This window comes from Lycium barbarum, chromosome 9 (assembly GCF_019175385.1).
Source record: "Lycium barbarum isolate Lr01 chromosome 9, ASM1917538v2, whole genome shotgun sequence".
Classification (NCBI taxonomy): Eukaryota; Viridiplantae; Streptophyta; class Magnoliopsida; order Solanales; family Solanaceae; genus Lycium; species Lycium barbarum.
In genome coordinates, this window is record NC_083345.1 from 79,929,019 (window position 1) to 80,001,107 (window position 72,089).

The following is a 72,089-nucleotide window of genomic DNA, read 5'->3' on the forward strand; positions in this document are numbered from 1 at the left end:
CCCGGGGGCACACTTCAGAGGGTACTGGAGAGAAAGGCAAGGAAGTAATGGTCAAGGAGGATGTGCATGCTCCTTAGCCTCCAAAGAAGCAGGTTCATTATCATTGAAGGATATTTAATGCTAAGATACTATCAAGTGGAAGGGTCCTTGGTATTCCTGGAAATCGGAATATTGTTAAGGACAATAGAGATTTCAATGGTCCTAAGCCGGATAATGCAGTGTTAGAGGTGGTAAATACAAATACAAAGGAGAATAAGCATTCAATGCCGATAGTTCAAAACAAATTTGATGTGTTACAAGATAAAATTTTGACAAATGAGAATGATGGAAACAATGTTGATTCCAATGGTGAAGATAATGTTAACAATACTTATGTCCACCAGGATCAGGAGGTGACTAATTCTTATGGGCAAAGTACTGATGAGCTCAGCACTTTCCATGCTATTTCTCAAAGTCATGATGAGTTGGAAAATACTTTTGAGAAACTGGTTGGATTGTTCAGGATCTAGATGACAAGATGGAGCATGAGATGGAGTTTGGTGAATCAGATACAGCTCTTGAACATGCAGTGATTATGGAGAAAAATGTACTTCCTAACATAGACAATCAATCAGACATGGTGAAGGATCAAGGTGGTTAAAATCACAGTGTTCCAAAGCAAATGGAGATGCTAGAGCAAATTGGAGAGGTATGTGAGGTGGAAGATGTTGACAAAAATTTAGAACAGGTTGATGGTAATAATGAAATTGGCAATTCAAAAGCATCTACTTCTAATATGTTATCAATTAAGGGGAAGTCATAAATCCCTGTGAGGGTGGATGGCAACATGGATGATGAGAAGACTGAAACTAATCTTCCTTTGGAGTATGCGGTTTCTCATATAGATAGTAAGTCAAGTGAAGCCAGGTTCATATACTGTGATAGCCCCAGGTGGATGCAGATTAAAAGAAGGATGAATTTGAGGTTGTTTTGGAGGATACCTGTCCAAACAACTTGCAGATTGTAGAATCTTACCCTCTTGAGAGACTTTTTTCTTATCAGGAAGGAAATATGGCCCTGGCTATTGTCCATGAAATTAAGGAAGTTCAGCCTTTGATGGTAGGCAATAATATTTCACCCAACAAAGCTTTGCATGATGTTATGTCTCATAATGTTGATCTGTAAGATGAGAAGGAGAACAAGGCCAAGGATAATATCATTAAAGAAGATGTTGATGGTGCTCCTTTAGACATGATACTTCAAAAGGTCAATAAAGAAGCAGGAATTTCTCCAAGAACACAAGGTAAAGGGGAAAAAAAGGGAAGAAACAAGGTGTTCCAGAAGTCCAACAAGCAGTGAGGGTCATGCCAAAAAGGGATAACACAAAGAAGTCATTTAAATGATTATTAAAACTCTATTTTGGAATATCAGATCAGTGAATACTCAACAAGCATTCCTCAGAGTTCAAATGTTACATAAACATCATAAGTTTTTCCTAGTTACTGTAATGGAACCTTTTCAACATCAAAGACAAATTCAGAAATATAGAAGGAAACTTGGTCTGTCATATGCAAATTTCAATTGTAATGGTAAGATCTGGTTTTTTGTTCAAGACAAAGTGGATGTAGAAGTACTAGTTGATACTGAACAATCTATCACTGTTAAATTGTTTTTCTAAGATCTGAATAAAGCAATGGTAGTTTAATGGTTTATACTAAATGCAATGAAGGGGAGAGATTACAGCTGTGGGAGGATATGTATGGTTTGGCTAGTAATATGGCATTCCCTTGGTTGATTGGTGGTGATTTCAATGTCATTTTAAATGAAGAGGAAAAATAGGAGGTTTGCCAATTTCCCCATAAAAGTATGAAGATTTTGCATTCTATATGAATTCTTGTGGACTACATGAGATTCATTTTAAAGGGATTCCTTTCACATGGTGGAATGGTAGGGATGCTAATGATTGTATCTTTAAGAGGCTAGATAGAATGTTGCATATTGAGCTATTTCAAGACTGGATTGCCAATTTAAAGGTGGAACATTTGTCTAGAACAGGATCTGATCAAGCTCAATTACTTTTAACTTGTGGGGATCAGGTGTAGAACTCCATTAAGCCATTCAGATTTCTGAAATTCTGGGTGGAACATGAATCATTTCTGGACCTTGATAGACAGTAGTGGGAAGAAGAATTATCTGAATATGTGTTTCTGTCATTTAAACTCAAACTGAAGAAGGTGAAAATTGCTTTAAGCAAGTGGAGCAAGGATACTTTTGGAGATATTTTCGAGCAACTGGTCATCAAAGAGGATATAGTCAAAATGAAAGAAAGGTTGTTTGAGGAGGATCCATCAGAAGATAATAGGATGGTGATGCAAAGGGTTCAAGCTGAACTCAAACTATACTTGCATTATGAAGAAGAATTTTGGAGACAAAAAGCTGGAATGGACTGTTTCTTAGAAGGTGATAAAAATATAAGTTTTTTTCATAGTTTAGTTAAAGGTAGGAGGAACAAAATCCAATTCAAGAGAATTCAAAATGATGATGGTGTGTTGTTAGAAGAAGCTGACAAAGTTGCTGATGAGGATGTCTCATTCTATCATAGGCAGTTTTCTCAAGAAGAGCATATTCAAGATTCTCTTATTCTTACTCATGTTACTGAAATGATTGAGGAGGATGATAATGTAATGCTTGCAGAACAACCTACTATGGCACAAGTGAAGAAAGTTGTTTTTGAATTATCAGGTGACAGTGCTAGTGGACCAGATGGTTTTTATGGGATATTCTATCAAAAGTGTTGGGAAGTCGGACCCTTCCTAAGTCAATTACTCACACCAACTTAGTACCGTTGCCAAAGAATAATGGGGTGGAAACATTTTCTGATATGAGGCCTATAAGTCTCAGCAACTTCATTAATAAGGTCATCTCTAGAGTGGTGCATGACCGGCTAGATAGACTGCTACAAGCTGTAGTATTTTCTAACCAATCAGGATTTGTCAAGGGTAGGAATATTATTGAGAATGTAATGTTGATACAGGAAATTGTTACAGACATAAGGAATATAGGGAAGCCTGCAAATGTTGTTATTAAGTTGGATATGACAAAAGCATATGATAGAGTGTCATGGCTATATCTCTGTAAGGTAATGAAGAAAATGGGATTTTCTGCGGTATTCATTGACTTAATATGGAGATTATTGGCAAATAACTGGTATTCTGTGTTGTTGAATGGCCATGCTCATGGTTTCTTTCATTCAACAAGAGGAGTCAAGTAGGGAGACCCTCTTTTCATCATTTCTGCATAACTACTTTCAAGAGCATTGAACTCCTTATTTGATCAGTCAGCCTTTACAGGTTATGGGATGCCTAAGTGGAGTTCTGCATTGAACCACCTTGCTTATGCAGATGATACCATCATATTTTCACCTGCAGAGTGTAATTCTTTGCATCTGATCATGGATACTCTTCAAGAGTATGAAAGGCTATCTGGACAGTTAATAAATAAGACGAAACGTTCTTTCTATATGTTCAACAAGTTATCAAATCAGCTGATTCAACATGTGGAAGCAGTAACAGGATTTGTGAGAGGTCAATTCCCTTTTACATATCTTGGGTGTCCAAGTACTCATGCAAGGAAGAGAAAAATTGATTATAATGAGCTGTTGAAGAAAGTCAAGGACAAGATGCAAACTTGGAAAGGGAAGATGTTGTCTTATAGTGGAAAACCAATATTAATCACTAGTGTTCTCCAAAGCATTCCAATCCATATATTATCTGCTATCAGGCCACCAAAATGTGTTATAAAAGAGCATCATAAGATCTTTGCAAAGTTCTTCTGGAATAACAAGGAAGAAGGGAGAAGCAGACACATGTCATCATGGCTCAATATGTGCTTACCTAAACATGAAGGAGGGTTGGGTTTCAGGTCCATCTTTGATAAGTCAAAGGCTTTATGTGCAAAACTTTGGTGGAAATTTAGAACTTCTAGTTCTCTCTGGGCTACGTACATGTGGAATAAGTATTGCAAGAAGCAGATTCCTCAGTTAGTACAATGGAAAGGAGGGTCTCAGGTTTGGAAGATGATGTTGGAGGCATGGGACAGTATTGAGCTAGGAATATGGTGGGAACCTAAGATTGGGAGTTCTAATGTGTGGTTTGATAACTGGACTAAACTAGCTGCTCTTAGCTGTGGTTCTTCATAGCTAGCCAATCAATGATCAGGTGGAAGACGTGGCTGAACTAATGTTAAATGGCACCTGGAATGTCAAAAAACTCATGCAGTTATTCCCTGAAGATATTGTGCAGCATATAGTGCAGGAGATTGGCATTAAGCATGCGTCTAATGAATGGGATACACCATGGTGGATGATGACTAGCTCAGGAAAATTTACTATAGGCAGTGCATGGGAGTTACTGAGACAAAGAGCCAGTATAACAGTGCCTTTTCATAACATGTGGATCAAGGGTGTTCCATTCAAGATTTCCTTCCTTTTATGAAGACTTTGGAAGTTTAAAGTGCCAGTAAATGAGGTGGTGGCAAGCATTGGCATTGCTAAAGTTTCTAAGTGTTGCTGCTGTAATTCTGCTCAGGCTGAATCTATTAATCATTTATTTCTCTATGGATATTTTGCTGCCAAAGTGTGGAGTGTGTTCAATGCAGCAGTTGGATTGACCATGAATTGTGTTCAAGTGAAACATGCTATCAGAAGCTGGTGGGAGGTAAAATATCATTACAAGCTGAAACCTATTTTTAAAGTCGTTCCTGCTTTTATTGATTGGAAAATATGGAAATAGAGAAACAATTAATTACATGACGGCACCATGACATTTAATAGGGTGATATATGACATCAATCTGAACATACACTTGTTATGCAAGGTGTTGTTCCCTAGGCTAAATGTTCCAAAAAGGTGGCATCACATTGTGCAGTTCTTTGAAGAGTATAAACCTACAATTGTTTATGAAGTAATAAGGTGGATGAGACCTGCAACTGGATAGTTTAAGTGTAATACTGATGGAGCTGCTAAATGTAATCCAGGGCCAAGCTCTGCTGCTTTTTGCATCAGGAATGAGGAGGGATATTTGGTGTATGCTGCTACTAAGAAGTTACAAGATGGATCAAACTTGGTAGCAGAAGCTATGGCTATTAGAATGGGGTTGAAGTACTGCTTAGATAAGCAACTATTTCCACAAATAATGGAGACTGGCTCAATGGCAATGAAGATGATCCTTGCTGCAGAATGGAAAATCCCATGGGGTGTTTCAATGGTGGCGAAGGATATTCAACGAATAAGAAAAGATCAGATGGTGACTGTGGTGCACATACACAGAGAAGGGAATGGACTTGCTGATTATTTAACTAACATTGTTTTTGATTTTGCAGGTACAATTCACTTTAATAGTTCCCATGAGTTACCAAGTCAAGCTAGGAGGATATTGAACATAGAAAAGGCTGGAATTCCAAATTTGAGAATAAGAACAATACAAGATAGAGCTCCAGACTTATGATCAGGCATACAAAAGAGTCATTTCCAATATGCAGACTGAGTTATACTAGTATGGACTAATGCAACATCTGTGTGAAGGTGGTATTAGTGTGTTTCATCATACTTATTCCTTAATATGGGAGTTATAAGAGTCCTTGATATGCTTCATACTGTTTTTGGCAATGGCATAAGTTTGAGAGTGGCCTGGAGTATATACAGCAGATGATGCCGACAGATGAATACAACTACATTCAAGATTGCCTGAAGAATGATTCACATGATTTGAAACATTCCACCTGTGAGACCTTGAAGGTGTGATAGATGTTATCAAGTTAAGGCCCTTGGATTTTTAGTTGTTAAAAATTTGTTATATTCATCAGCTGTATTCCCATTTGCACTTGCCGTTTTTCATATTTTTTGCTATTTTCCGTCTATGATCAATCACTTTTGGATTGATTCTTTTCTTTGATCAATCACTTTTTGATTGATATGTACATAATTTTCTTTTTCAATAAATTACCACCTTCTGGTGGCTTTACTAAAAAAAAAAAATTTGTGTTGGGATTTTTAGGTGGAAAATCCGAGCTACTGGTCAAAATGGACCACTGCAGCGGGTAATTGACCACTTTAGTGGGTCTGTCTTAGTGGTGATAGGATCGCCGCCGCGGGCAGCCTGCGATTAATGAGGTCCACCATAGCGGAGGGTTCCCGCTATAGCGAGACCATTGCAGTGAGGTTTTGACCACTGCAGTGGTAGACGGGAGGCAGAATCCGTTTGTTTTATATTCTTTATTCTGAAGTCATTCCCCACACAACTCCAAAACAGTTTCCAAGAACTCCTGTGGCAAAATTCTAAGGCTAGGACTAAAGTACCCTTCAAAGGTAAGTCTCAACCCTTGACTTTGTTCATTCCATTATCATGTTAGATTACATTATTAGTTAAAGGTCCGTTAATGGTGAATGAAAGAGTTAAAATCCTAGAACTTAAGAAACCCTTGATTAATGAATAGGTTATTGCTTTTATTGATGTTTGATCATCTAGGAGTATAGATTATCACTTCTTAGTATGAGAACATGCCTATTAATGGTTGAATGTTACATCTCATGTTTTCATGTGTTAGGAATCTTGCAAATTAAAAGACATATGTAGGGGAAAACGAGATTACCCCAAGCTTATAGGTGGTTAGGATGAAGTCCTAAAATTATTTAATAGTCGAAAGTCGAATAACGGTGATGGGAAATAATATTTTATGATTACCAAAAGGGGCTATGGATAAGTGTTATATGATATGATCATGACAATGAGTGTGAAAAAGTGATTTAATACTTGAGTGAATTGAGAGCAAGAAATAAATTATGTGTGCAATTGATTAATTGAGAGATTTGTAGTGGAAGTCAAAGAATTAATTGGGAATATTGAATGATTATTAATGTGGACATATTCCACACGTGTTATGGACAAATGGACAACATGATATCTACACTCTAGGACATATAAGGGTGTAAACATGATGATTATTAAAGACTTTCCATACGATGGGCACATGTAAGGGTAAAAGGGGTCATTTAATTTGTCTAACTTTGTGTAGAATGCTCTCAAAAGGAAACAAATTTGCAACATTTAGTCATTTCTACTTATCTATAGAAATGAGCAGTTCATAGCAGTAGCAACATTAATTCATGTTAAGGAAGCAAATATATTCTTTCTCAAGGACGATATTCCAGTTTCGCTTATCGCTTCGATCTCGTTGTTCCATTTTATCGTGTTGTTAAATCTGGGCTTTCTTCGAAGGGAAGGAAGGTTGAAGAAGAGGGAAGTAAGGTTGAAGAAGAGTAGTTCTTGGTATACAAGGTAAGAATTATCCTCTCTTAACGATATTTATGTTTGTCTGGGTCACAACTAAATTGTGAAATGGGAAATACGAAACTAATTGTTACACCTTGGGAAATTCCCCGTACATGTACTGTGAATAGGAAAACGAAGGTCATGGCGTATACGGTATTTCGATGATTGAGAAATAGTATTTGATGACCCTAAACGAGATTTCAAAACCATCCGAGATAAGGAAAGGAAGTCGTTAAGGAAAGCGAGTCATATGTTGTATATCGGGTAAGAATAACGAGCAACAATTTGGTGAGGGCATAATGGTGTCTTAGAGACATGCAATGACGTCCCTTCGATTGGTATTGAAGTTTTAAAAAAGTGTTAAGAAGGTTCTATAAGGATCGGGGATCAAACGAGTCGACGAAAACAAAGTTGGTTCAGTGAGGCATTATACGGCCAAACATACTGGCCGTATAAATTGTACCAGCCATATGTTTGACCGTATAATTGGCAAAAGAGAGGACCAGCCACTGGACCAAATATACGCCACACATACGGTCTGTATAAATAGTACGGACCGTATGTTTGTCCGTATAAGTTGGCTCGGCCAGCTTTTAAGTTTAAGTGTAAGGGTCCATTTTTCATTTCATCCATTTCATTTCCTCACCTCCACAACTCAAGAAAGCTCTAGAACTCTATAAACACTTCAGCCATAAGAACACCAAGGAAATCAATGATCAACAACACTAAATTTGTGAAGCAATGTGTATGAAACCTAATTGGAAGTAATCTCCTTCAAGAAATTCCAAAAGAGGTGAAGAAGGGTTTTGGTGCTAGAGGAGTAATTCTACTCTAGACTTGTTCCACCATCATCTAAGGTAAGTTTCATGACTTTAGCATGTTTTTTAAGGTATTAGAAAACTAAGAAGCTTGAATTGTAGAAAGACATGGAAAATGGGTCTTGAATGAGTGAATAGTGTCACCATTGAATGATAGTTGAATGGAATCATGAAAGTTGATATGTTATGATTATGAATATGTTATAAATGATGTATAGACCATGGAATAGGTGTGAAGTAATCAAAATTATGACGATGAGATAAAACCATTAAATGTGGAAAAATTGGAGAAAAATGATGGATTTTGCTAAGTGTAGATAAGTGAGGAATGTTGATACTATATTGTGAGTGTTGTTGTAAATGTTTGGGAGTTGAAATAGAACACGGGAAAAGTAGTAGAAACAAATGAAATGCTGCCCAATTTTCTCTAGGTATAGCGACGCGTTCTTATGGTCGATTGACTAACTATAATGTGTATTCTCTCGTGAAGGTGGCAACGTGATACTGAAGGAGAACGAGTGAACGATAGATTAACTAAGCGACAAAGGTATGTGAGGCTAGTCCTTTTCTTTCTATGGCATGAATCCCATGATATTATTCTTTTCCCTTTCCATGATTCTCCTATACTCCGGAAAGCCAAGAGCCTAAGATCATGAATAGCTATATGAGTCAAGAAATATGATATGGCGTTCTTATAAAGTAAATGATGTTGTTCTTTGTATACAATAACCTTATATACTAATCCCTTCAAGGGGAGGCAGAATGTTCATATATGTTCATAATGGAATCGAGGGTTCACGACCTTACGTCACCTCAATACAACACAGTGTTCTAGAGTCCTTATGCATGCACGATGATAAGCATATTATTATAAGGCCAGTTGGCATGGGCAGACACCACTAGTGGGCGGCATGAGATGGTACCCCGGACGCGGGCTAATGTTACTGATTGTCACACCGCACCTATATGGTCGGGCTATTTAGATATATATACATGTGATATGCATACATGAGATGATGATAAGCATAAAAGTAAGTCAGCATGCATTACTTTTCATATGATTCCCAGTAAGGTACAGTTGCTCCATACTTGATGCCTCATTTACTTTCTTGATGTGTTGTTATTGTTCATGCCTCTCATACTCAGTACAATATTCGTACTGACGTCCGTTTTCTTTAGACGCTGTGTTCATGCCCACAGGTAGACAGGGAGGCGAGCTCGATCCAGATTCTTAGGAGCTGTCAGCTGATTGAAAGCACTCCATTGTCCGGAGGTGCTTATGATTATTCTTTTGGTACAGATGTATATTTTGGGCATGACGGAGTCTTGTTCCGTCTACATGGTTAGTATGTCAGTAGAGGCTCGTAGATGCATAGTGTAGGTTATATGGTGTCACAAGTTTATTACGGCATGCATGTATATATTATATATATATTATTTTGATGGCCTAATGAGGCATTTGTATATATATATATAGACTAATTGTGTTTTCCACCCAAAAATGATTTTCATACAATCATGAATGATAAAGAAGAGTAAATGACTATGACAAGTGAGGAAATAAGGGGTGCTCGGTGGTCAGCCTCGGGTACCCGTCGCGTCCCCTAGCTGGGTCGTGACAGAAGTGGTATCAGAGCAGTTCATCCTAGGAAGCGTCTACGAGCCGTGTCTAGTAGAGTCTTGTTTATGGTGTCTTGCGCGCCACGCTAATAAACAAGAGGCTACAGGGCATTTAGGAAGACGACCATCTTTCTTCTTATGACATCGTGCGATAGAGCCATGCATAAGATTTTATGCTTCCTAAAAGTGTGTTGTGATTTCAGAATGCCGCCAAAGGGAAAAGCTGCAGCTGCCCAGAAGGGCAAAGCTACGACGAAGAGGCGGGCAGAAAGAGAGCCTCTGGCGAATGTAGGGGAGGGCGAATCACAAAATGAGGCCTCGCCCAATGTAGAAGAGCAAGGAGGAGCCTCAGTCCCAATTCCTCCACCAGTGCTTCAGGTCAACAAGTGACCGAAGCTATTCATCTATTGACGCAATTGGTTGCTGCCCCGGCACAGCGGCAGAATGCGGGCCCGAGTGATCGCTCAGCCAGTACGAGAGCCCGTGATTTCCTGACTCTAAATCCTCTGAAATTTTTCGGATCGAAGCCAGATGAGGACCCACAAGGCTTCATTGAAGAAATGCTGAGGACGTTGAAACTTATGCATGCTTCTGAGACCGAATCAGTAGAGTTGGCTTCTTATAGACTCCGCGATGTGGCGGTATTGTGGTATAACAACTGGATAGCATTGTGGACAGAAAATGCACCTCCCCCTGTTTGGCAAGAGTTTGTTGATGCCTTCATTCACCATTATTTGCGGCCCGAGGTCCGCCGAGCTAGAGCGGACAGGTTCTTGAATCTGAAGTAAGGAAGCATGAGTACTCGGGAGTATAGTATGTAGTTTAATTCTCTGGCCAGGTATGCCCCGACTATGGTGGCCGATATGGGCGATCGTGTACATAGATTTGTGAGTGGTTTGGGGCCACATTTGTTTAGAGATTGTCTGACGGCCTCTTTGCAAAACGGGATGGATATTTCCCGAATACAAGCACATGCTCAGAATCTTGATGAACGACAACAGCTGTAGAGAAGTGATCGTGATAATGACAGAAGGCAAGGTAAGAGAGCTAGATCTATGGGAGCGAGCAGTGAATATATAGGGGGACCGAGACAGATACATTCTAGGCACTCAGGTCAGTCAGCGACTAGTGCGCCTCCCAGATTCTCAGATAGCAGGTTTGATCATTCCTTTCAGACAGGACAGGGCCAAAGTTCGAGGGCCTGAGATTCTTTGTTTAGGGGAGATTCTAGTCAGAGGAGACCCTCAGTACCGCGGTGCAGCCAGTGCGGTAGACTGCATTCCGGATAGTGCCGTCAGGGTTCGGATGCTTGCTACGCCTGCAGGCTGGTTGGTCATATGATGAGAGATTTCCCTTTAGCAAGAGGTAGAGTTGGGACTCAGCCTACAGGATCAGCAGCTGGGTCTTCTTCAGTACGCCCGATAGCACAGACTCCTCAAGCTACAGCAGGTAGAGGCAGAGGTAGAGGGGGAGCATCTACTTCAGGTGTCGTTCAGCCCCGCATATATGCTTTAGCTGGGCGACAGGATCTTGAGTCTTCCCCAGATGTTGTCACAGGTACATTGACTATATTTTCTCATGATGTATATGCTTTGATCGATCCGGGTTCTACTTTCTCTTACGTTACTCCGTATGTCGCAGATTGTATTGGGGTGAAACCCGAGCCCATTAAACCTTTTGAGGTATTCACTCCGGTGGGTGATCCGGTAATAGCGAGAAAAGTACACAAAAATTGTGTCATTGTGATATGTGATCGCCAGACTAAAGCCAATTTGATTGAGCTTGAAATGATAGATTTCGATGTAATTATGGGTATGGATTGGTTGGCCTCATGTTATGCTAATGTTGATTGACGAACGAAAATGGTTCAATTTCAATTTCCGGGAGAGCCCGTACTTGAATGGAGGGTAACACGGCATCCCCAAAGGGTAGGTTTATTTCCTACCTTATGGCAAGAAAGATGATAGCTAAAGGCTATATTTATCATCTAGTTCCGGTTCATGACACCGAGGCAAAGTCGCCAGCTTTCCAATCTGTTCCGTTAGTGAATGAACTCCCAGATGTATTTTCAGACGAACTACCAGGTCTTCCTCCTGAGAGGGAAATTGACTTCACTATTGATGTATTGCCGAACACTGAGCCCATTTCTATTCCTCCTTATCGAATGGCTCCGGCAGAATTGAAAGAGCTGAAGGCACAGTTGAAGGACTTTCTTGAAATGGGGTTTATAAGGCCCAGTTCATCGCCGTGCGGAGCACCAGTCTTGTTCGTGAGAAAGAAGGACGTATCTCTACGGATGTGCATCGATTACAGACAGCTGAACAAGGTAACAATAAAGAACAAGTAACCCCTCCCCAGAATTGACGATTTGTTTGACCAATTACAGGGTGCTAAGTGGTTCTCCAGGATAGATCTGAGGTCTGGTTATCATCAAGTGAGAATTAGAGAAGAAGATATTCCCAAAAAAGCCTTCAGAATGAGGTATGGCAACTATGAGTTCCGAGTGATGTCGTTTGGGTTGACAAATGCCCCGGCCGTGTTCATGAATCTAATGAATAATATGTTCAGGCCATTTTTGGATCTCTTCGTGATAATATTTATTGATGATATTCTAGTGTATTCTCGCACAGAAATAGAACATGCATATCATCTAAGAATTGTTCTTGGCATTCTTTGATCTCGAGAATTATATGCAAAATTCTCAAAGTGCGAGTTTTGGCTAAATTCTGTGGCATTTCTAGGTCACGTTATTTCAGATGATGGCATCCGAGTTGACACTCAGAAAATAGAAGCTATGAAGACTTGGCCAAGGCCTACAATGCCTACGGAAGTTCGTAGTTTTCTGGGTTTGGCAGGGTATTATAGAAGGTTTGTAGAGGGCTTTTCATCTATTTCAGCTCCATTGACGAAGCTAACCCAGAAGTCGGCAAAATTTCAGTGGAACGATGCATGCGAGCGTAGTTTCCAAGAGTTGAAAGACAGGTTGACCTCAGCTCCAGTACTAACACTTCCAGAAGGGCCAGATGGCTATGTTGTGTATTGTGAGTCTTCTGGTGTGAGACTAGGATGTGTATTGATGCAACATGGGAAGGTTATTGCATACGCTTCGAGACAGTTACGGAAAATGAGAAGAATTATCCAACTCATGATCTCGAATTGGCCGCAGTTATTCATGCCTTAAAGATATGGAGGCATTATTTGTATGGTGTCCACGTCGATATCTATACAGATCATAAGAGACTCCAGCATATTTTCAAACAGAAGGAGTTAAACCTGCGGCATAGGCGGTGGTTAGAATTGTTGAAAAACTATGATCTGGACATTTTGTACCACCCCGGAAAAGCTAACGTAGTAGCCGATGTGCTTAGTCGTCGATCAATGGGTAACTTATGTGAAGTTTCTTCAGAAAAGAAGGAGATGGTTTGGGAGCTCCATCGATTAACAAGTCTTGGAATACGTGCAATTGATTCGGGTAGTACAGGCATCAGCATTAATGACCCTAGAGTTTCATCCTTGAATATAGAAGTGAAGGAGCAGCAATATGAAGATTCTCAATTAAGCCGATACCGATATCTATCTCGTGAAAAGGAAAAGTCTCCATTTGAAGTCTCCGTAGATGGGATCCTTAGATATCGAGGCAGGCTATGTGTACCGGATGTGGAAATATTGCGCCAATGGATTTTAGAAGAAGCACACTATTCTCGGTATTCTATTCACCTCGGTGCAACTAAAATGTATCATGACCTTAAATTGATATACTGGTGGGATGGCATGAAGGGGGACATAGCAGATTTTGTAGCACAATGTCCGAATTGCCAACAGGTAAAAGCCGAACATCAGAAGCCAGGGGGCTTGTTGCAAGCAATGGAAATTCCTACTTGGAAATAGGAAGTGATCAACATGGATTTCATCGTGGGATTACCCCATTCTCGTGGCAGGTATGATTCAATATGGGTGATCGTGGACAGACTCACAAAAGCAGCTCATTTCCTCCCAGTCAAAACCACGTATTCAGCAGAAGACTTTGCCAGGTTTTATCTAAAAGAAATTGTGCGACTTTATGGAATTCCCTTGGCCATTATTATAGATAGAGGGGCATAGTTTACAGCCAAGTTTTGGAAGTCCTTCCAAGATGGTTTGGGTACCCAAGTTAAGCTCAGCACGGCGTTTCATCCACAGACTGATGGACAAGCCGAACGTACTATTCAGACCTTGGAAGATATGCTACGAGCATGTGTGCTGGATTTTGGTGGAAGTTGGGACGAGCATCTACCCCTTATTGAGTTCGCATACAACAACAGCTATCATTCCGGTATCCAAATGGCTCCATATGAAGCTTTGTATGGAAGGAAATGTAGATCCCCAATTGGATGGTTTGAAACCGGAGAAGCACAATTGATAGGCCCCGACTTGATCCAGCAAGCAGTTGAAAAGGTTAAGGTGATCCGAGACCGACTGTTAACAGCCCAAAGTCGCCAAAAGTCTTATGCGGACAATCGCCAACGAGACTTGGAATTTTGAGCTGATGATTAGGTATTTTTGAAAGTCTCGGCTATGAAAGGAGTAATGAGATTTTGTAAAAAGGGGAAGTTGAGCCCAAGATACATTGGACCTTATCGAATCATCCGTGAGGTGGGTCGTGTAGCCTACAAATTGGACAGAAAAATTGACATATGAAGAAGTGCCAGTTGCCATCGTATATAGACAGGTGCGAAGGCTTCGGAATAAAGAGGTCGCTTCAGTCAAGGTTCTATGGCGAAACAACTACAAGGAAGAAATGACTTGGGAAGCGGAAGAGAAGATGAAATCCAAGTACCCACATTTGTTCCAGCCCTTAGAAGAGGTTCAAGACGAGACACCAACACTATGAGGTATGTACGCTCATTTTTTATGCTTTTGGTCGTGTATGGCCATAGATACGTCAATATTGTGATGTAGCCCAGTGAGGCGATGATATTATGGGTTGCTGTGACAGGTTGGTAGTTCCAAGTTACAGGGGAAACTCTGGCGAAATTTTTATAGAATCCCGAGTGTTAACATTCGAGGACGAATGTTCCAAAAGACGGGAAGAATGTTACACCTTGGGAAATTCCCCGTACATGTACTATGAATAGTACAACGAAGGTCATGGCATATACGGTATTTGGATGAGTGAGAAATAGTATTTGATGACCCTAAACGAGATTTCAAAACCATCCGAGATAAGGAAAGGAAGTCGTTAAGGAAAGCGAGTCGTATGTTGTATATCGGGTAAGAATAACGAGCAACGATTTGGTGAGGGCATAATGGTATCTTAGAGACATGCAATGACGTCCCTTAGATTGGTATTGAAGTGTTAAAAAGGTGTTAAGAAGGTTCCATAAGGATCGGGGATCAAACGAGTCGACGAAAACAAAGTTGGTTTAGTGAGGCATTATACGGCCAAACATACTGGCCGTATAAATTGTACCAGCCGTATGTTTGACCGTATAATTGGCCAAAGAGAGGACCAGCCACTGGACCAAATATACGGCCACACATACGGTCCGTATAAATAATACGGACCGTATGTTGGTCCGTATAAATTGGCTCGGCCACTACCAGAAAATGGGCCTATGGCAACGGAATCTATTGTAACGATTGTAAAACTGTTGCTATAAATATATTATGGTACGGTCATAGCCGTTGAAATATCTTCTGGGTACTATAAGTACACTTTGGCTACAAAACTGTAGCTATTGTGTAAGAACCGTTGCCAGAGGTGTAGGTATTGGGACGGATTTTCTAACCGTTACAGTAGAGACGTTTATTCCAACATTATTTTTGGGAAATTTTCTATTGGAACGGTTATATAATTCCCTCCTTAATTATTTTCCCCCCGAAAATTTCGATACACCCGCCAATATTTTTATCCTTTCACCCTTTTAATATTAAATTTAAAGGTTTAATTTTTTTCCATTTGCTCATCATCCACGCTTAGCAAACAATTAAAACCCAGTTTTAATATCTCAGTTCTTTACCTCACTCATCAGTAGTGTGGAAGAGAGGTAAATTTTCTCTCATTACATACGTGAAGAACAACTGGACAAAATGCAATTTTTTGTTGAACCTAGCTGATTTTCTCTCTACAAAAACGCAATTTGTTGATCTTTGATGGGTGTTAAACACAATATGCTTATAACGTTACATATTCTGGTCAAATTTTGCCTATGTTCGTTTGGTGGGTGTTTGATGAAAATGGTGATTTGTGGTTATTGTGTTGGGATTTTTTCGATTTACATTTCTTTGAATTTTTTCGTTTTTACATGAAATCATTGCTCTTTGGTTTTGGTTATTTTCTTGGTTAGAGTGGAGATTTATGGTTGATTCTTAGTGGGGGTTTTCTCTTTGGATTTCATGGTCAGGAATTGTTTGTCAAAATCTAATTTTATGGTCATGGGTTCTTTGCATGTTTCCATTTTTACCTGAATCTTCCTTCTTATTTAAATTTTTGAGTTTTGTTTGACTAAATGGAGCTTAATGCCTTATTTTAAGTGAGGTTTTTTGGTTGGAATCCAAGTATCAATTTTTCAGGTTCAATTTTATATCTAAATCCATGTGTTTCATATTTGCAACAATTTTGCCTCTTATTGTTTTATTTTTTTGCTTTTTTTGTTAGTTTTGGGAGATTTCTTTTTATTAGATGTAGGTATATGTTTTTTTTTTTGTGGTTTTCCAGTTCTAATTTTCTTTCAAGATTGTGGCTTGTTTGCTGAATTTTTCCTTTGATGCTAGGTCACTCGATCGTGGGGAGAATCCAGAATTTGGAGCTTCAATCAGTTGGGAGGTACTGAGTGTTGCTCTCGTATTGTAACCTTTACATTAGATGGTCATCAATCAGTTGTGGGTGTTTTCTTTTTGGAGTTTGGTAGAGTTGAGTATTTGCGAAATGGTCTTAGAATGCATATGATTTCTTTTGCTTGTTGTTTGAGGTTTGCGGTTGTCTTATTTTCTCAAATAGATAGGCACATATAGGCACGTGCGTGTATGTATGTTTTTCTTAATGGCGTTTAGAGCTAATTTGTAATTCAGAGATTTTTGCATATGCATAAGATGGTACGTTGTCAGTTAAGCTATCTCGATAGAGATGCTTCTCTTGCTGTTTCCATGTATGAATCACTAGAAACTTGTAAATATTTAAGCATTGTGTTAGGATTAATGTTTTATCCATGGAATGATTCAAATTTTTAGTGTTGTTTCAATTGTGGAAAGCATTTATACTTGGTATTCCCACTTAATTTCCATTTGGATTCAGAATGAGCAGAAAATAGCAAAGATTACGCATCGGCGGTTCATGACGGTTCTTTTTCTCACTTCTTAAGTTGTTAGTTTTATATTCTTAATGAGATTTACCTAGAAAAGATTACACCTTTCATAGAATTGTTTGATTGATTTTTGGCCAAACTTTCCGTAGAGTTTGTTTGAGTTCATCGATTGAGGTCGCCTTGGTCTGTTTCCAGTAAACTTGACATTTAGCTTGGTTGATTGCGTCTACTTCTCTCCAGGTACTCTCTCTCTCTCTCTCTCTCATTTGTTTTCTGGATTTATTTTGTATGCTCTTTGTTTTGCTATTTTGGAATTGTCAATAGTCTTTTGCAGCATTATATCCATATTTCATGTTATCAACTGACAAAATCTGCACTGGAAAATTCAAGTTAACTGCCAGATAATTTATTTCTATTTTGAGTCTATTAACTTTATTGGCTGAAGCAAACTGTACAAAAATGACACAAGATTCAAAGCTACCTTCTCTACAACTATATTTCCATATACACCAGCATTCTTTGCTATTTGTTTTGCAGTATCTTTTTCCATTTTTTGTACATAGTCTTCACACGACTTTAGGGGTGTTGTTGTTTCTGTCAACTGATATAGTGTTTGTGTGTATATATACTCCAACTACATTTCCATATACACCAGCATTCTTTGCTATCTGTTTTGCAATATCTGTTTCCATTTTTTGTACATAGTCTTCACACGACCTTAGGGGTGTTGTTGCTTCTGTCAGCTGATATAGTGTGTGTGTGTATATATATTCCAACTATATTTCCATATACACCAGCATTCTTTGCTATCTGTTTTGCAGTATCTGTTTCCATTTTTTGTACATAGTTTTCACACGACTTTAGGGATGTTGTTGCTTCTGTCAACTGATATAGTGTGTGTGTGTGTGTATATATTCCAATGTTGTTTTAGGAACTTCATTGTACTGATGTGCAGTTCCATCTAAGTGATGGTTATTAATGAAGCTTCTTTATTGCTTATTGATTTGAAAGAATGCTAATACTTTAGAACCATTGGAAGTTTAATTTATTGTAACTGTCTTCTCGCTTAGCCTTGGGGTTTGTTACTTGGTTCTGAGATTCTTATAGTGTATGTTAATTAAAAAACAGAAATATAATTATAGTAATCCACATTTACATATTAGCAAAAGTATGCAAGTGTATGGTGAAAAAAATAAAGATTTTTTTTCTGTTGGCAATTAAAAGAGAACTTTATTAAATCACCAAAGTGAGAATGACATACCAGGGGAGAGCTTAGCCACCTCAATCCCTTCTCAGTTACTTCCTCTACAACTAGAAACAACAACACCTAGGAAAAAACCAAACAATACAAATGAACCTACATATTACTAGCTAATGTATTCGAACAGCCTACTACTAGCTCTTACTCTAGTACAAATAGCAAGCTTCAGTTGGTGAAGCAGTTGATTCTCTGGTGTAGCTTTGTGCTGAAAAATCCTCAAGTTCCTTTCAATCCAAATAGCATGTACTACTGCTGCAAAACTACCCTTCAAGATAATCCCTCTAGGATGTTTGCCCCTAGCTTGCTGAATTACCCCATTTCCACATTGTATCCCAATCTTGTGATTCTCCTGGCCACTTTTGCCACTCCAACATGCTTCTCCAGATTTTGTAAGTATACTTAGAACCAAAAAATAGATGTGCTTTAGTTTCTGGCACAGCTTGGCAGAATACACACATGGCATCCACAGTCATTCCCCATGTAAGTAAAATGTCTTTGGTTCTAAGTGTACTGTGAAGACAAAGCCATAAAATAAATACATGTTTAGGTTCAGCTACATTCTGGCAGATCAACTTCCTTTAGGGGACATTGGGTACAACACCTCTCAAGATCTTGTAAGCACTACTTATGTGAAAGACCCCTATTTGTATGAAACTGTTATTCTGATTCAGTACCTGCTTGTGTTTCCTCATATTAATAATCTTCCTAATCATCCAAGAGGCTTGTTTTGGCATCTCCATTCTGAAATTTTTTTGAACAAGCTATTTATGTCGAATGGATTGAAACTAATAGTTCAAAATTTCAGCCTGCAAAGTATGATGGTAACTGTCTGTTTTGGGTCCTCCGTGTATGCTCTTTTAGTCTTTGATTTCTTATCTTTTGCTACAAATTAAAATAGCGTCTCCTTTTCCTTTTGAGATGCAATTCTATTGAATGAGTAAGAGTTTTGTGGTTAGTAGTTGAAGGTCCGTAACAATTATCTTAACATGTTGCTCTTCTTCTATTTCTTGGCTATCAGGACTTCTAAATTTTGTGTTTTTCTTATCTTATATAGGATTTTAATGGACAATGGAGATAAAAGTTGGATGAATTGCCTAAGATGGACGGAGGAGTATAGTCATGGAGTGAACAGTTTTCTTGATAAGGCATTTGAACGAGTTTCTCAAAGAGATGAAATATTGTGCCCTTGCAAAAAATGTGTTAATCACTACTGGCATTATAGAAATGTCTTGGAAGAACACTTGGTTGTTGAGGGGTTTGTTGATAATTACACTAAATGGGTTTTCCATGGAGAAGGGTTTTACTCGAGAAATGCACCTGATCCAATCAATGATGATGAAGATTCTTACTTGCGTGACGACATTGATGGACTGCTTCATGATACATTTAGAAATGTGGAGGGTGAGTCGGCACATGAAAAAGTAGGGAGAGAGGGACTATTATCTAAAGATGCAAAGAAAATTTTTAAATTATTGGAGGAAGGGAAACAAGAGTTATATCCGGGGTGTGAAACTTTCACTAAATTGAGTTTCACCATTCAGTTGTACTTGCTTAAAACCTTGCATGGGTTGAGTAATGTAGCATTTTCAGTCATTTTGGCATTGCTGAAGGAGGCATTTCCCTTTGCCCAGCTACCAGAGTCATTCAACAAGGCTAGAAACATGATAAAAGATTTGGGTCTTCATTACGAAAAAATACATGCATTCCCTAATGATTGCATGCTATTTTGGAAAGACAATGAGAAAGCAGAAAATTGCTCCGTTTGTCAGTCTTCTAGATGGAAGAGTGTTGGTAATGCCTTGACTAATGCCAAATCTAAAATCCCTGCATAGGTTTTAAGGTACTTTCCCTTAAAGCCTAGGCTTCAAAGGATGTTTATGTGTCCTGAAACATCTGTTGTAATGAGGTGGCATGCTAATGAACGACCCAATGAAGGGAATATAAGATATCCTGCTGATGGAGAAGCTTGGAAGGATTTCGACTCTTTGCACCTAGACTTTTCTAGAGATCCTCGTAATGTTAGGTTGGGTCTTTCAACTGATCGTTTCAACCCATTTCGAACCATGAGTATTTCTCATAGCACGTGGCCTGTTATGTTAATGAACTATAATTTATCACCGTGGATTTGCATGAAGTCGGAATATATCATGTTGTCAATGATCATTCCGGGTCCTTCATCTCCGGGAAATGATATAGATGTGTACCTACAACCATTAATTGCAGAATTAAAGGAATTATGGGAAGCTGGGATAGAAACTTATGATGCTGAAACCAACCAAACATTCTGAATGCGTGCAGCCTTATTGTGGACAGTTAGTGATTTTCCAGCATTAGCAATGGTTTCTGGATGGAGCACCAAAGGGAAATTGGCATGCCCCACTTGTAATTATGACACATACTCTCAATATCTCAAGCATAGTCGTAAGATGTGTTACATGGGTCATAGGAGATTTTTGCCTTGCGATCATCCATTAAGAAAAGATAAGAAATCATTTAATGGTCAGGAGGAGCATAGACCTGCACCAACTCCTTTGTCGGGTCTAGAGGTATTTGAAGAGCTGCGTGAATTCAACAATGTGTATGGAAAGGGAAAAAAAAGGCCTCGGGATAATAAGGGTCCCTGGAAAAAAAGGTCCATTTTTTTTTAATTGCCATATTGGGCACATAATAAATTGAGGCACAATCTTGATGTGATGCACATAGAGAAGAATATATGTGATAGTTTGCTTGGGACTTTATTGGATATAGATGGAAAGTCAAAGGATCATGTAAATTCTCGCTATCACTTACAAGAAATGGGGATACGGAAGGAGCTACAACCAATAGAAGATGATAATGGTAGTTTAAGTTTGGCTCGAGCTTGTTTCTCCATGAAGCCAGAACAGAAATGGTTGTTTTGCACAGTCATAAAAAATGCCAAATTACCAAAAGGGTGTGCTTCAAATATATCACATCGTGTGCAAGTGAAGGACATGAAAATATCAGGGTACAAGAGCCATGATGCTCATTTTATAATGCATTACCTTCTCCAAGTTGCTGTTAGAAAAGCTTTTCCCAAGAATGTTTCGCTGACCTTGATTAGATTGGGCAATTTCGTTAGAGCCATATGTAGTAAGGTTATAAGGCCAAGAGATCTTGAAAAAATGCATTCTTAAATTGTTGAAATAATATGTGACCTTGAAAAGATTTTTCATCCAACATTTTTTGATATAATGCTACATTTACCTATTCATTTAGTGAATGAAATTAAGTTTGGGGGTCCGGCCCATCTTCGTTGGATGTATTCCATTGAGAGGCACCTATGTAAGTAGAAGGGGTTCGTTCGCAATCGATCTTGTACAGAAGCATCAATAGCAGAGGGGTTCCTGGCTGAAGAGTGCTTTACTTTTTGTTCGAGATACCTACACGATGGCGTGAAGACAAGATTTAGTAGGTACCAAACTGAGGATGACGAGTGCCTTCAAAATTTGTCACCTATATTCCCTAACATAGGTCATCCAATAGGAAGAGAGAAGAAAAAGAGAAACACTTTTCTTATGGATTCACAATCCAAAGATGAAGCACATCGGTATGCTCTGTTCAATACTGGAGATGAACAAGTGGAGAAGTTAATTGAGTAAGATAAATTATATAACAAATATTTACATTTAAACTTCATTATTTGCATTTTAACTTCATTTATAAAGGCGTAGTAATTTAATTTTTAATTTTCATGATTGCAGGGAGCATAAGAATTTGATGGGTAATCATACTAGATCAAATGCCTGGGTAAGAGCAAGGAATCATAGTCTATAATTCAGTAACTGGTTTGAAAAGAAAGTTGAAAATGTTGAAGTGCCAGATTATTTACGAGGGCTAGCTCAAGGGCCTAATTCGGTGGCTAAAAGATATACTGCATATTTTATTAATGGATACCTATTTCATACGAAAACCCGAGATGCACCCCGCAAGACTCAAAATAGCGGAGTGACTTTATCAGAAACAACTGATAGTTTTGCTAATGCTAGGGACCAGAATCCCATTGATGGAGAGGTCATCTATTATGGAATTATTCAAGATATCATTTAGATTGATTATTATGGTCATTTTAGTGTCGTATTGTTCAAATGTGATTGGTTTCATAATGAAGTAGATGAATATGGTTTAACTCAGGTATACTTCAATAGATTATGCAGTACAAATGACCCTTATGTGTTAGCATCGCAAGTTCATCAGGTTTTTTATGTGGAGGATCCAGCTGAAAAGAGGTTTACTATGTAAGGAATAAAGTCCCGATATATTTGTATGATTTAGAGGAAGAGAATTGTCCCAATATCAGAGACACATTTTGGAGGGAACCTAATGATGACATTGGTTCCTTAAGTAGATTACTTGATGTTGACAATGGCACGTCAAGAGAAGACATGCCTGTTGATGTTGTTGACGTGCCAATTCATACACAAGATTTAGAAGAAACAATTAGAGAATCATCAGAAGAGGAGGATGACATTGATGATACTGATTGGGATTGGATGGAAGAGGATGATTAAAGTAAAAATCTTGAACAAACTTTAATTATGCACTTGCTTTTTTAATATTATTTTTATTTTTTATCAATGAATGATAGATTCCCTTTTAGAAAACTATTTATGATTATTCTTGTTCTCTCTTTTTAATCATCTTTCATTTATCTTCTTCAATTTACTGAATTTATGAATAGATTTGTATATTTAACAAAATGTATCTTAGGATGAGATTTAAGTTATATGAAAAAGGTGTGAAGGTCTTGATACAAAATTTAAAAGGTCTGTAATTTTAGAGTTGGTCATCTTTTATTTTGTTTCTACTAATGCTTATGCTAACCTTTCCTTTTATTTTAATTTTCTGAACTTTACAGAGTTCTGAATAGTCATGGATGAAGAAGATCGGGCTGTAAGAAAAAACAAAAGAGAAAAAGGCTCAATGTTCCTTCCAGCTGGATCACTTGCCTCGTTGGCAAACCAAATGTCATTGAGGGGAACAAAAAGAAATGTTCAAGCAGTTGATTGCTCAAATAGGGAAAAACAGGTTCCAAGGTTAAGATCCCAAGTGCAAACTCAAGTGCAGCAAGAGCCAATTCATTCTACCTCTCTTGTAGAACAAGTACAACAAGTACCAAGGCATTCAACCGCTTCTGCAGCACAAACAGTACTAGGACAAGTGCAGCAAGAGTCACGACATCCTACCCCTTATACTGCACAAGCAGTACAGGAGCAAGTGCAACAAACATCACAAGATTCTACACCCCAAGAAGCAAATCAAGAATCTGAGGAACAAGGTAAGAATCTACAGATTGTCATAGATTCTACCAACATTAATTAGTAATTTGGTAATCTCTGTGTTGTGATTATTGTAGGTCCTGCTTCCATGAAAAAAAAAGAGTTAGAACACAAATTCAAAATGTCCATGGACGAAGTGAGCGTAAATTGATCGTGCTAAATAAGCACAACCAACCTGTTGGTCCTACTCAAGCGATCATAGCAGAGTTAGGGAGCTTCCTTGGAACATTGGCAAGAAATTCGACCTTTTGTCCTGTTAACGTATCAAATTGGAGGAAACTGAAAACACATAAAGATATGTGGAAATATACCAAGGTTTGAAGTTCTCAATGTTTCTATTTTTTATTGATATTTTTCAGTATCTTTCGCATTAACCTAACAGCACCAAGTTGTAGGAAAAATATAACATTCCTGATACTGCACAAGCATGGGCTTTAAAAGCAATTCAATCTGCTTGGAGAAAGTATAAGAATTGGTTGAAGAAAAAACACTATATACCCTATGCCAATGACCAACTTCGAATGGAAAACAGGCTCGAATATGTTCCACAATCTCATTTTATGGATCTCCTTGTATAATGGAACTCTGAAAAATCTCAGGTAATATATAAATTAAGGACAACGTAACTTTCTTTTCTTGAAACTAGTGCCTTATTTACATCTGATTTATTCTCTTCATTGCTTGTATTTTTGGTTCCTATTATCTCACTAACTAATTTATTGCAGAAAATGTCAACACTAACAGAGAGAATCGCAAAAAGTTGAGGTATCCGCATACTGTTGCCAAAAAAAGCTTTGCTGTAATTCGCGAGGTTTGGCGTTTTCTTTTATTGTTCATTTACTATAAACCTGCAGACCTTACTTAGGAAGATTTTTATGCCAACTTTCATTTAACTAGGAAAAAAAGAAGGAAGGTCCCGATGTTGTGACGAATAAGGCCATCTTTGTGACTACAAGAAAGAGGAAACCTGGTCAAGTATACAAGGACTCATATGAAGATACGATTAGGAAAATAGTACGAAACATTCTAATATAAAGTTTATTGAGATCATTTGTTTGTTCTTAAATGTTGGATCAGTTTGATATACATGAACTCTCTACTCTTGAATCTGATTTGTAGGCTGAAATGGAAAGAGTACAAACTCAAGAAAGCGAAGATGGAGTTGATGCATTTGCCGCAGTTATGGGACCTGATCATCCGGGCCACGTATGATTGTATGGGCGTGGGGTTACCAAAACTGTCTTGAAAGGGAAAGCTGGAGATTCTGGACCCTCTTTAAATGGTAATGATGAAGCAAAAAATGGAGGAGATGGAAGCGAGGATGCAAAAAATGCAGGAAAAATTCGATGCACAAACGGAGGTGATGGAATAAGGTATTACAATGAACGTCATCGCACAACTTTAGCGTCTAAACCCAGACTTAGTACTTGATCCTAGCATGCTAAAATTCAATTTTCGTTCGCGAGGAGAAGCTGCTAGTAGTAACAACCAAGGTCAGTAATTCTTCTTCTTCTTTCACTGTTCTCTCTGTTCAAGACATTTCTTTTCTTCTTGTTCTCAGTCTCAAGCAACTGAGTAATCTTGATTCGTACATGTGATCTATTTAATAATTTTATTAATCTCTCTGTTGATTTTTTTTCTTGCCTAAGCATTGATGAAATCTTATACTGGCTGGTTGTTTGTAAGGAATGAACGAAATATGTAACGCTGGTGTTTAATTGCTTGCTACTTCTTGATCTATCTGGATTGGTTGGAAAGAACAGTGAGCTGGTGTTTTACATATTAGATGAAGAATGTTGTTTACCAGTTTTTTACGAAATAGTTTTTTACCTGAGCATTTACCAGTTGATTCTGCTTATTTCCAGCAGACTTAGGATCAGTTTTGCTAGGCTTGTGTACACTAGCACTTGAGGTCAAATGTTCATAACTCTCAAGTGCTTTTTCCCCACTTCGAACTATTCGATCTGGTATCTGCTAGTGCACTGTACTGCTGTTTGTGAGTTGCAGATTTTTATGCTGTAAACTGGTGCTGCTTACGAGTAGTATCCCTTGGAGTCACATTATTTTCCAGTGTCTTGTTTGCTGCTTGCATTCCTAGCAGTTTTTTTTTCTCATCAACTTTATATATACGGAGTATATAACAACGAAACAAGTTTTGTAATTTTTCGTTGTCGTTTTATTCTCGTGCTATCAAACCTTCTACTGGTACATGTTGTATTGATCGATGGAATTACCAATCTTGATTGTCAAAATTCTTTTACCTCAGCACCCCTCAAATGAGATGGAGCAACTGCATCACTCATAGTAACATAGACTTGCTGCTGTGTGTGAACATCGATCAGTACCCAAGACTTTCCCTATAGTTCCGGTTTCACCAGCAATATGTTTAGTACTGCCCTTATATATTCTCTGCAACTGATTGCAGCTTCTTTTGTACATGAACTCTGTACCTACTTGCGAATAGCAGTACTTGGACTCATTTGATCCTCAGTCTGCACCATAGCATTATGCAGCACTTTAGCACCATCCTCCAAATTCCTTTCTCTCTTATTTGTTTGTACTGCATCATGTGCATTTTGGATCAAGTTAGAAGCTTCAGTAGCTGCACACAAGTTAACATCTTCAGCAGCTACATATTCACCTACAGCCACCTTGTTTACCATGATTTCCTACATGTTACCCCTTGATTCTTTCTCATCAACCGCATCCAAGGCTTGTACTTTAGTGCTAGTCTCACCAGCAAATTGCACCTGCTTCTGATCTTTCTCTTCTCTAATTATATATTCGTTTTGGGGTGGATTTTGAAAAGACGCAAAGTGATACTCACCTATCTAAATATCATGAGATCAGATTCATCTTGTTTCTACTTTCTGATTAGAACAGAAATTGTGTCACATTTTTTTGGGATTCTTCTTTAACATGCTTTCCATTGTTGAAACGACCTTCAAAAGAAAGCAGAAACAAGAAGCAAGAATTTTATCAGGAAACAGGAACTTCAAAACTATAAGACAGATCTATTGTTTTATGGTATCAGACAACAGCTGAAATGGGATGTCAAATGATACATACAAGAAACTGATAGGTAGAAACAGCTGGCACAATTCTCTATTCCTAGTCATTTATTTTTGAGACATTACTGACAACAAAACATACACTTCTATAAAGGCCATAAAACCGTTATAGATCTTACAAGGAAAACTTTGACACACATTTGCAAAATATAACATGATGAATATCATCCATGAAGTTGATGTGTACAGATTTGAATGTTTCTCAAAAAGAAAATAGGAGTTTTAATAAGATATTATCTGTGTATTGAGTGTGCACGCTTGAAGGGTAACGACATTATTTATCCTATTTTGTAGGTGTTGAAAATGAAGAAATGGAAGGTGATGATGATCGGAGTGAAGACTTCTGAGTCGCTGCTCTTTTGCTAGATCTTTTGGGAATGATCTCTTTTGCTAGATGTTTTAGGAATGATCTTTTGCTATCAAACAATTTAAAACTTATGCAAACTCTCTTGAAATGCATGTAAATTAAACTTAATTATGCATATTTGGGGTGTAACATTTTGCTTTTATGGATATTACTAGCTTGCAGCCCATTTGGATTGAAAACTTTCATTTTGTGATTATATAAAGTGCATTGTATATGATAATTGATTGACCAGGGTTGTAAATTTTATTTTTACCGTTCCAATAGTCTACCAAACCCGTTGCAGAAAGTCCCAAATAAAATGTGCCAACCATTGCAATAGGCCATGTGAACCGTTCCTATATGTCCGAAAACTATTCCCGTAGATACTTATTGATTGTCTCTAATCCAATAAAAACTTTTGCATAAGATTTTATTAACCTTAATTAAGCGTTGCCATACCCTTAGCAGTCATTGCTTAAAAGGTATATGGGGACGGTTTTTAACGGTTCCATTTAACCAAAATAATGTTGCTGCAGATAGACCAATTAACCGTTGCTATAGAGAAACTATAGCAACGATTATGCTAATCGTCGCAATAGAGAAACTATAGCAACGATTATGCTAATCGTCGCAATAGAGAAACTATAGAAACGGTTATGTTAACCGTCGCAAGAACCGTGGCTATAGAGCTATTGGCACGCGATTAGATGTCATCGATGATTATGCGTCCCGATAGATCTGTGGCAACGGTTTTCGGTTCTATTGCAACGCATTTGTTTGTGTTGCCATTGGCCCATTTTCTGGTAGTGGGCCAGCTTTTAAGTTTAACTGTAAGGGTCCATTTTTCATTTCATCCATTTCATTTCCTCACATCCATAACTCAAGAAAGCTCTAGAACTCTCTAAACACTTCAACCATAAGAACACCAAGGAAATCAATGATCAACAACACCAAATTTGTGAAGCAAAGTGTATGAAACCTAATTGGAAGTCACCTCCTTCAAGAAATTCCAAAAGAGGTGAAGAAGGGTTTTGGTGCTAGAGGAGTAATTCTACTCTAGACTTGTTCCACCATCATCTAAGGTATGTTTCATGACTTTAGCATGTTGTTTAAGGTATTATAAGACTAAGAAGCTTGAATTGTAGAAAGTCATGGAAAATGGGTCTTGAATGAGTGAATAGTGTCACCATTGAATGATAGTTGAATGGAATCATGAAAGTTGATATGTTATGATTATGAATACGTTATAAATGACGTATAGACGATGGAATAGGTGTGAAGTAAGAAAAATTATGATGATGAGCTAAAACCATTAAATGTGGAAAAATTAGAGAAAAATGATGGATTTTTCTAAGTGTAGATAAATGAGGAATGTTGATACTATATTGTGAGTGTTGTTGTAAATGTTTGGGAGTTGAAATAGAACACGGGAAAAGTAGTAGAAACAAAGGAAATGTTGCCCAATTTTCTCTAGGAATAGCAACGCGTTCTTATGGTCGATTGACTAACTATAATGCGTATTCTCTCGTGAAGGTGGCAACGTGATACTGAAGGAGAACGAGTGAACGATAGCTTAACTAAGCGAAAAAGGTATGTGAGGCTAGTCCTTTTCTTTCTATGGCATGAATCCCATGATATGATTCTTTTCCCTTTCCATGATTCGCCTATACTCCGGAAAGCCAAGAGCCTAAGATCATGAATAGCTATATGAGTCAAGAAATATTATATGGCGTTCTTATAAAGTAAATGATGTTGTTCCTTGTATACACTCACCTTATATACTAATCCCTTCAAGGGGAGGCAGAATGTTCATAATGGAATCGAGGGTTCACGACCTTACGTCACCTCGATACAACACAGTGTTCTAGAGTCCTTATGCATGCACGATGATAAGCATATTATTATAAGTATTTTATAATGAGAATGTTATCATCACATTACACCGGGCCTAGTTGGCCGGGCAGTCACCGCGAAAGCGGGCAGCTATACGATACACCATGGCCAGTTGGCATGGGTAGACACCACTAGTGGGCGGCATGAGATGGTACCCCGAACGCGGGAGGGCTAGACGCGGGCTAATGTTACTGATTGTCACATCGCACCTATATGGTCGGGCAGTTTAGATATATATAAATATGATATGCATACATGAGGTGATGATAAGCATAAAACTAAGTCAGCATGCATTACTTTTCATATGATTCCTAGTCAGGTACAGTTGCTCCATACTTGATGCCTCCTTTGCTTTCTTGATGTGTTGTTATTGTTCATGCCTCTCATACTCAGTACGACATTCGTACTGACGTCCGTTTTCTTTGGACGCTGTGTTCATGCCCACAGGTAGACAGGGAGGCGAGCTCGATCCGGATTCTTAGGAGCTGTCAGCTGATTGAAAGCACTTCATTATCTGGAGGTGCTTATGATTATTCTTTTGGTACATATGTATATTTTGCGCATGACGGAGTCTTGTTCCGTCTACATGTTTAGTATGTCAGTAGAGGCTCGTAGATGCGTAGTGTGGGTTAGATGGTCTCACAAGTTTATTACAGCGTGCATGTATATATTATATATATATTATTTTGATGGCCTAATGAGGCATTTGTATATATATATATATAGACTCATTGTGTTTTCCACCCAAAAATGATTTTCATACAATCATGAATGATAAAGAAGCATAAATGACTATGACAAGTGAGGAAATAAGGGGAGCTCGGTGGTCAGTCTCGGGTACCCGTCGCGGCCCCTAGCTGTGTCGTGACACTAATAGCCGGAAATTGTATTTTGATGTTGTTGTTATTGTTGTATGGACTGTTTGGTAATTTTATAAGTTGTGTTTTGTATGGAATTTGGTCTGATTGTGGTCATGTTGGTTGTGTTGAATATTGAGAATACGAGATAAATAGGGGAAATGCTATCCGAGTCATTATAAGAAAAGTATACCACCCCGATATACATGATGTACCAAGTACTTCCTTGGCCTAACGAGAATCGTTATCGTTATTATAGGATAAGGTGCAAGATGAGCTACGGTTGACTGGATTGGCTAGAAGACCAACAAGGGATGTAAGATTTTTGTTCTCCTTATTCTTTTGCACGAATCCAACTATACCTATTAACGAACGTTCCATAAAGAGATTACTCCATTATAATGCTTCCCACTTCTTATTTTTCATGATTTCATATGCTGTTTGATGCTTTAGTTCATTGTGATCCATGTTCTATTGAAGTTCTTATTGACGAGGATAATCACATAACGTATTGGGAAGTCGTCGATGTTACGTTACTTCGAAAGGCCCAGACGTTATTTTATATATATATATATATATATATTATTACACATCACCGAGTTATTATCGGTGGGTACGACACTAGTTTGCGCTATATATGTATATGTATATGATATAATGACACACCTCGAGCTATAATCGGTGGGTACGGCACTAGAGGAAAATATATATGTATGTGTGTGTGTGTCTATATATATATATATATATATATATGTATGTATGTATTACACACCACTGATCAGTTAGGTACGACAACACCGAGGAAAATATATATGTATGTGTGTGTCTATATATATATGTATGTATTACACACCAACTGATCAGTTAGGTACGATAACACCGAGCTTTATTATGGCCTGGTACTTTTCACACCCAGTCCTATTTAGGCCAGGTACGTTATGATGATGTTTCTTTTACATATGTGTGTGTGTGTGTGTGTGTATATATATATATATATATATATATATATATATCATGATTTTAAACTACAGCATCCATTGCATATGGTTCTTCTTCTACTACTTTCGTCGTTAGTTGTTGTACTCTTGCCTTACATACTCAGTACTTCCATCCGTAATTACATCCCATTGCATGGGGCACTGCATTTCATACTACAGGTCCTGACAGGCAGTTAGAGGACCATCTGATTTGGGTTGCACAGTTCAGCGGATAGTGTGCAAGCTCCACTTATTCAGGACTTGCTTTGTTTTAGTATGCTACGATATACATTCTTTATCTATATCTTTTGGGTATGGCGAGGCCCTTTCCGACCTCTATGTTACGTCTAGGCATACTATTAGAGGCTCATAGACAGGTGTTATATGTATAGATATTATATGCATCCTTGTCGGCCGTAGTTTGGTATTGGTACTATTGTTGTAGCCTTGTCGGCCGTGTGATCTTTTGTAGACATTAGTAGCAGCCTGGTCGGCTTGCGTGTATAAGTTGAGTTGTTGAATGTACGCCAGGTGGTACTCGGCCAGTAAAGCGGGGTGCCCGTCATGTCTCTTTCTATGGGGTGTGACAAAGCGGTATCAGAGCAGGTCTATCCTACGGATGTCTATGAGCCGTATCTAGTAGAGTCTTTTTTATGGATGTGTAGTGCCTCACTTATAAACAAGAGGCTACAGGACATTTAGGCTCGTTTCCTTTCTTTCTTAATCTAGATAGTGCGACAGAGCTGAGTTATAAGAAGTCCCTTCCTAATCTTCCTTACACGATATGTTGATCCCTGAGACTAAGATACAGACGACTATGTGGAAAGCATGAAGTCATAAGGACTTAGTCTGAACTCATGTTTATGGTAAAAATGAATGGAAAGCTTTCATCAGATCATGCGTACACGAGATGTGCAACCATGATGTCAGAACATCAGAATGTGAACATTCAACTCTTTTGTGTGTGGGTGAAAAAGGGTCAAGAGGTAAGGTAAGAAGTTTGAAAGGCAAAGAGGTAAGGTGGAGAAGGCACAAACTACTATGAGAGGAAGATTTGTAAGTAGCTGAAGCTCAGACGAAGCAACGCGGGTGGTACAGTTCCCCTTCCAACAGTGATAAAAGCATAGTTAGAAGTACTCATTTTAGTTATGACCTTTGGACTTCAATGAACGCGGCTTTAGGAAGGAATAGAATTTTAGAATCTAGAACGGGTTACAGAAATCATTAGCATTAGGGTCAGGGGTTGGATTGAAACGGTATTGCCGAAAAACAGGTTTGTAGTCCCTCCTTAGGCGGTGTATATGCATAGCGTGTTTAAGGATGATATAGTCAGGCACGACTACTGAAGCATTAGGCAACGCATGGGGCTAGATAGTTTAATCATTGTTCATGGGATATGCACTCGCCTCGGTATGACTTGTGCTACTAGTAAAAGAGAGGAATTAAACAACCAAGGGAAAAGCTTGGCTAAGGAGAAGAGAAGCTAGAAAGGAAATGACATCTTGTTGGTATTTTCCATAATAAGATAAGATGGTAAAGTTAGTAGAGGCGGGTAGGATAAGTGAAGTGTAAGGAATAAATATAAGAAGCCAGTGAATGTTGTAAGATAGGCGTGAGCGACAAAACTCATGGTCAAATAAAAGGAAAAGGCAAGAGGAGGCAAGTGTAGGGAGTACAAGGGATGCAAGTCACGAGGCTATGCCTTCATTATGAAAAGTGAACCGGCCACTCGAGAAGGAGTTATAAGCAGAACGACTTAACACCCCAGTTAAGGAGATACCAATAGTAGTTAAGTTAAATCGAAAATGAGTTAGGATCTCGGAAGACTTCAGTAATGATGGGCATTGAAACATTTTCCAGTAAGCAATTAGGCAGTGAAAGGGCGTACGATAGAAGAAAGACCCTTGAAATTCAATAAGGACGACCATCCTAAGACACGCATCATGAGTAGAAATTAAGTTCATTGAGATCAAGATCGTTGATTGCGTGTAAGCAGCACCCTATGCGTGTAAATGATTCAGCTGTTCCCAATAAGTGAAGGTTAAAGTAAGGCCATCGATAAGTATCAGATGTGTAAAGAATTAGTAAAAGTGGAAAAGTAGCAATGTGACGCTACAGGGATAGAATGTATGGGGTTGAGATATTAGCTATTCTCTTAAGGGGGGGAGGTAATGTGGTAAAGCATTGAGATGAGATTACAGAAATGCTTAATAGCATAGTTGCAATACGAATTGTAGCTAGAGGTGAGAAGTGGATGAGATACTAGTAGTTTAAGCCCTACCAGTGTCCCAAGACTTTCGAACGATAAGTAAGTACGAGCGCTAGGAAGGAGATGGTAGTAAACTTAATAGGGATACTGACATATAGTAAGTACATGTCACTACCCAACCGGAGGGCCATGATGGGCACTCGGAGCTAACCTACCGAGCACCTCTGAACATGCTTCTCATAATCATTTCTAGGTGGACCACAAAGATAACTTATGGGCATCATAATCTATAAGGACGTATGTCACAAGATAACGACACATCTGTACATAATTATCAACACCTATGCCTATCACCACAAGCCAACAAGGCCGCCAAAATAGTATGCAACAATATGAACTGATAAGGTTATGGAACATCTAACTACACACATCGGTCTATGAGCCTGTATATAGAATACAAGAATTCACAAGGATGGGGCAAGACTCCGCCATGCCAAAGTATATAAACAAAAGAGTAATACTAATAAACTGCAGCTCCGAAGCAAATAGAGCGCTGCTGAAACTCCGCTTATGAAGCTCATAGGGGTCTGGTCCGTCTCTTTGTCTACTTGCGGGCATGAATGCAACATTCACAAGAAAGGACGTCAGTACGAATAATGTACTGAGTATGTAAGCCATGAATTACAACATAACAATAGATATGGAACATAACATGATATAGAGATAAAACCTGCACATCTGATTGCCTCTTAAGGCGGATATTATGCATGCTTAGCTTTTTAAAGAAAACACTTTTCGTGCGTATCAAACATAATATCATCATTAGCCTGCGTCCAGGCCTCCCACGTCCGGGGTAGCCATCGCACACTGCCCCCTAGTGGTGCTGCCCGACCATGTAAGTACGGAGTTATCATCGATATCCATAGCTGCCCACCGTAATGGTGCTGCCTAGCCATATAGGCACGGTGTTATTATCATTATTCATAGCCTCCCATCGTAGTGGTGCTGCCCGACCATATAGGCACGGTGTGAGGAAATACTTACATATATATAAAGTATGCATGAGAGCCCAATTAGAAGCTACTAATTTATCAGAGTGACGTAAGGTCGGTGACCTCCAATTTATATTATGGAACAATCGTCATCGGTATATCTCACCTTGGAGGAACAATTATCATAAGGTGAGATCAACAACAATTAATTAAATCATGAAATAAACTCAGTAATCTCATAATAGCATCAAAACCATAAGCTTTGGAATCTCCAAAAATGGAATCATCATCATCATCGTTATCATCATGGAACATACTTATCTTAAGCATCATAGGAAACTCTAAGAATCATGAACTTTTAACTTTTGGGAATAAGGATGTTATGGAAAACACGTATAGGTTTGTAAGAAAGAATCATGCCTTTAGAAAGAGAGGGACATACTTAACATACCTTTCGGGTCTCCTTAACTACTTAACGCTTATCCTCCCAAGCTCGTAAGTCTACATTCAAGAGAACTCATACTATTGTTAGGCTTATCGTCACATGCTTATCTTAAGCCTTCAAATTAAATCCTTTTAGAATCTGCCGAAATTCGGGCGGCATCTGCCCTGTTTATATCCCTAGCCCGAAATCACAATACCAATAACCAACAAGAATAACAACAACACTAACATCAACAATATCATCATCAATACAAAAATACTCCATAAAACATCCGACACGTTGTTCATTCGATTTCTGAACCAACTAATTCATTATACGACCATTTAGTAGCTCTATCTACGTAAATACACCTGAATCACTATCAATAAGGAGAGATTCTTACCTTATTCCCAATAGAGCTGCAATATCTTCAATATCCTCCTTGTATCCAAGCCAAGATTCACCACACACGATACTATAATCACAACTATACGCTATCTGAACCTAAATCTTGAGACTACACTTGATTTGGGCTAAATTTATGGGTGGAAGTTGAGAGAAAGTTCTTGTCACGACCCAGCTAGAGGGCCATGACGGGTACCCGGTACTAGCCTACCGAGCACCTCTAGACTGGAATTCCATAAGTATTTCTTGGTGGACCACACGCACTTAGTACAGTCATTAACAACTAAGCCCGTATGCATGACCTAACAAGGCTACAAAAATATTATACACAATAGGAACTGATATAGTTAAGGAACATCCTGCTACATACATCTATCTACGAGCCTCTAGGTAGAATACATGAATACAGAATGACAGGTCAGGACTCTGGCACACTCAAGTGTGGATACAAAAGAGTGGTACCAACAAATGCAGCTCTGAATAACTGGAGTGCCTCTGAGATTCTGCTGATGGAGCTCCTAAAGATATGGTCCATCTTCCTGGTCTCCTACGGGCATGAACGCAGCGTCCACAAGAAAGGCCGTAAGTACGAACATTATACTGAGTATATAAGGCATGAATAGCAACATAGTAAAAGATACTGAATATGGAAAATAATATAATGAACGTATGAAGATAAAGTAATATAAAAGAGATCAACCTGTGCCTCGGAATGCCCTTTTAAGGAGAATATCGTGCATGCTTAGCTTTTAAAGAAAACCTTTTCCATACACATCCATATATAATATCTCCTCCGGCGGTTCAGGCGCGGTAATACATATATATACACATAGCGTCTTGCATGGTATTACCTTACCTGGCCATGTAGGCTCGCTGTAATCTTACCCGGCCCTTTCGGGACTCGATTTTATCTTACTCGGCCCTTTTGAGACTCGATGTTATCTTACTCGGCCATATAGGCTCGATATTATCCCCAGCTGATCAGTGGGATGCAATGCATACATACATACACACATATAAAAAAATAAATACATGAAATCAACATTATCATTGGCTTTAACATTATCATCATATCATTCCTGAAGGATTAACCATCGTAAGATGAAATCGACGATGTCACGGGAATCTTGAGAATCATGAACTTAGATAACATTGGAAATAGAATCATTATCTTCGCTATATCTCACCTCAAAGGAACGAATAACATGATGTGAGACCATCAACAATAAGTAAGATCTGGTCTCAACAATAAGTAAGATCTAGGGATTCATGGAATGGCTCAATAATCTCATAATGTCCTCAAATCGTAGCTTCGGAGTTTCTAGAAGAGTATCATCATCATCGTCACAACCATCATTGAGCAATATTCTCATCTTAGACATCATCATTATCATTGCGAAAACGTGTTCATCGTTGTTATCATAAGAGCGTACGGATTCAAAAATCGTTGGTTTGGAAAATACGAACATTTTGGAAAAAATTTATGAATCATTAGGAAAGGAATTATTCCTTTGAATTGTAAACTTCTAACCTTCAAAACAAGGAGGCTATGAAAACATTTATGGAATTATAATCATAGGAATCATTCCTTTGAAAGAAAAGGGACGAGCCTTAACATACCTATTCAACATTCTATTACTTTTGCCTATCCGCCCGAGCTCGTAAATCTACATTCAAGAGGATTTTCATTATCATTAGACCCATTGTTATATACTTATGCTAGGCTGCCATATTAAACCATTCTATATTCTGCCGAAAATCGGGCAGCATCTCCCCTGTTTATATGCCTAGCTCGAAATTATAATTCAGCAACCAACAACAACAACAACAATATCAACAATAATCATAATATTATCAACACCAAAATACTCTATAAACATCCCATATGTGGTTTATCCCATATTTCCACCAACAAAACTATTATACGGCTATTTGACAGTTTTATCTCCGTAAATAAACAAAAACTAACATTAATAATAGGATATTCATACCTTGCTCCAGATAATATCGCTATATCTTCACTTTTTTCACCTTAAACTTGAACGACACGCGTCGCTATACGATTCTATACTCACAACTATACGTTGCCTGAATCGGAATTCGGGAATTATCGTTGACTTAGGCTTGAAATTTGGGTTTGGGCGTTGGGGAAATTTCTAGAGGATTTTGGAATAATTTTGAAGAGGTTTTGGTTGAAAAAGAGGGGGAAAGCCCCTTTTATATTAGTTCAAATTCGGGGGGTCACTGTAGCAGTTATTGTAGCAAGTCGGTTACTTTAGCAGTTACTGTAGTAGGCGTTTCTGCTCGGTCAGCTGAACTTGTAATGTCCATAATTCTCTACTACGATATTGTATCGACGAGCGGTTTGTTGCGTTGCAAAACGAGACTCGACGAACTTCATTTTAGGCTTTTGAAACACCTTAAAACTCTTAATATATTAGGAGATATACCCCTCCAAAGTTGACTCAAAATTCTGTCAACTTTTTCCAAATTTTCGACAAACTTATTTTCTTCGATTTGCTTGATCCCAGAATCTTCCATAGCTTATTATATGAACTTAAACCATCATGACAATAGAATTTGTTCGTATAATATCATATATCCTTGAAGGGAACTCCAGTATCTATACTTAGAACGTCCAATACTTATAAATTTCCACGTACGAAACTATGGGGTGTAACATTCTCCCCCATTCAAAAAATTCGTCCTCGAATGTTGTAGCTTGCGAGCTTACGGTGCTTTCATTAGTTTCTTAAAATGGTTTGCCTCCTTTAGTTCCTGATCTCCATGCTCTTATACTATGGGCTCATTAGTCTTTTTTCATATTCTTCCAATTCTTTGTCGAACTCACTCATTAGTTCCATATCCTCATGTTCTTATGTATGTACCTAGTGGTCAACTGATATCTAGCTATCGTCCTGAGACCTGCTTCCATTAAGATGGTCTTAACTAGTGATTTCTATGGATCCCTACCGAGCTGTGAGCACTCTTAATTGTTGTATTCTTTTGCCTTGCTCCTTATTTCTCTACTAGTAGACAAATTCTCTTTTTCAGATATGGCACCTTTCCTTGCTTGCTTCTATGGTGTTATTTTTTATCATCCCTTTTTGTACTAGTCGACCTTATACATATACACCATATCACCTCCTTTTTAAAGGATGCTCTCATATAACCATAACTTTTGAGTGTTAACCACCTTTGATAGTCAGCTGGCCGACCTTAGCGATCCTTCAACTCCTCTATTCCATATAATGCCAGAGTTCTTTTCATCGCATGGTTTAACTTATTCTCCTTTTTGTTAGTTGAGTTATTGTATCCCATCAAATGCTCGTACACCTCAGATTCGCTATAAGTACCTCCTTTATTGTCTTTCCACTTTTACCTCTTATGACTAGTAATTCCCTGGGTAAAGGGGACAGCGGAATTCATTAAGTCGCTTCATGGCATATCCCATTATACCTCGCTCCTCTAATTTTATTCCACACGACTATCTCTTTAAATACCTCCCACGGGCTGGAGATCCCTTAGTATCGTTGTCTGACCTAATTACTTCACATTCATATTCGTGGTTACATCTCTTTAATTCCATTTATCGACATTTGTTTTCTGACTCCGCACATTCATCTTTTGTTCTATGCCACCATACTCTATTCTTTTCGTATGCCTACTTCCGAATTCCATCTCAATCGTCCCTTGCCTTAACCATCATCTCTCTTGGAAGCTTCGTTGGCCCTCGTTACTTACACTTCTCCCTTTTTTTCAAGGAATTCCAATCTCTTTTTACTTTTGTATACTCATTTTCTGTTTTTCCCCAAGATTGTTGCATTAGAATTATCCCCCTCTAGCTTTCAGTGAAAATAACATCAACTTACTTTGTAGCATTTGCCACTTGAACTTCGTTACCCTGTTCGATTGGTACCTTTTTGTATATCGCAACGTCGGTTGTCGGGTACACATGCTGATTGGCGTAGCTACATATGGGATATCGTATGTATACATACTTTCTTTTCCACACAACACCCTTGTTAATATACTTTATGCGATAAAAAGCTCTTGTCGACATCTGGCTCGTTACTAACGTACATCGTCCGCTTAACCCTTCTACCCCTTTATACTCGTATCTCATTAATATACTTATGTTCAAGGGTCGTACTTAAACATATACTTATCCCCAATTTACTCATACTGACATCTCATTAATAAAACACTCTGGGTTTGATCAACTCAAGTTTCATCCCAATCCAACCAGCAATATAAGGAGTAACATATAACAACATAGAACCCGAATAGAGCAATTAATACACATCATAAGAAAATACTGGCAATATACCTGTAACATCATCGGGTGAAGACTCCAAGTCCTGTCAGCCGGTTAATGCGTAAATACAATTCTGAGGACTACTCAAGCTAGGCTCTCCCCTTCTACCTCGACTACGACCTGCTAATGTCTGGGTGTATCGTCCCAGAGGGCGCACCGATAACGATAATCTGACTGCCGATCCGGTAGGCTGCACCATCCTTTGACGGCCTAGAAATAGAGACTTACGCATATGTGGCCTGGCTGACCACATGTCACGACCCAACCCCGTAGGCCGCGATTAGTGTCCGTGCTAGACACCCATACGTACCCAATAACCCAAACCAACATATTAATAGAATATATCAATACAATGATCAATTGGCACTGCTAGTTGTCACAGATGAACAGTTATAGCACAAGGAAGCCGATAAGGCTATCACAGATCATATCAACCCAAAACATATACAGAACCCACACAAGTATGTCTACAGACCTCTACAGAACATGACAGAATCATAAGGCGAGACAGGGCCCCGTCATACCCCTGAATAGCATACATATATACAACAGCAGCAGACTGTACCAAGGTATAGGCTCTGGACAAAAGAGCTCTCCAGAATAGCAGAATAGATGTCCTAGACAGGCAGGTCAGCAAATCTGTTGTCAGTACCTGCGCGGCATGAAAACGCAGCCCCCGAAGAAAGGGGGTCAGTACGAAATATGTACTGAGTATGTATAGCACGGAACGTAATAAACAAAGTCATAATCAAAGCAGAAGATACAGAAAATGAACGGAATATCCAGATTAGCAAAATGCTGATCATACAGCATAAGTAGTACTTGCAGAAAACGTTTGTCATACCTGGTTCCATTACGGAACAAAATCATAACCGGAACAAAACGTACAGAAAAGTGAGTGTGATGTCCAGAGTATTAAATGCATATTTTCAAAACATAATGAGTGAGTACAGAAACATATGCCATATCATATCCGGCCCCTGCCAAGGGACTCGGCAGACAGAACGTGGTCACCCCCCGACGCTGGTGCCACAACACATAAGGATCAATAAAGGGGGAATAACCCCGTAACATAACATATCATATCAGATGGCCATATCAGATCATATCATATCATAATGTGTGTACATGGCACAGCATACTCCACAACCCATGTACATGTATACCTGCCCCCTCACATCGAGGCACGGCGAACAATGCAAAGGAATACGCTTGAGAACATATCCTGGCCCGGGCTCAGTGTGGAAAACATTGAGGCATCCACGAATGGAGTAGTGAGAAACTAAATGCAATAAAAATACCATATATTTTTCCAGAGACTCAATGAAGCATATCGAATGACAGATCAAATCAATAAAATCGGACGGAGTCAAGGTAAGTGAAATTCGAATGTCAAAATGGGTTACGGAAGTGTAATTTTTCTGAGATCGTTTCCAAGTTCCAAAACAATTCATAAGGCTTAATGAAATATTTAAAACAATTTTTATTTAGTAGTTAAAAGAGTAGTTAGAATATTTTAAAAGAAAACACTCGAAGACAAGTCAGAAACGCGTAAAGGGTAAAATTGGAAATAGTGGGCCCACCTCGGGACAAACGAAGCGGTGGGCTCAAATTACGTATTTTAAGCTTATAAAGTCACCTACGGAGGTTCTTGGGGCATTCCATAATTTTCTAGACAATTTGCGAAAGTTTGCACAATCCTTTCAATAAAGCATACTTATAGGGTTCAATTCCATTGAACGAGAAAGGGGTATTTTCAAATGCGGATTCCGATGAGCAGAACACTTTCCAAGGCTCAAATCCGATCCTAGTACACCTAGGGCATGCCAAAAGAAGAATCGGAATAGCTTTACATACCTTGTATGCTCTTTACGCCTTTCCAAATTCAATTCCCGTTTCGCCCAAAATCTGCAATTGGTCACATTTACCAATTCTCAATTTCCAATCTTTAAGTATTCAATCTTTATTCATAATTGCCTACAGAAATTTGGGCAGCATCTCCCCTATACATATAGCATCCCCGAGAATTTAACTCGGCCAAAACAATCAACAACAACCCAACAACAACACCAACACCAACAACAATCAATATAGGACACAATATAACACAACTAGTATCTTTCCGACATAATGCAAGAACTTTCATTCCGACTTCCCATTTCCAAACCAATCTCAATGTTTTCATATTCATTATTAATCTAGATTATCACAATATAATTTGGAAGCATTTCATATCATTTCCACAAAATATTCACAAGATATACAAAATATACAAACTTTCCACCAAAGTCATAATTCATCCAAAACTTCTAATATTCAACCTACATATCCATAACATATTTCCATCTTCCAATTTCATCAACCATAATCATAATTCACATCTTAACAACTTTATTTCCATAATATCACAAAATCATTCTAAAGTGACATAATCTTCTACATTCCAACTTCAACCAAAATTCATTCAACTTTAATTCCCAATATAATTTTCACCATAACCACAACTAGAATACAACATAAAATTCAACTCATATATGTATACAACATATATACACTCACGGCTACATATATATATATATACACTTTGTAAACTTCCATATTTCCATAGTTTCTACTCATTTCCATATACTACAACACAAACAAACCTTCATAACATAATGAAAAGGTATGAATTCTTACCTTTTTCTCTAATCTTCTTCACTTGTCCAAAGTGTGAGATTGATGAAACTAATGCTCAATCTTCCAAAACAACTACACCAAGTTGTAGAGGTACCTTGAATTAGTAGGAATTCAACAAGAAAATAATTTTAGAGGAAATATTTTGAGGGATGATTTTTCTATGGCCAAACCCGAAATGGTCCTTATGTTGTTGCTCTTGGTTTTCTTCTTCTATGCTCTCTTTGTTTCTTGAAAATTCTAATAGATAAGGCCTTATATAATTAATTAGGCACATGAGAAATATAATTAAACCATGGGTTGGGCCTCACTTGGCCGGCCACCCCTTAAACATTGGGCCTAATTTTTTTCTTTTCATTCTTTTGGGCCAGCTCGGTTGGTCCCGAGTTGGGCCTAGCCCACTGACCTTTCGACCTTAAAACGTTCATCTCTCCTTGTACCGACGTCACCTGGGAACCCACGAGCTATGGATGGAAAGCTAATTCAATTATCTACAACTTATATTTCTTGGTAGGTTTCCAAATTACAAAGTTATAATACCGTTTTTGCCCCTCAAAGTCAGGTCACCCGAAAACGTTTTCTTAAAAATATTCGTTTGGAGGGCTTCCACTTTGATTTGGCCCAAGTGCACTTTATGAGTTGTGTTTAACTTTACATATGTGATTCATATGACTTTTCAGATGTTCCAAAAAAATCTCGGTGTGTGGGTCCCACCCCAGGAGATAATCCGAGGTTCAAAAATACGGGATATAACACCACAGGCATTGCAAACACCCGAACCAAAATGGCACGGTCTAAAATGTGGCTTACCACATTAATTACACTGTGATAAGGTCTTTTTTATTTGACAGGATTCGCCTCTATGCTGGGAACCCGAAACTCTAGAGCTCTGACCCGGTCCGAAGTAATTAGGATGACCAAACCTCTTGCCTGCAAATCGAGGAGGTGCACTATTCACTGAGTGCCTGTAATTTTACTGCCTTTGGCTTCCTATGAACTCATTGGCGGTGCCTACAGATCTGGCCTTCTTACTGCAACCCCTATCAGAATCACGCTCACCTCTTGGAGGCTGCTGCTGTTCTTCCAAATTCTGGGCATGGGCCTGAATATGAGAGATATCCATTCCTTCCTGGAGTGAGGCCGTCAAGCATTCCTTAATCAAATATGGCCCCAATCCACTCACAAACCGATGTACACGATCTCCCATATCAGCCACAATTGTTGGGGCATACCTTGCCAAGGAATGAAAGTGAAGACTGTACACTCGAACACTCATATTCCCTTGTCTGAGATTCAAAAACTCATTAGCTCTGGCTCGTCGAACCTCTAGCGGCAAGTAATGTCGGAGAAAAGCGTCCACAAATTCTTGCCATACCGGTGGAGGAGCATGGACTCCTCTAGATGACATCCAAACTGCATACCAATTGTTATATCCCGCATTTTGTACATTCGGATAATTTGAGATAATCGCGGGAAGTTAAGGATGAGGTTATATTTTAATTTTTGTTTGGCACACAAGTTGTTCATGAAAGTTTTTGAAGTGGAAATATTAAGAAAGGCTAGGGGTAAAACGGGAAATTCACAAGGTGGTTCATGAAAATATTAAGGTAAGTTTGGGGTTAAAAGTGAATATTTGGAAGTTGAGAAATCATGAACCAAAGGGGCCATATGGCCGTGTGGCACATGTGGGCCACCATCCATGGCTTGGCAAATTTTAATTGATCCAAGCCATGTGTGGGCCATGGTCCACATGGAGGCTTAATATATGAGCTTAAAAGATGACTAAGTCATCATATCCTTCATCTTCTCCCTTAGGAAAGTTGTAGAAACTTGGAGAAAAAGAGGAAGGAGTGTTCGGCTATAGCTTGCAAATTTAAAGTTCAAGAAGCTTGATAAAAAAAAATATTTCTTTCTAGCAAACCCACTAATTGAAGGGTCCTTGTTAACGTGGAGTTGTTGTGGGGTCAACGAACTACTCGTTTTCATCATTTACAACCCTAGCTAAGTTGTGAAGTCAAGAAGAAAAGGTAAGGTTTAATCTTCTTTTTATATGTTATGAATGGTTTGTGTATGTTGTAGTATGTGGAAATGGATGAAAATCATGAAACTATGCATGTTGGGGTTTGGCCGTGTATGTGTGTGTGGTGTAGGAATGATAAGTTAATTTTTATGTAGTATTTTGTTTCTTGTTGTTATGTATTCTATGATGGGAATGATAGTTTGATAATTCAAGTTGATGTTGAAATGGTTACGGGCTGATTTGGAGGCCAATGTGATTCCAATATCGTTTCTTGTATTTGCGGGGATAACATTGCTAACGTGTGAATTGCTAAGTGTAGTTCATGAATTTGAAAGATAGAAATGTGTTGTTGTTGTTCTTATTACAATTGGAAGCTTTCGGGTAGACTGAAAAAATGGTTAGATTATTTTGGGTATTGTACGGATTGTTTGAAGTATTCTTGAATATTGTTTGAATGGTTGCGGATTAATACTTGAATATGTAAGCAATTATGAATTGAACGTAAATGGAAAGTCGTCAAAGTTTGTAGAAGAAGTTGTTAACGTAGGAATGTGTTTTGAATGGATTGTCGATATTGTTGGAATAACTGTTGGCATTGTTGTTGCTAAGTTGGCCGAGTTAAATTCTCGGATTTGTTGTTGATGATATAGCCGAGTTGAATTCTCGGGGATGTTACATTTACAGGGGAAATGCTGCCGAAATTTCTGTAGATTAAGTGTTGATTTAGAATTGGACTCTAAGTGTTTATGGCTAATCTTTGGTATATATGACTATTGTGTTAGATCTTGCGAAGCGAAAGACTTAAGTTCGGATTAGCATAGAAAGCGGGCAAGGTATGTAAGGCTTATCCTTTTCTTCTTGGCATGATCCTTATGACATAAGTATATGATGTATATGTATGGTTTCGGAAAGATTCTTATTCTTAGAGCCCCTAGGATGGCTAACGTTCTTAATCTCCTATAAGTTGTTCCGTATGGTTTTGATATGTATCCATGATGTCCGATGATGTGTATCTATGATGTCTGAAGTTTGGCCAATATGTTTCCGAATAGCATTTGAGAAACAAATGATATGACTATAGTTTTGACCTTCCAAATGTTAACATGTTCGATTGTTCCATCGAGCCTTGGATATGTTTTGATACGTGCATAAGACTCCAAAAGTTCTATTTGATTTGATCCATAGTGATATCCAAAAGACTTTTGACATGATTTTGGCCTTGATGTTCCAAAATGGCTTCCGAAATGCTTATAGAACGTTTTGTACTTCAAACGCTCGTAACATTCTCATACTAAGTCGGATCGATCCGAAACTTGTTTCTGGGCCTTCAGGGGTCGGTAAGTACACTTATGCATTGAGTCTTGATTTATGTGCATATGGTTTCGCACTACTCTGTTCGTGCAAGGCTCAGTATGCCCTTCACTGAGCCCGGGCCAGGATATGTTATCGTGCGTATTCCTCTGCATTGTTCACTGAGTCCCTCGTTAGAGGGCCAGGTATGGTATATATATATGATGATATGATTATGGCACCGAGTCCCATGATGGGCCGGGTACGGTATATGTGCACATGATTTCATTTACCGAGTCCCTTAATGGGCCGGGTACGGTATGACATCATTCACCGAGTCCCTCACTAGAGGGCCGGGTACGGTATGTATATGTATATATATATATGCATGCATGATGATATGAAAGCCTGAAAGCATGATAACATGATTCTATCCACCGAGTCCCTTAATGGGCCGGGTACGGTATGTATATGATATATGATGTTCGCGCGCATAATTTCATTCACCGAGTCCCATAACGGGTCGGGTATGGTATATGTATACATGTTTTCATGATGAATTAATGACATGGTTTCATTCACCGAGTCCCAGAATGGGCCGGATACGGTATGTGACATGAAAATGTTTGATTCTGTTCCATACTACACAGGCACAGTAGTTTCTTGGTTATGATACTTGACTCCTGGAATCTCTATTGCAGTTATGATCTTTTCAGTTTTATTTCATGCCTTACATACTCAGTACATATTCCGTACTGACCCCTCTTCTTCGGGGGCTCCGTTTCATGCCCGCAGGTACAGACATTCGTGTTAGTGACCCGACGGTTTAGGCTTCCTACTCTTCTGCCTTGGAGTGCTCCCTTGCTCCGGAGCCCACACTTTTGGTACAGATCTTTCTGTGTACATGTTTATGTATGTATATCTTCAGGGGTACGGCGGGGCCCTGTCCCGTCATATGATTCTGTCGTGTCTGTTAGAGGCCTTTAGACATATATGTGGGTCATGGGTCGCTATTGTTCGGTTACCTCTGTGGTTTGCGTCTAAGCGTTCCTAATTGCTATGACAGCCTTAACAGCTTATATGTATATATGCTTATGTATATGCTTCGGATGATAAGTTCCACGACAGCCTTAGCGGCTTCTGTATGATATGTATGTATATGCGACCGCTTCAGATTAATATCTGTATAAATTAATAGATGTTGGATATGAATAAGATATGGACATGTCGATTGGTAAGTAGGTGTGTATGGGTGTCCAGCTCGGGCACCAGTCATGGCCCACGGGGTCGGGTCGTGACAAAAGTGGTATCAGAGCGATTTGTCCTCGGAATGTCTACAGGCCGTGTCTAGTAGAGTCTTGTTCATCGGTGTGTTGTGTGTCACATCTATAAACAGGAAGCTACAGGGCATTTAGGATGTTGCCTTTCTTTCGATCACAGATCGTGCTATAGAGCTGTATTATTAGGATGGTTCCCTTCTGACGAAATGTTATGTTTTCAGCGATGCCTCCGAGAAAAGCGACAGCTGCCCAGAAGGGCAAGTCAGCAGCAGTTGGAGAGACTAGTCAGGCTCAGAGAGTTACTCGGGCCCGTGCTCAGACTATGCCCGAGATTATGCCCCAGTCTGCGGGCTCGGCTACGCTATCATCATCAGAGGAGCCTGGAGCAGCAGCCGCTGCGGCTGTGGATTAGGAAGCGGCTCCCCAGTAGCTCCAGAGGCTCCAGCGCCAGAGCCTCCAGCTCCTCGGCCAGGGGCGGAGGATAGGGCGATGAGAGATGCCGTACAGTTGCTGACGAGATTAGTAGCAGCGCAGACTCGCAGGCCGGGGCCAGGGGTGATTATGTGGATAGACATGACAGTTTAAGAGTTCGCCACTTTTTGACTTGCAATCCTCCGAAGTTCTACGGGTCAAAGCCCGAGGAGGATCCCCAGGACTTTATCCCGCATTTTGTACATTCGGATAATTCGAGATAATCGCGGGAAGGTAAGGAGGAGGTTATATTTTAATTTTTATTTGGCACACAAGTTGTTCATGAAAGTTTTTGAAGTGGAAATATTAAGAAAGGCTAGGGGTAAAAAGGGATATTCACAAGGTGGTTCATGAAAATATTAAGGTAAGTTTGGGGTTAAAAGTGAATATTTGGAAGTTGAGAAGTCATGAACCAAAGGGGCCATATGGTCGTATGGCACATGTGGGCCACCATCCCTGGCTTGGCAAATTTTAATTGATCCAAGCCATGTGTGGGCCATGGTCCACATGGAGGCTTAATATATGAGCTTAAAAGATGACTAAGTCATCATATCCTTCATCTTCTCCCTTAGGAAAGTTGTAGAAACTTGGAGAAAAAGTGGAAGGAGTGTTCGGCCATAGCTTGCAAATTTTAAGTTCAAGAAGCTTGATAAAAAAAAAAAATTCTTTCTAGCAAACCCGCTAATTGAAGGGTCCTTGTTAACGTGGAGTTGTTGTTGGGGTCAACGAACCACTCGTTTTCATCATTTACAACCCTAGCTAAGTTGTGATGTCAAGAAGAAAAGGTAAGGTTTGATCTTCTTTTTATATGTTATGAATGGTTTGTGTATGTTGTAGTATGTGGAAATGGATGAAAATCATGAAACTATGCATGTTGGGGTTTGGCCGTGTATGTGTGTGTGGTGTAGGAATGATGAGTTAATTTTTATGTAGTATTTTGGTTCTTGTTGTTATGTATTCTATGATGGGAATGAGAGTTTGATAATTCAAGTTGATGTTGAAATGGTTACGGGCTGATTTGGAGGCCAATGTGATTCCAATATCGTTACTTGTATTTGCGGGGATAACATTGCTAACGTGTGAATTGCTAAGTGTAGTTCATGAATTTGAAAGATAGAAATGTGTTTTTGTTGTTCTTATTACATTTGGAAGCTTTCGGGTAGACTGAAATAATGGTTAGATAATTCTGGGTATTGTACGGATTGTTTGAAGTATTCTTGAATATTGTTTGAATGGTTGCGGATAATTACTTGAATATGTAAGCAATTATGAATTGAACGTAAATGGAAAGTCGTCAAAGTTTGTAGAAGAAGTTGTTAACGTTGGAATGTGTTTTGAATGGATTGTCAATATTGTTGGAATAACTGTTGGCATTATTGTTGCTATGTTGGCTGAGTTAAATTCTCGGATTTGTTGTTGATGATATAACCGAGTTGAATTCTCGGGGATGTTGCATTTACAGGGGAAATGCTGTCGAAATTTCTGTAGATTAAGTGTTGATTTAGAATTGGACTCTAAGTGTTTATGGCTAATCTTTGGTATATATGACTATTGTTGTAGATCTTGCGAAGCGAAAGACTTGAGATCGGATTAGCATAGAAAGCGGGCAGGGTATGTAAGGCTTAACCTTTTCTTCTTGGCATGATCCTTATGAAATAAGTATATGATGTATATGTATGGTTTCGGAAAGCTTCTTATTCTTAGAGTCCCTAGGATGGCTAACGTTCTTGATCTCCTATAAGTTGTTTCGTATGGTTTTGATATGTATCCATGATGTCCGATGATGTGTATCTATGATGTCTGAAGTTTGGCCAATATGTTTCCGAATAGCATTTGAGAAACAAATGATATCACTATAGTTTTGACCTTCCAAATGTTAACACATTTGATTGTTCCATCGAGCCTTGGATATGTTTTGATCCGTGCATAAGACTCCAAAAGTTCTATTTGATTTGATCCATAGTGATATCCAGAAGATTTTTGACATGATTTTGGCCTTGATGTTCCAGAATGGCTTCCGAAATGCTTATCGAATGTTCTGTACTTCAAACGCTCGTAACTTTCTCATACTAAGTCAGATCGACCCGAAACTTGTTTCTGGGCCTTCAGGGGTCGGTAAGTAGACTTATGCGTCGAGTCTTGATTTATGTGCATATGGTTTCGCACTACTCTGTTCGTGGAAACCTCAGTATGCCCTTCACTGAGCCCGGGCCAGGATATGTTATCGTGCGTATTCCTCTGCATTGTTCACCGAGTCCCTCGTTAGAGGGCCGGGTATGGTATATGTATATGATGATATGATTATGGCACCGAGTCCCATGATGGACCGGGTACGGTATATGTGCACATGATTTCATTTACCGTGTCCCTTAATGGGCCGGGTACGGTATGACTTCATTCACCGAGTCCCTCACTAGAGGGCCGGGTACGGTATGTATATCTATATGTATATGCATGCATGATAATATGAAAGCATGAAAACATGATTCTATCCACCGAGTCCCTTAATGGGCCGGGTACGGTATGTATATGATATATGATGTTCGCGCGCATAATTTCATTCACCGAGTCCCATAACGGGTCGGGTACGGTATATCTATACATGTTTTCATGATGACATAATGACATGGTTTCATTCAGCGAGTCCCAGGATGGGCCGGGTACAGTATGTGACATGAAAATGTTTGATTTTGTTCCGTACTACACAGGTACAATAGTTTCTTGGTTATGATACTTGACTCCTGGAATCTCTATTGCAGTTATGATCTTTTCAGTTGTATTTCATGCCTTACATACTCAGTACATATTCCGTACTGACCCCTCTTCTTCGGGGGCTGCGTTTTATGCCCGCAGGTACAGACGTCTATGTGAGTGACCCGACGGTTTAGGCTTCCTACTCTGCTGCCTTGGAGTGCTCCCTTGCTCCGGAGCCCACACTTTTGGTACAGATCTTTCTGTGTACATGTTTATGTATGTGTATCTTTAGGGGTACGGCGGGGCCCTGTCCCGTCATATGATTCTGTCGTGTCTGTTAGAGGCCTGTAGACATATATGTGGGTCATGGGTCGTTATTGTTCGGTTACGTCTGTGTTTTGCGTCTAAGCGTTCCTAATAGCTATGACAGCCTTAATGGCTTGTATGTATATATGCTTATGTATATGCTTCGGATGATATGTTCCACGACAGCCTTAGCGGCTTCTGTATGATATGTATGTATATGCGACCGCTTCAGATTAATATCTATATAAATTAATAGATGTTGGATATGAATAAGATATGGACATGTCGATTGGTAAGTAGGTGTGTATGGGTGTCCTGCTCGGGCACCAGTCACAGCCCACGGGGTTGGGTGGTGACACCAATGTACTGCAACATTCCATAGTCTATAAGAAGCCAATTCTACTGACTCAGTATCAGAAGCATGTATTAGTCGTAACGTTGTCACGACCCGACTCAGGGCCGCGACGAGCACCCAGTGCTAGCCCACCCGAGCACCATCTTAGCTTACTCTTGTACTTACATCTAGGTGAGCCACATAATTATACATACATTTCTATTCATTCGTCAACTAGTCCCAATTGGACAAAAGTACATTTATATCACCATAGGCATCTATGCCACATCAATGTACATGGGCCAACGTGGCCGACAAAGTGATATACAAAAGATAGGCCGACATGGCCGGACATGTCTAACCATATATAAATGACTATGAGCCTCTAGGAAGAGTATAACATATCACATGAGCGGGACAGGACCCCGCTATGCCCATAATTATATACATAAAAGAATAAGTACCCAAAAGATATGGCTCCGGAGGAAATGGAGCTCTCTATGAAATCTCCGAATAGGCAGCTATGGATCAAGTCCATCTCCCTGAGCACCTGCGGGCATCACGCAGCGTCCACAAACAAAAGGACGCTAGTACGAAGAATGTACTGAGTATGTAAAGCATGATCAACATAGATATACAAGCATAATGAACAACATATGAAATAGCAAAGGAGGGGAGACAATAATATCATCGTCATAGTACTTACCTGCCTTTCGTAGGACTTTTCTTTTTTTTCATACATATTAGTACACCTACGTCATCATCCGTATTCCATAATAGTACTTGTACCATACTTGTGCTCATATTCGTTTACATGTCCTTATTCGTATTCTTATACATAGTCTTATCACATTCATATTCATAGTATATACATAGTCATTTCACATACATAGCCTTTACATAGCATACCCGACCTCTTAGGATCGGTGTTTCATACATACTTGGCCAACCAAGGCTCAAGGTTACTCATACTTGGCCCTACCAAGGCTTCAGGGTTATCCGTACCATCTGCAGATGTGTGCGCGCGTTTCGTAATCGTATACATACTTTATACATGTTCATATACATATATCCTACCCGGCGTTATAAGCTCGGGGTGTCATTATAGCCCTTCATAGGCACATATAAATATAATAGCCCGTAGGCACCTTTAGCATCATTATTATTATCATCATTTTCGCTACATCTTTATCTTATGCTTACTCGTCAAATGGGGTGCGTAGTACAATCGTAGCACGTATCGCGGATCGTGAGCTTATGAGCTCGGAGTGTTAATCACTTGATTACAACGTACTCATATAGAGGATTTAAGAGTTTGGCCAAGGGACCATGCCTTATGAAAGAAGAGTTAGCCTTACATACCTCTTCGTCGAACTATTCTACACTTGCGCGTACTCCTCCGATGCTCAAGTTTCTACCTTCATTAATATAATAACAATAGCCATTAGTTATTCACATTACCCACATTCCTCATTTTACCCTCCATTGACCATTTTAGTATATACTTCTACCATCCAAGTATTTCAACTCCCCAATATATTAACCAACATATAAATATCATGAATCTTACCTTAGATGATGTAGGGACAAGCTTTGGTTGATAATACTTCACTTTGAGCAAAACCCTAGTTTTTCTCCATTTGCATTTCTTGACTTGAATGGTATTTAATGGCTTGCTTACACTTGATTCACTTGTTTAAGTTGTTAGTGACTTATAATCCTTGAAAACTTATCAAATAAATGTAGAGAGATGATTCTAGAGAGAAGTGGTGTAATGTAGAAATGAAATAAAACAAGTCTTGGTCCTCATATTTAATGAATTAAAAATCTATGCTGAGGTGTACAGTGGTCGTCCATGGAGGTTTACGGTCCGTATTCCAGTTTACGGACCGTCCCTCGTGGTTGTCTTTAACCCTAAGCAGAACCAGAAACTTTGGCTGCATGCATGGTGATTTACGACCATGGTTTACGGGCCGTAAATCACTTTACAGTCCGTCCTCCTGGTCGTATTTTACCACTTCTCAACAGGGCAGAAAGTTGAAACCTTGCATGGCAATTTACGACTGCCAGTTCACGGACCGTATTCCATTTTACGGTCCGTATTTTGCACTTTACAACCACTGGGCAGTTTTGCCAACTTTGAACTTTTCACATTTCTCGACTTTTCATTCTAATCATTCTCGTCCATATACGCACATTGCTCATGAAACATTATACACTCACACTCCTCGCACACATCACTAGTTCGTTTACTTGCGTACCAACGGGAAATTTTCCGAGGTGTAACAAACGTTCTGGACATCTTATCTATGAAGCTCGGCAGGTCCTCATCTGGTTTCGACCCAAAGAACTCTGGAGGGTCTAAACGAATAAAATCACGAGGTCTAGCACTGACAGCTCTGTCACCATGTCCCGTACTTTGCCGCTAGGCCTGAGAGGTGACTAACTGAGAACAAAATAATGGCATATTTTATCTCCTGGCCCGAGGCATAAAATGAGGGAACTGGGGGCATTGGAGCTGGACCGAAGGCCCCTGTTGCTCCTCTAAAATGAGTAAGGTGGGAGACGTCCGAGATGGGACATCGTGATAAAACTCACCCTCCTCTACTTCTGCGGGTGGCCCCCGCTCAGTTTTTCTTTCGGCCACCGTCTTGCCCTTCTGGGCTGCTGTAGCTTTGCTTTTCACAAGCATACTGAAATCATAACACACAGTTAAGAAGAAGGGGGGAAACCTGATAACATAGCTCTATCGCACGACCTAAGATAGAAGGAAAGGTCAATAATTCCTAAATGCCCTGCAGCCTCCCGTTTATAAGTGTGGCGCGCTTCACACCCATGAACAGGACTCTACAGGACACGGCTGGTAGACAATCCCTAGGACGAACTGCTCTGATACCACTTTGTCACGACCCAACTAGAGGGCCATGACGGGTACCCGGTACTAGCCTACCGAGCACCTCTAGTCTAGATTTCCATAATTATTTCTTGATGGACCACACACACTTAGTACAGTTATTAACAACTAAGCCCGTATGCATGACCTAACAAGGCTACTATTACACCTCAAAAAATTTTCCGTTGATGCACAGTGAATAGACTAACGAAGAGCACGAAGTATACGGTTTCTAGATAAGTAAGGAATGATATTTGATGACCCTAGTTAAGATTTCAAAGACGTTAGACGTAGGGGAAGAAAGTTTGCCAAGAGAAGGCAAGGCATACGATAGGTATCGAAAAGGAATTACGAGTAACAAGTTAACGAGGATTTAACAATGCTTTGGAGAAGAGTTATAACATCCCTTAGATTGTTAATGAGGTGATAGACAAGTGTTAAGAAGGTTCCATAAGGATTGGAGATCAAACGAGTCGACGAAAATGAACCTCGGAAAACTGGGGATTATACGGCCAAACATACTAGCCGTATAAAACATACGGATTGTATGTTGGACCGTACATTCAGCCCAGATTGGAACCCCTCTCTGGACTAAATCTACGGCCAGACATACGGTCAGTATAAATTATACGGACATTATGTTGGTTCGTAGGACTGGTCGGGACAAATTTGGTGTATTTAATGAGGGATCCAAGTTTCATTGCATTTCATTTCCCTATCACACCCCTTCTCTCTAAAACATATCTCTACATTTCTCCCACAAGAATTCAAGAGATATTAGTGATCAACAACATAAACTAAGTGAATCAAGTGTAAGAAACCCATTAAAGATCATGCAAGTCAAGAAATCTCATTGGAGATGAATTAGAGTTTTGGCTTAAGTGAAGTATTTTTACCCAAAGCATGTTCCTACAACATCTAAGGTAGGATTTGTGGTATTTCCATGTTGTTTAAGGTATTTGAAAGTTGAAACACTTGGATTGTAGAAGGATATAGAAGATGGGTCTTTAATGTGGGAATAGTGTCATCTTTGAGTAATAGTTTGGATTGAGTAATGATTCGTGATATGATATGATTGTAATCATGTTGTAAATGATGTTAAGAACATGAGATAGACATTGTATATGAATGAACGTAGTCGTGTGTTATGACCATGGATATGGGTGATTGGAAGCGAATCGAGAAATGTAGATAATGTGGATAAATAAAGACTATTGTTATGACATTGTGAATGTATTATTGACGTTTGGGAGTTGATATACAATATGGAGGAATGTCGTATAAATAAAGGAGATGCTGTCCGATTTTCTCTAGTTTTAGTCGTGTATGCTAGCCATCGATTTCTAATGATAGTATAACTTTAATGAAGGTAGAAACGTGAGCGCTAATGGAGAATGCGCAAGTGGTAAAATAGTTGAACGGAAAGGTATGTAAGGCTAACCCTTCTTTCATAAGGCATGGTTCTTTGGCCAATCATCTAAATCTTCTATAAATGTATGATGTCCTCCAAATGACTCTATCTTCAAATGATACTAAGCTTATGATTCTCGACATGTTACGATTGAGCTAAGTTCCTCATATGACGAGTAATCCTATAAGGATAGATGTAATGAACGGCGATGATAGTGATAACGATAATGACGACGATGAAAATGGTAATGATGCTAAAGATGCTTCTGAGCTATTATGTATATGCATCTATGTATGACTATTATGGAACTTCAAGCTTATAAGGCCGAGTAGAATATGTATATATATAAATGTAACGCGCGCACACCTCTGCAGTTGGGTACGGATAACCCTGAAGCCTTGGTAGGGTCAGGTATGTGTAACCCTAAAGCCTTGGTAGGGCCAGGTATGTATAAACCTGAAGCCTTGGTAGGGCCAGATATGTGTAACCCTGAAGCCTTGGTTGGCCAGGTATGTATATATTTGATATAAATATGTATATGATATGGATATGTACATGATAGGAATATGTATATGATATAGATATGAGTATGAATACGGACATGATACGAATATGAATAAGAATAGGCATATGAATACGATTATGGATACGAAATGTAAGTGAGTACAGGTATGAGTGCGGATACGAATACGGATGTATGTTGTTATATCTCGTATTTTGTACATTCGGATAATTCAAGATAATTGCGAGAAGTTAAGGGCAAGGCTATATTTTGATCTTGTTTAATACACAAGTTGTTTATGAAAATTATTGATGTGGAAATATTAAGAATGGCTAAGGGTAAAAAGAAAAAATTACAAGGTGGTTCATGGTAATATTGAGGAAGGCTAAGGGCAAATTTGGAATTAGGAAAATATTTTTCATGAATTACTAAACAAAAAAAAATAATAGTCTTGAAATAGAAAGGGGCCACGTGGCCGTCCAAGTTGGGGTGGGCCTTGACCCACATGGATGAATTAAACATGTGTATATTAGAAGACTAAATAGCCATATTTTCATCTTCATCCTTAGAAATTTTAAGAAACATGGAGACAAAGAAAAAAGAGAAGGCCATTCCGCCAAGCCAAGCAAAAATTGAACCCTTGAAAATCTTGATCAAAAATTATTTTCTTCTAGCATTCCTACTAATTGGAATGTCCTCTTTAACGTGAGATAGTTGTTGGAGCAATTAAATCACTCCTTGTTGCAAATTCATAACCCTGGCCAAGTGAAAAGGTGTGGTGAAAAGGTAAGGCTTAATCTTCTTTTTATATGTTATGGATGGTTTGTGTATGTTGTAGTATATAGAAATGGATGAAATTCATGGAAATATGGATGCTATGTTGTGGCCGTGTATATGTTGTGTGTGGCCGTGTAGGTGTTGTGTGGTGAAGAAGAGAATGAGTCAATTTTAATTAGTATTTTGGTTGTTGTAATGGAATCTATGATGAAAATGAAAGTTTAATAATTCTAGTTGAAGTTGTAAGTGTTGGAGAGTTGTTTTAGAAGCTATTGCGATTTTAAAACCACTTCTTGTATTTTTGGAAAATAATGTTGCTAGCATGTGAATTGTTGGTGAAGTTCATGAATTTGAAAGAAGGAAATGTGTTGTTGTTGTTCTTGTTGCGTTTGGAAGGTTTCGGGTGGAATGGAGTTTTGGTTGGATTGTTTTGAAGGTTGTGCGAATTGTTTGAAATGTTCTTGAATTTTGTTTAAATGACTTTGGATTATTATTTGAGTATGCGAGCATTGGTGTAGGTTTGATTGCATGTAGTTGAAGTGAATGTAAACAGAATGCCGTTGAATTATGTTAAAGCGGGTTACTAATGTTATAATGCGTTTTAAATTGATTGTTGGTTATTGATGGAATAATTGTTGGTATGGTTGTTGTTAAATTTGGCCGGGTTGTATTCTCGGGGTGGTTGTATTTACAGGGGAGATGCTGTCGAAATTTCTGTAGACAAGTGCTAGCTTAGGATTGAATTCCTAAGTACTTGTAACTAATGTTTGGTATTTGATGACGTTATTGTAGATCTTGGGGAGCCCGAGACTTGAGTGGAGATTAGCTTAGGAATCGAGCAAGGTATGTAAAGCCTAACCTTTCTTTCTTTTGGCATGTCCTAGTTGCATGTAAGCTATGATACGAGCCTCGGGGTAACTCCATTCTTAAGATCCGAGCATGCCGACGATTTTTATTCACTTCTTGATGTTAGTATTCCTAATATAGTCGAGCTATGGTTTTTGTGCCCTTTGTATGATTGGATAACAAGTGTGAGTAGAGCATTTTTAATCTTAAAAGTCTCATGTCGAATGATGTTTCTAACTTTCTTAGACGAGCTCGGATCGCTCCGAAACATTCTTAGGGAGTTCTAAAGCATATGGAAGGCGGGCTAGGATTGGATTGCTACTCATCCGTGGTCCACGAGACTTACCTTTGTATAACTCTAACGACTTTTGAAAGGATTTCACATGATTATCGTCTTAACCCTCGAGCGTCGGTTAGTTTACTTATTTGTTGAGTCTAAAGTAATAATGCTTTTAAATTGCATATAGTTTCTCACTACACTGCTCGTGCATACTGTATTTACTTCTTTCGCCGAGTCCCGGGCTCGTTTTGTCATCGTGCGCACTATGTTATATTTGGCAGTATGATGTATTACGATTTCCCGAGTCCCTCGCTACAGGGCCGGGTGCCGCTTATATACGGTGTTATGATGTGTTATGGCGTATGATGTGCTATGATGTTATGATGTGTTTTGGGGTTGTACGGAGATATGAAATCTTCTGGAGTATGATGTGTTGTGGCGCCAGCGTCGGAGTGGCGACCACGTTCCTGAGCCCTATACATGATTTTGATATGCATTATTTGTGTTTCAAAAGTAAGCATTTGGTATACTGATTTTTGTACCTGTTTTCCATACTTCTTATTCCAGTTATGATTTTGAGTTTTGTCTTTCATGCTTTATATACTCAGTACATATTTCGTACTGACCCCCTTTCTTCGGAGGCTGTGTTTCATGCCCGCAGGTACAGACGCTCGTTCTGGTGACCCGACAGCTTAGGACACCTATTCTGCTATTTTTGGAGTGCTCCTTTTGTTCTGGAGCCCATATTCTGGTATAGACTCTTTCGTTGCATATATGTATGTTTGTATATATTCAGGGGTACGGCGGGGCCCTGTCCCTTTATATGATTTTGTTGTCTGTATTAGAGGACTGTAGACATACATGTGGGTTATAGATAGTTATTGTTCTGCTGTGTCTGTGTGATTTTTGTCTTAAGCGGTTTTGTTTGCTGTGACAGCTTCATCGGCTTGTATGTATATGCATATGTATGTATTTGTGGGATGATATGTTTTATGATAGCCTTGCCGGCTTCCTTGTGATACATCTTATTATATGCAACCGCTTAAGACAACATCTGACCTTTGTATCTGTATAAGTCAGTGTACGACGAATCTGGTAAATAGGTGCGTACGGGTGCCCAGCTCGGGCACTAGTTACGGCCCACGGGGTTGGGTCGTGACAAAAGTGGTATCAGAGTGGTTCGTCCTCGGAATCTCTACAGGTCGTGTCTAGTAGAGTCTTGTTTATCGGTGCGTTGTGCACCACATCTATAAACAGGAAGCTACAGGACATTTAGGGTGTTACCTTTCCTTCGATCTTAGATCGTGCGATAGAGTTGTATTATTAGGATGGTTCCTTTCTAACAGATTGTTATGCTTACAGTGATGCCTCCGAAGAAGACGACAGCTGCCTAGAAGGGAAAAGCAGTGGCAGGAGAGACCAGTCAGGTTCAGAGAGTTACTCGGGCCCGTGCTCAGACTATGCCCGAGATTATGCCCCAGTCAGCGAGCTCTGCTACGCCATCATCATCAGGGGGTCCTAGAGCGGCAGCCGCTGCCGCTGTGGATCAGGAGGCGGCCCCACCATTAGCTCCAGAAGCTCCAGTGCCCGAGCCTCCAGCTCCTCAGCCAGGAGCGGAGGATAGGGCGATGAGAGATGCAGTACAGTTGTTGACTAGACTAGTAGCGGGGCAGGCTCGCAGACACGGACTGGGAGGTGATTATGCAGATAGACATGACAGCTTAAGGGTTCGTGACTTTTTGACTTGTAATCCCCCAGAGTTCTACGGGTCAAAGCTCGAGGAGGACCCCCAGGACTTTATTCGACAGATGCAGCGTACGCTGAGGTTAGTCAGAGCTTCTGTGACCGAGTCTGTCGAGCTGGCTTCACATCGATTGCCCGATATAGCTGTTAATTGGTACGAGTCTTGGGAGTTGTCTAGAGGAGAGGGTGCTCCTCCAGCAGTGTGTGATGAGTTTACAGCAGCCTTTATCGGCCATTTTCTACCTCCAGAGATACGGCGAGCTAGGGTTGACAGATTCTTACAGTTGAGACAAAGGGCAGAAGTGTTCGAGAGTATAGCCTAGAGTTTGAATCTCTGGCCAGATATGCGCCCGCCATTGTAGCTGATATTGCTGACAGGATGCATCGGTACGTGATGGTGTTGGATCATTATTTGGTTGATAGCTATATGGCAGTGGCATCCCAACCCGGGATGGATATTGCTCGGGTGCACGCGTACGCACAAGGAATGGAGGATCGACATAGAGGGCGCCAGCCCGATAGAGATCGTGATAGGAGGCAGCCCAAGAGGGCTAGGTCCGCTGGTCATTCCGGGGAGTTTCGAGGCGGGCAGCCCCAGCAGCAGTATAGCAGATATCATCCTCAGCCAGGCCGGAGTACACATCCACAGTCCGCGGGTAGGTGATTCGATGGTGCGGGGCACTCAGGAGCAGGCCAGAGCTCCAGGGCTTCGGGTTCGCAGATGAGCATGGGTTCCAGCCAGACGAGGCCACCTATGCCTCGGTGTTCTCATTGTAGGAGGTCTTACCTAGGGGAGTGCTATCGTGCTATGGGTGCCTGATTTTCTTGTGGCCGTGAAGGCCATATTATGAGAGATTGTCCATTGGCGAGTAATCCAGGTGGTGCAGCTCAGCCTATGGGGTAAGTTGCTGGTTCGTCTTCCACTTCTGTAGCTATGTGCCCTATGGGGCGGGGTGTACCAGCACCAGCAGGCCGCGGTAGAGGTCATGGCGGAGTTTCTGATTCTAGCGGTCCCTCGAACCGCATATATGCCTTGGCCAGCCGATAGGATCAGGAGGCGTCACCAAATGTAGTTACAGGTATATTATTGATCTTTTCCCGAGATGTGTATGCATTGATAGATCCAGGCTCTATTTTATCATATATCTCCCCTTTGTTTGCTAGTAAAATTGGGATAAAACCTGAACCGATAGAACCGTTCGAGGTAGCTACACCGGTCGGGGATTCTGTTATAGCAAGGCAGGTATATAGAGATTGTTCGGTAATTATATGCGGCCGTTGCACCAGAGCCGATTTGATAGAGCTGGATATGACTCAATTCGATGTTATTATGGGCATGGATTGGTTAACCTCTTGTTATGCCAATGTCGACTGTCAGAAGAAGGTAGTTCACTTCCAATTTCCGGGAGAACTAATTATAGAATGGGCAAGAAATACAGCATCGCCGAGAGGTAAGTTTATTTCATACCTCCAGGCCAGGAAGATGATTCAGAAAGGGTATATTTATCATCTGGTTCGCATGCATGATATTAAAGCGGAAGCACCTACTCTCCAGTCAGTTCCAGTAGTCAATGAATTTCCAGATGTATTTCCGGACGAGCTTCCAGGTCTTCCACCTGAACGAGAGATAGAGTTCACCATAGATGTGCTGCCAGATACCCAACCTATATCTATTCCTCCTTACAGAATGACACCTGCAGAACTGAAGGAATTGAAGGAGGAACTGAGGGATTTATTAGAGAAAGGCTTCATAAGACCCAGTACATCACCTTGGGGAGCGCCGGTATTGTTCGTAAGGAAGAAAGATGGGTCGCTACGGATGTGTATTGATTACAGACAGCTAAATAAGGTGACCATAATGAATAAATATCCCCTCCCCCGGATTGATGATCTATTTGACCAATTGCAGGGTGCTAAATATTTCTTGAAGATAGATTTATGCTCGGGCTATCATCAGGTGCGGGTAAAAGAGACAGATATTCCAAAGACCGCGTTCAGGACCCGATATAGGCACTATGAGTTTAGGGTAATGTCTTTCGGGCTGACTAACGCCCCAGCAATGTTTATGGATTTGATGAATCGGGTATTCAGGCCGTTTCTAGACATGTTCGTGATTGTGTTTATTGATGATATTCTGGTTTATTCACGATCAGAAGAAGAGCATTCGGATCATCTGAGGACAGTACTCGGAACACTCCGGCAACAGAAATTATATGGTAAGTTCTCCAAATGTGAATTCTGGTTGACCTCAGTGGCATTTTTGGGGCACATCGTCGGAGCAGATGGTATTCGGGTCGATACACAGAAGATCGATGCTGTAAAGAATTGGCTTAGGCCTACGACACCTACGGAGGTACGCAGTTTTCTGGGATTAGCAGTGTATTACAGGAGATTTGTGGAGAATTTTTCTTCGATTGCAGCACCGTTAACGAAGCTAACTCAAAAGGCAGCAAAGTTCCAGTGGAACGATGCTTGTGAACGAAGCTTCTAGTTGCTGAAGGAAAAGTTGATTGCAGCTCCAATTCTGACTCTTCCCGAGGGGCCAGACGGGTATGTCATTTATTGTGATGCTTCCGGTGTTGGGATAGGTTGTGTATTAATGCAGCATGGCAGAGTGATAGCCTATGCCTCTCGGCAGCTCAGACCGCACGAGAGGAATTATCCTACTCATGACCTGGAATTAGCAGCGGTAATTCATGCTTTGAAGATATGGCGGCACTACTTATATGGTGTTCATGTTGATATTTATATTGACCACAAAAGCCTTCAGTACATCTTTAAGAAAAAGGAGCTGAATTTGCGGCAAAGGAGATGGCTGGAGTTGTTGAAAGATTATGATGTTGACATTTTATATCATCCTGGGAAAGCCAACGTGGTAGCGGATGCACTTAGCTGCAAGTCTATGGGCAGCTTGACCGACGTGCAGCCAGAAAGGAAAGAACTAGTTCGTGAAATTCATCGGCTAGCCAGTCTTGGAATCCATTTGGCTGACTCTGGAAATATTGGTGTTTTTGTCCGAAAAGTTGTTGAATCCTCTATTATGGAAGAAGTAAAGCGATGCCATTACGAGGATCCTGTTCTGGCATAGTACGGAGATGCAACCCTTGATAAAGAGAGGACCCAGTTCGAGATTACACCTGATGGAGTATTATTATATAGAGGCAGGTTATGTGTACTTGACGTTGCAGGGCTGCGGCGGCAGATTATGGGAGAGGCACATTATGCTCGATATTCTGTTCATCCGGGATCAACAAAGATGTACCATGACCTCAGGTGCTTATATTGGTGGGATGGTATGAAAAGGGACATCGCAGAGTTCGATGCTCGGTGCCCAAATTGCCAACAGGTAAAGATCGAGCATCAGAAGCCTGGTGGGTTGTTACAGGAAATGGAGATTCCGACTTGGAAGTGGGAAGCAATTAACATGGATTTCATTACAGGTTTACCACGCACCCCGCGGAGGTATGATTCCATATGGGTTATTGTTGATAGGCTGACAAAATCAGCCCATTTCCTCCCAGTCAGTACCACCTATTCGGCTGAGGATTATGCCCAGTTTTATATTAAGGAGATAGTAAGACTTCACGGAGTTCCCACATCTATTATATCCGACAGAGATGCTCAGTTTACAACTAACTTCTGGAGATCATTTCAAGAAGGATTGGGAACCCAGGTAAGTCTTAGTACCGCATTTCACCCGCAGTCTGACGGACAGGCCGAGCGTACTGTTCAGACATTAGAAGATATGCTACGGGCCTGTGTTATCGACTTCAAGGGTAGCTGGGATGACCATTTGCCACTTATTGACTTCGCTTATAATAATAGCTACCATTCCAGCTTCCAGATTGCACCGTATGAAGCCCTGTATGGCAGGAAGTGCAGGTCACCAATCGGCTGGTTCGATGTTGGTGAAACTAAGTTAATTGGCCCGGACATGGTTCAGCAAGTAGTGGATAAAGTGAAACTTATTCGGGAACGGTTACTAGCCGCTCGGAGTCGATAGAAATCATATGCGGATAATCGACGTCGACATTTAGAATTCCACGTTGGTGACTGGGTATTTTTGAAAGTGTCACCCATGAAGGGAGTAATGAGATTTGGCAAGAAAGGGAAACTCAGTCCGAGATATATTGGGCCTTACCAGATCGTCGGTAAAATAGGCAAGGTCGCCTACGAGTTAGACTTACCATCCGATTTTGAAGCAGTGCATCTGGTATTCCACGTATCAATGCTCCGCAAATGTATTGGTGACCCTTCCAGGATATTTCCCATAGATGACATTCAGGTAACAGAAGAGTTATCCTACGAAAAGCAGCCGATAGCCATACTAGATCGTCAGGTGAGAAGACTGCGTACTAAAGACGTGGCTTCTGTTAAGGTATTGTGGCAGAATAATAACAGGGAGGAGGTGACTTGGGAAGATGAAGAAGTGATGAAGAAGAAGTACCCTCACTTGTTTCCGATATCTACAGGTAATTTAAATTTCTGAATTGGTTATGTTGATTGATAGGTGGATTGTGTATGATAGTTATAAAGGAAACTCCCCGAAATGCTTGCAAGACTCTATAAGACTAGTTCAACATTCGAGGACGAATGTTCTAAAGGGGGGGAGGATGTTATATCCCGTATTCTGTACATGCGGATAATTCAAGATAATTGCGAGAAGTTAAGGGCAAGGCTATATTTTGATCTTGTTTAATACACAAATTGTTTATGAAAATTATTGATGTGGAAATATTAAGAATGGCTAAGGGTAAAAAGGAAAAATTACAAGGTGGTTCATGGTAATATTGAGGAAGGCTAAGGGCAAATTTGGAATTAGGAAAATAATTTTCATGAATTACTAAACAAAAAATAATAATAGTCTTGTAATAGAAAGGGGCCATGTGGCCGTCCAAGTTGGGGTGGGCCTTGGCCCACATGGATGAATTAAACATGTGTATATTAGAAGAATAAATAGCCATATTTTAATCTTCATCCTTAGAAATTTCAAGAAACTTGGAGACAAAGAAAAAAGAGAAGGCCATTCCGCCAAGCCAAGCAAAAATTGAACCCTTGAAAATCTTGATCAAAAATTATTTTCTTCTAGCATTCCTACTAATTGGAAGGTCCTCTTTAACGTGAGATAGTTGTTGGAGCAATTAAACCACTCCTTGTTGCAAATTCATAACCCTAGCCAAGTAAAAAGGTGTGGTAAAAAGGTAAGGCTTAATATTCTTTTTATATGTTATGGATGATTTGTGTATGTTGTAGTATGTAGAAATGGATGAAATTCATGAAAATATGGATGCTATGTTGTAGCCGTGTATATGTAGTGTGTGGCCGTGTAGGTGTTGTGTGGTGTAGAAGAGAATGAGTCAATTTTACTTAGTATTTTGGTTGTTGTTGTAATGGAATCTATGATGAAAATGAAAGTTTAATAATTCTAGTTGAAGTTGTAAGTGTTGGAGAGTTGTTTTATAAGCTAATGCGATTTTAAAACCACTTCTTGTATTTATGGAAAATAATGTTGCTAGCATGTGAATTGTTGGTGAAGTTCATGAATTTGAAAGAAGGAAATGTGTTGTTGTTGTTCTTGTTGCGTTTGGAAGGTTTCGGGTGGAATGGAGTTTTGGTTAGATTGTTTTGAAGGTTGTGCGAATTGTTTGAAATGTTCTTGAATTTTTTTTAAATGACTTTGGATAATTATTTGAGTATGCGAGCATTGGTGTAGGTTTGATTGTATGTAGTTGAAGTGAATGTAAACGGAATGCCGTTGAATTATGTTAAAGCGGGTTACTAATGTTAGAATGCGTTTTAAATTGATTGTTGGTATTGTTGGAATAATTGTTGGTATGGTTGTTGATAAATTTGGTCGGGTTGAATTCTCGGGGTGGTTGTATTTACAGGGGAGTAGCTACCGAAATTTCTGTAGACAAGTGCTAGCTTAGGATTGAATTCGTAAGTACTTGTAACTAATGTTTGGTATTTGATGACGTTATTGTAGATCTTGGGGAGCCCGAGACTTGAGTGGAGATTAGTGTCACGACCGGACTAGGGGCCGTGACGAGTACCCGGTACTTGTACCGAGCACCCCTTATCTTGTCTCATATCGTTATTACTAAGTGGGCCGTATGACCTATACCATTTTTTGTTGTTACTTAACATTAACATTAGTAGCATAGTTATGAACCTAGGCGACAACCTTTACTAACACATTATACATCGACTAGGACTTCTAAAAGTACAAAACATTTAACTGTACACATCTGTCTACGAGCCTCTAGACATAATACACAAGAAGGGCCGAGCACTGTCACGCCCGAATATATATGTATACAAAAGTAGTACCAATAAACAGTGGCTCCGGAACAACTGGAGCACTCTCTGTGAACCGCTGGTGGAGCTTCTAGGAACCGGACCCGTCTACCTGCTTACCTGCGGGGCATGAAACGCAGCGTCCACAAGAAGGGACGTCAGTACGAATAGTGTACCGAGCATGTAAGGCATGAAAATAGTAAAGAGAGGAATATAAATTGCAACCCATAACATAATGAAATCATAGGATGTATGGAGCGATAATAGAGTAACCTGTATATGTATGTGCCACCCAGGGCAGATGCCATGCATGCTAAGTTGTCTTTAAAAAAAACGTTTCGTGTTCATATATGAATATAAAACATAATGTATTGCCGAGGCGTCGGCAGCCGATCCATTTAGCCATGAATGTGTGTAAATATCCCGCGTCCGGGCATCCCGCATCCGGGACGATATCAAATCAAATACGGCTACATGTACCGTATGTATATCCCAGCGTCTATAGCGTTCTGCCCTGCTCCCTTCTTCCCCGTGTACATATACACATATACATATATATCATAGCATGAAAGGGAGCCCAAAGAGAAGCTATAACGTTATCGGAGTGACGTAAGGTAGGTAGCCTCCGATTACATTATGAAATCGTCATGGTCGTCAGGTCTCACCTTGAAGGAACAATAATTATAAGGCGAGACTATCAATAAAGGATAACATCATGAAAGAACATAGAACAGGATCATAAAGTATCTTTTCATGTACTTTGGAATCTTTAATCATGCAATCATCATTGTCATATTCATCATGTAAACATTTTCTTCCCTGACATCATCCATGTCATTGTAGAACATACTCATCGTCATTGACAAAAAAACTTACTTTGCCGTAGCCTTTGTTTTGGGAAAATACGGGCGTTTGGAAAACATTTACGAACTATTGGGGAGAAGATCATACCTTAGGATCAATGGATTAGTTAAACAACTATTGTTTAGTAGTCGGAATAGTAACTAAAAGTTTCCCTTGATTATAGCACGGAAATAAGCTAAATGGAACAATAGGAGGGAATTTGGGAATAGTGGGCCCACCTCGGGTCAACCGGGGTGGCGTACCCAAATTGCATATAATAAGCTTCATGGAGTCACTTATGAAGGTTTTATCAAAATCCGGTTTCATTTGGCAAGTTATAGAAGTAGGAGCCATTGTTTCAACAAGATATGAAAAATTTAAGTCAATTCTATTGAATGAAAAAGGGTTAATTTCAATCTCGGGTTTCTAGGAATAGGATCATCCCCGAAGTTTGTATTCACCCCTATTATATCTAAGACATGCCGAAGAAGGAAAGTGAGACCTTACATACCTCTTTCCGCTCCTTTGGCTATCCCGAATTCAACTCGCAAATCCGCCAAAATCTACAAATTAGTCAAGTTTACCAAACATGATTAGTGCCTTTAGAATTGAATTCTTAAAATGATACTTGGCTACCGAAATTTCGGCAGCACTTCCCCTGTAAAATACCCCATCCCACCAAGTTCAACTTGGCCAATTTCAATCAACAACAATCCGGGAATTCAACCCGGCCAAATTAACAACACAATATCAACGACCATACTAAAAATTTCCATATTCATTCCAAGTTACATTATAACAACTCAATCAATATACTACTTTCTTCAAAACCTTCCAACTCCAATAAGAACATTAACAACATTATAATTAATATACCAACAACACCATACTAACAACATTATCTTCCATACACGCAAGAACATAGTATTCAATTTTAAATACTCCAACCGCAAGTCTCCAACTTCTACCATTTCATTAAAGTCATCCAACCTTCATTTTCTACATAGTATCGACAACAACGCAATTTCACTCCTTAACCATTGAATCCTTATTTTACATCATGGAACTTACCATAACAACAATTACAATGCTAAGTAAAATTAATTCACCACACCTTTCCATAACCTACACCATTCGGCCAACACACCCCATATGCATGTTATTTATGAATTTCCATATTATCTATACTTCACAACAATAACCAACACACAACATAACACAACACACACACACACACACACACAACTTGACTATGCAAGTCACGGCCACACACCTACACCCTTCCATCACATGAATTTCATCCATTTTCATACACCACATCATACACAAACATCCAAAACATATAAAGGATGATAAATTCTTACCTTTTATTCTAATCTTCCTTCTTGAATACAACTTGCAACTCACAAGAACATGTGATTTCTTGCTCCCATGAACACTCCAACTTGCTAGGGACCCTTTAATTGGTAGGAAATTATTTTTGGAGAAAGTTTTTCCAAAGTTCTTGTGGAACTTGAGGTTGGCCGAATGGCCTTCAAGTTTTTCTCCTCCTTTTTCTTGTTCTTTATTTTGTTGAATTCTCTAGAGAATTTGATGGTAAGATGACTTCTTACATATATATCCACAAGTCTTCCACCAATTTTCATTATTTATAAATAGGTCCCGCAAAATAAAAGTATGGTCACATGATCCCTCTCTTTCCTTTTCTAGAAAATCCTTCCATTTTCTTGGATTTTCTTAAAATAAATAAAGAAGACTAAATGTCTTCCTTTGTAAGATTTAGTCCACATTTCCTTATAGTTTGTAATTAGCCCCCACTAATTAATAAAAATGTGGGCATATGCCACACATGCCACACGGCCAACTTGGAATTTCTCCAAGAATTCTTCTTGAACACTTGTGAAATTACCATTTTACCCTTCGTCTTCCTCCATAATTCCACGAGTCATATTGCACATTTCCCTTCTCGCCCCTGGCCTTTCTTAATATTTCCACTTCTAAATTCTTCATAAGCAACTTGTATGCCAATCAAGATCAAAATTATAGTGTTGCTCTTAACCTTCCGCCATTATCCAAATACGCGAAAATGCGGGATATAACAATTAGCTTAGGAATCGATCAAGGTATGTAAAGCCTAACCTTTCTTTCTTTTGGCATGTCCTAGTTGCATGTAAGCTATGATACGAGCCTCGAGGTAACTCCATTCTTAAGATCCGAGCATGCCGACGATTTTTATTCACTTCTTGATGTTAGTATTCCTAATATAGTCGAGCTATGGTTTTTGTACCCTTTGTATGATTGGATAACAAGTGTGAGTAGAGAATTTTTATTCTGAAAAGTCTCATGTCGAATGATGTCTCTAACTTTCTTAGACGGGCTCAAATCGCTCCGAAACATTCTTAGGGAGTTCTAAAGCGTATTATGGTTGTAACTATCGTAGGCGGGCTCGGATTGGGTTGCTACTCATCCTTGGTCCACGAGACTTACCTTTGTATAACTCTAACGACTTTTGAAAGGATTTCACATGATTATCGTCTTAACCCTCGAGCGTCGGTTAGTTTACTTATTTGTTGAGTCTAAAGTAATAATGTTTTTAAATTGCATATAGTTTCTCACTACACTGCTCGTGCATACTGTATTTACTTCTTTCGCCGAGTCCCGGGCTCGTTTTGTCATCGTGCGCACTATGTTATATTTGGCAGTATGATGTATTACGATTTCCCGAGTCCCTCGCTACAGGGCCGGGTGCCGCTTATATACGGTGTTATGATGTGTTATGGCGTATGATGTGCTATGATGTTATGATGTGTTTTGGGGTTGTACGGAGATATGAAATCTTCTGGAGTATGATGTGTTGTGGCGCCAGCGTCGGAGTGGCGACCACGTTCCTGAGCCCTATACATGATTTTGATATGCATTATTTGTGTTTCAAAAGTAAGCATTTGGTATACTGATTTTTGTACCTGTTTTCCATACTTCTTATTCCAGTTATGATTCTGAGTTTTGTCTTTGATGCTTTATATACTCAGTACATATTTCGTACTGACCCCCTTTCTTCGGGGGCTGCGTTTCATGCCCGCACGTACAGACGCTCGTTCTGGTGACCCGACAACTTAGGACACCTATTCTGCTATTTTTGGAGTGCTCTTTTTATTTTGGATCCCACATTCTGGTATAGACTCTTTCGTTGCATATATGTATGTTTGTATATCTTCAGGGGTACGGCGGGGCCCTGTCCCATCATATGATTCTGTTGTCTGTATTAGAGGACTGTAGACATACATGTGGGTTATGGATAGTTACTGTTCTGCTGTGTATGTGTAATTTGTGTCTTAAGCGGTTCCGTTTGCTGTGACAGCCTCATCGGCTTGTATGTATATGCATATGTATGTATTTGTGGGATGATATGTTTTATGATAGCCTTGCCGGCTTCCTTGTGATACATCTGATTATATGCAACTGCTTAAGACAACATTTGACCTTTGTATCTGTATAAGTTAGTGTACGTCGAATCTGGTAAATAGGTTCGTACGGGTGCCCAGCTCGGGCACTAGTTACGGCCCACGAGGTTGGGTCGTGACATATGTACACAACCTCGCATTAGAAATGGAAAGTCCCTATGAAAAGCAAGTAAGTGCTTAGGATGATGATTCTACTATCTCCCATCTTATGCTGTTTCTCAAGTTGCTTATTATGCTTCTATATTGATATTGATCATGCTTTACATACTCAGCACATTCTTCGTACTGATGTCCTTTTGTTTGTGGACGCTGCGTCATGCCCACAGGTGGCCAGGGAGATAGACTTGATTCATAGCTACGTTACTCAGGGACTACATAGCAGAGCTCCATTTCTTTCGGAGCTAAAGCTTTTGGTACTTATTCTTTTGTGTATATATTTATGGGCATAGCGGGGTCCTGTCCCGCCTATATGATATGACATACTCTCCTTAGAGGCTCGTAGACATGTGTATATAGTTAGATGTGTTTGGCCTTGTCGGCTTATATTTTGGATGTCATTTTGTTAGCCTCGTCGGCTTATGTACATTGATATGGGCTTAGTTCCTAATGTTGATATAAAGGTATTGTTGCCAATGGGATTTGTATGATTGATTAATAGAAATGTATGATTTAGTGTGTGGCTCACCTAGATGTGAATGTAAAGGTATGTTAAGGGGTGCCCGAGTGGGCTAGAACTGGGTGCCCGTCGCGGCCCTCCGGTTGGGTCATGACAAAGTGGTATTAGAGCAGTTCTTTCCTAGGGTGTGTCTACGAGCCGTTTCCAGTAGAGTCTTAGTTATAGGTGTGTTGTGCGCCACACTTATAAACAAGAGGCTGCGGGCATTTTAGGAATGATTGACCTTCTTTTTTCACAACATCGTGCGATAGAGCTATGATATAAGAATTTCCTTCTTCTTAACCGTGTATTGTGTATTTCAGAGATGACTGTAAAGAGAAAGGCTACAGCAGCCCAAAAAGGCAAGACAGTGGCAGAAAAGCGGGCTAAAAGAGCACCGCCTGCAGTTGTAGAGGAAAGTGAGTCCCGGAATGCGGCTCAATCTCAGTCCTCCCAGACAGTGCCTATTTCTGAGGAGCGTGAGGGAGCCTCAACTCTAGCTCCAGCACCTCCGGCTCCTTCACCGGATGCTTCGGGCCAAGATGTAAAAGAGGCCATTCATTTTCTTAATCAATTGGTTGCTGCTCAGACTTAGCGACAAAGTACAGGGCAAGGTGATAGGGTTGTTAGTGCAAGGGCCCGTGATTTCATTAGCTTGAACCCTCCGGAATTCTTTGGATCAAAGCCGGATAAGGACCCTCAGAATTTTATTGATGGAATGTTGAGGACGCTTCGTTTGATACATGCTTCGGACACCGAATTGGTGGATTTAGCATCATATAGAATGAGGGAAGTCTCGATCCATTGGTATACAGTTTGGATGGCTTCACGGGGAGCCAATGCACCTCCTCCGGTATGGCAAGTATTTGTTGATGCTTTCCTCCGACACTATATGCCTCCAGAAGTTCGGTGAGCAAGAGCTGAAAAGTTTTTCAATTTGAGGCAAGGAAGCATGAGTGCTTTAGAGTATAGTCTCCGCTTCAATTCTTTGGCTAGGTATGCTTCGGCCATGGTAGCGGATATGGGTGACCGAGTGCACCGATTTGTGGAAGGCCTAGTTCCACATTTGATGGATAGGTGCTTGACTGCGTCCCTTCAGGATAATATGGATATTTCACGCATTCAGGCCCATGCTAAAAATTTAGAAGAAAGTCTATAACAGTAAAGAAGTGAACGCGAGCATGATACGGGACATAGCAAGAGGGCTAGATCTTTGGGTCCGATGAGTGAGTTTAGAGGCAGGCATAGAGAAGAGTTTTCTAGGCATTCAGGCCTTTCTATGACTAGTGCGCCTCCACGGTTTTCAGGCTAGAGATTCGATAGATCTACTCGTTCCGAGCCGAGTCAGAGTTTTTCGGGGTCACAGTTCAGAGGTGATTCGGGTCAGGCGAGGCCACCCATACCACGATGTTCCCAGTGTGGGAAGTTACATTGGGGTCAGTGCCGATCGGGTTCAGAGGTTTGCTTTATGTAGCCGACCGGGCCATATTATGCGTGATTGCCCCTCAGTTCATGGTAGATGTAGGATCCAGCCTTCATCGTCTGTACGCCCTATGGGGCCAGGATCACATGCGCCAGTCATCCATGGTAGGGGCAGAGGGAGAGTCCCACGTTCTATCGATCCTCAGAACCGTATTTATGCTTTGGCTGGACGCCAAGATCTTGAGTCTTCTCCTGATGTGGTCACAGGTATATTATCTGTATTTTCTCATGATGTATATGCTTTGATAGATCCAGGATCCACATTTTCATATGTTACTCCGTATATCTCGGGTCGATTTAGAATCAGACCGGAGTCGATCAAACCTTTTGAGGTATCTACACCCGTTGGTGAATCGGTAATAGATTGCCGAGTATATAGAAACTGCATAATCGTGATGTGTGACCGTCGTACTATGGTTGACTTGCATGAGTAAGAAATGGTAGATTTTGATGTTATTAGGGGCATAGATTGGTTGGCTTCTTGCTATGCCAATGTCGATTGTAGAATGAAAGTGGTTCATTTCCAATTTCCGGGAGAACAAGTTTTAGAATGGAAAGGGAATACTGCATCACCAAAAGGTAGGTTTATTTCCTATATAAAGGCAAGAAAAATGATCACGAAAGGTTGCATTTATCATCTAGTGTGGGTTCAAGATGTAGAAGTTGAATCGCCAACTCTTTAGTCAGCCCCCGTGGTGAATGAATTTCCGGATGTGTTCCTGGAAGAGCTTCCAGGCCTCCCTCCTGAGC

The 72,089-nt window shown here is 39.8% G+C and overlaps 2 protein-coding genes across 2 annotated transcripts; both read left to right on the top strand.

Annotated features, from left to right (window-relative positions):
- The first annotated feature begins 20,577 nt into the window (after nt 1-20,577).
- LOC132611991 (uncharacterized) lies at nt 20,578-22,818 on the top strand. The gene is made up of 7 exons (XM_060326345.1): nt 20,578-20,905; nt 21,038-21,376; nt 21,632-21,905; nt 22,012-22,057; nt 22,106-22,321; nt 22,442-22,536; nt 22,656-22,818. Exons 1-7 carry the CDS (start codon nt 20,578-20,580, stop codon nt 22,816-22,818), a joined length of 1,461 nt encoding a protein of 486 aa, XP_060182328.1.
- A 361-nt stretch (nt 22,819-23,179) lies between these two features.
- Nucleotides 23,180-25,165, top strand: LOC132611992 (uncharacterized). The gene is made up of 6 exons (XM_060326346.1): nt 23,180-23,585; nt 24,312-24,397; nt 24,484-24,561; nt 24,706-24,792; nt 24,881-24,946; nt 25,148-25,165. The coding sequence occupies exons 1-6, from the start codon at nt 23,180-23,182 to the stop codon at nt 25,163-25,165; spliced, it is 741 nt and encodes a 246-aa protein (XP_060182329.1).
- The last annotated feature ends 46,924 nt before the right edge of the window (nt 25,166-72,089 follow it).

What these genes read in the sequence shown, in the direction of transcription:
- LOC132611991 (XM_060326345.1), top strand. Translation starts at nt 20,578, where the DNA reads ATGCGTGCAGCCTTATTGTGGACAGTTAGTGATTTTCCAGCATTAGCA. An exon ending in ATACTAGATCAAATGCCTGG is followed by an intron (nt 22,058 to 22,105) that starts GTAAGAGCAAGG and finishes TGGTTTGAAAAG; the next exon opens with AAAGTTGAAAATGTTGAAGT. An exon ending in GAGGATCCAGCTGAAAAGAG is followed by an intron (nt 22,537 to 22,655) that starts GTTTACTATGTA and finishes TTCCTTAAGTAG; the next exon opens with ATTACTTGATGTTGACAATG.
- LOC132611992 (XM_060326346.1), top strand. Translation starts at nt 23,180, where the DNA reads ATGGATGAAGAAGATCGGGCTGTAAGAAAAAACAAAAGAGAAAAAGGC. An exon ending in GAAAGAGGAAACCTGGTCAA is followed by an intron (nt 24,562 to 24,705) that starts GTATACAAGGAC and finishes TCTGATTTGTAG; the next exon opens with GCTGAAATGGAAAGAGTACA. An exon ending in GACCTGATCATCCGGGCCAC is followed by an intron (nt 24,793 to 24,880) that starts GTATGATTGTAT and finishes GTAATGATGAAG; the next exon opens with CAAAAAATGGAGGAGATGGA.